General features: G+C 40.0%; 2 protein-coding genes across 2 annotated transcripts; both read right to left on the reverse strand.

The window, feature by feature from the left end:
* Window positions 1-755: 755 nt before the first annotated feature.
* Window positions 756-4,047, reverse strand: LOC131252632 (transcription factor DIVARICATA). Its single transcript, XM_058253278.1, has 2 exons — window positions 2,734-4,047; window positions 756-1,506 (listed from the first exon to the last, which is right to left on the reverse strand). Exons 1-2 carry the CDS (start codon window positions 3,150-3,152, stop codon window positions 1,008-1,010), a joined length of 918 nt encoding a protein of 305 aa, XP_058109261.1. The 5' UTR covers window positions 3,153-4,047; the 3' UTR covers window positions 756-1,007.
* Window positions 4,048-35,563: 31,516 nt separating this feature from the next.
* Window positions 35,564-42,831, reverse strand: LOC131252635 (laccase-4-like). The gene is made up of 6 exons (XM_058253284.1): window positions 42,676-42,831; window positions 40,287-40,438; window positions 38,805-39,049; window positions 38,301-38,429; window positions 37,205-38,128; window positions 35,564-35,999 (listed from the first exon to the last, which is right to left on the reverse strand). Exons 1-6 carry the CDS (start codon window positions 42,829-42,831, stop codon window positions 35,869-35,871), a joined length of 1,737 nt encoding a protein of 578 aa, XP_058109267.1. The 3' UTR covers window positions 35,564-35,868.
* Between the last annotated feature and the right edge of the window lie 25,405 nt (window positions 42,832-68,236).

Raw genomic sequence — 68,236 nt, forward strand, 5'->3', positions numbered from 1 at the left:
TCCATAAACCATGTTGGGAATTCAAACATAATCAACCATGTTTCAGAAATTAATATGAACAATTTAAGAATAAGCCCACTGATATTCTACCACCACTCCATTTAGCGCCTTATAAATGATCGTTCATGATACATCTGAGGGATAGCAACAGCTAATATGACAAGGCCACCAATTGTGTACCTCTAGAACACTATCTGTAATGCCATCACTCTACATGAATTCACAGCCTCGGCTTCTTTCCTACACGGGGAGAGAACTTGGACTTGCGTGCAGCATCCTGACTTTGAATTATTTCAAAATGTTCCATATGCTCCATGGCATGGTCATAACTTTTGTTGAGAATCTAATACCTCAGAATGGTGATAAACATAAAAGCTTCCAACATCTTTTCATGCCGACACCGTCCTCTTCAAGCAAACAGCAACACCATCGATGAAAGGGAAAATCTCAAATTTCACACCGAATTCACAGAAAAACTTCAATTCAATGAGAACTAATCTCAAAATTAAGAATTTGAACTTCAATGCACAATACAATTCTACCACCCTCTTAAGAAGTCCAAAGACTACAAAATATAAAAGCTTCCAACATCTTTTCATGCCGACAATACAATTCTACCACCCTCTTAGAGAATCTCATACCTCAGAATGGTGATAAACATAAAAGCTTCCAACATCTTTTCATGCCAACACCGTCCTCTTCAAGCAAACAGCAACACCATCGATGAAAGGGAAAATCTCAGATTTCATACCGAATTCACCGAAAAACTTCAATTCAATGAGAACTAATCTCAGAATTAAGAATTTGAACTTGAATGCACAATACAATTCTACCACCCTCTTAAGAAGTCCAAAGACTACAAAATACCTCTAGTCCCATTAAAATATTCACATAAAAACCAGGACAAATCCATAGACAGTGACCAAACTGAACGGAATACATTCGACATTTCAATGTGATCCTGAATTTAAAGGAAGAAAAAAAAAAAGCAGAAAAAAATCATCGTGTTATCCATGACGGTGGTGGTGTGAAGATTGCAGCTGAAATACCGAATTCTGGGGTCCAACAGATTCGTGGAGGGTGCCTCTTTGATAATTCTGCGCTTGCATTTTCAGCCCATATGAAGGCATGCCATAAGAATGTGGCATGAATGGATTCCCATGTGTTTGAGGTGTCGTTGGGCTGAAAAATGGTGCTCCTTCATTCCGACGGTTTGAATCAAATGACATCGAGAACTGGTCTGCTGTTTTTGGCACATTGGCTGGACTAGACTGCACGGAAAGTGTGGAAGATTGAGATGGTGAAGGAGGTCTGCTGTCCGAGAGATTGACAGTCGTGATGTCGTGAATGCTTGATCTTCTTTTATCCTTGCCCCCTGAACACTGCCTTATGAAATACTTCTGAGCGTGGCTAGCCACTTGAGTCGGGGTCCTTGTGATGACGAGATTGCGGGAAATGTTTCTCCAGTCTCCTTTACCATACTTTTTAAGACCGATCAGAAACCGCCTGTGATCGATCAACCGAATTATGTGTCAAACCAACTGGCCATAAAATCCCAAGCATGGTTACAAAAGTTCCTAACCAAGCCAGCCTAATAGACTTCGAAAAGAGGAATGATATGATGTTTGATTGATTTCTTATTATTATTATCCAAACCAGATATCCTTTGGCTTATACTGGTGAAATCATTCGGCAAAAGATGAACCAGAGACAGACAGTCGAATTGAATTGGGCCATAGGCTAAACCGCTTAGAGGCTGTGCCCAGCATATGGTAACCAAAGCCATAGATACGGTGGGCTCATCACATGCGATAAGATCACCTATCTGAAATGATTCGAGCCATCCAACAGAAATGGGCAATGACAACTGTCGTCCACATTTAATGGGGGCCAATTGAATGGTCAGGATCATGTGGTGGGGAAACTCTCCATCCACATGAACAATTTGGATCGCCAAAAGGTGAAACAGCACATGTATGGTTCGTTGGAGTTAGTAACTACTTGACTGAATATTGCATAACTCTCTTCCAAAAAAAATGTAATCTACCAGCAGCACAACCCATGCGATAAATAATCAGTAATAGCCAGTAATAGATTATAGTGAAAATTCAGATCATTATCATAGAATACATAACTATGCTCAAAGTAAAAAAAACCATTACAATCATCTAATAGCTGTAAAATCAGCAACTATGCTCGACGTAAAAACAGATTATAGTGAAAATTCAGATCATTATCATAGAACACCTAACATGCTTGATGTAAAAACAATTACAATCACTTAATAGCTGTAAAATCAGCAAAATTGTATTGATCATGAAGCCCAAAAGTGTACAGATCAATACAATGATGTTTTTTCTAACGTCTATTTGTTATTGTGTTTATTGGAAAATGCTGTGTTTGGATGCACAACTGCATCGAAATGCGAAAATTCAAATCGATATGGAATAAATGACCACCATGGAGGCGGCACATATTGACAACCAAACCCCTAAATGCATCCCATGTCTTCGAGTTGGAACTGCAATAATCATAATTTCTATTTTGGGGGCCATTCATTCATCATGAACGAAGTGGGGACATCCCCGTTTAAGTCACTTTCACTTTATTAAATTCAATTCAATTGAGCAACCAAATATTACAATTCAATTCAATTGAGCATCCAAACATGGCCTAAGCTGAGATTGAAAGAAGAAAATAATACAGTTTCTCAATTGGTAAATGGAGAATTACCTGTGCTCATCTTCCGTCCACGGGACTCCCTTCTTCCTTTCCTGATCAGGCCTGCCTGCTGTCCTCTTTCCACCAACAGCATATGTAGGTTTCAACACATCGAATCGGCGATCATTCACCCATTCAACTGTGAAAGACGAGGTGCTGTAACCCGGAATGGGGATCCGCCCGGCTTCTATGTCGCTAATGTCATCCTCCAAATCCCTGTAATGGCTGATGACATCTTCAACTGTCTTTCCAGGTATCATGGCAGCAACATTATGCCATCGATCGGGGGTGTCCTTGTCGTGGAGCGCGAGAGCATTCTCAAACTTCTTGTTCTCTTCAGGGGTCCAGTTTCCGCTTTTGCTCTCCTCAAGCAACCAACTTGAATTAGAAAGATATGAAGTAGGCGATAGAATTTCCATTCCCCACCTCATCTTTTCGAAATTAAGTAACGAATTTTCCCCAAAAGAATCAGAACATATATTTCACAGTCCCACAATTCACTGTTTTTTTTCCCCGAAGATCCTAAATTTGTATGATTCTATAATTCGGACGAATCGGTTTGAGATTTCGGATGGAATAACTACAGAAAGAGAGAAAGGAAAAAAAAACCCAGAAAAGAAATGCAGAGATCTTGGGGTTTTACAAAGTAGAAATGGGTACTAAATCAAGAAGAAGCACTTCTCGAGAATCCGAATACCTTTTTTATATAAGCATCAGCTGAAGAATCTAAAAAAGACCCACCTTTCCAAAGTCACCATAAAATCAAAACAGAGAAAAAAAAATCAACAGATCTCGCTGCTCAGATATAAACCATCAGTCATCAGATCTGAAAACAACCCAACAAAAAAAAAAAATACAAAAACCTAGCAACACCCAGATGAAATTTCTAGAAATAAAACCCAGAAAAGATGCTGGAAGTTAAAGAAATTGACCTTTTTTAAGACATCCCAACACCCTCTACTACCAGCTAAACTCCCCAAAACCCCTGCAAAACCTCATAAAATTAAAACCTACAAGCAACCAAATCCAAAAGGCCAAAAAACCAAAAACCAAAGTGAGAAATCCTTCAATAGAGAGAGAGAGAGAGAGAGAGAGAGAGAGAGAGAGAGAGAGAGAGAATCTGAAGAAAAAAAGCAAGAAAGAATCTTTGGTTTCTTTGAGGCTTGAGCAAGGAGGAGAAAAAGGAGAGAGAAAAGAGGAGGTGGTAGTTTGAAGAAATGAATCTATCAACTGCACCCTTTTCTCTTCTCTCATTGGGATCTACAGAGACACAAGAGAGGAGAGAGATGACAGAGAAAGAGAGAGAGAAAGGTGGTGGGTTTTGATTGGCCGTCTGTGGAGTTTGTGGCCACTGCAACAGAAGGACAAAAAACAAAAGCGATTTTTTTTTTTTTAAATTTTTTACTACAAATTTTGGAGATATGATTTTTCCTATGTTGAGAATAACAAAAATACCCTTACAATTTTCTTTAAAGAAAAATAGTAACGAAATTGATAATTGTGGGACCCACATGGCATGTTTTCTCTATCACATGGACCCACAAAAGGAATCCAACGAACCAAAATTCTCGTTGATGGGACCATTAAATGGACCACATATGAATTTATATATTTTTAATAGTATATTTTATTTTGGTCCATCTGATAATCATGACCCACTGCACCTGTTGAGCCGGCTAGATGTCAGACACCTGAGCAATAGCCTTACAGTTCTTAGTACAGTAAGGGCATTTATCCTTTTCTTTAGAAGTAAAATAGTAATGAAATTGAAGATTGTGCGACCCACATGCTATAACCTGTTTAACATGTGGACCCCACCTTGGAAATCCAACGAACCAAAATTCTCGTTGATGGGACAATCAGATGGGCCCCACACACACACACACACATATATATATATATATATGTTGTTAATGGTGTATATTAATTTATATAGTTTGGTGGAACGGTTATATTTTTTTGTCCATTTGATGAGGTGGACCTGTTGAGCAGGCTAGCGGTTAAATGGCCGTACAGTTCTATTCACGATAAGGGTATTTATGTAATTTCCACCTCAAAACAATATTTTTGGGTATTTAAACTCGTCTGTTGAAATCCCATTTCACCCGGAAATTAGCTGTAAAAATCTCAAACAAAGAAGAAATAACTAAAAAAAGTTTCCCTTTTAAGGGAAAAACCATGATACTCTGGCAAAGAGTGATGGGTGATACGCAGGCTTCCTAGAAGTTTTTTAGAAATTATTTTTGAGGGGTATAAATGTTAGAGTTAAACGGTTCAGATTATGTTACACAATTTGGGTTTGTAATGAATTAAAAATAATAATCTTATTTGATTATTTGAGTCATGAATTGGTGGACATTTATTTGGACGGTTAAAAATGAAAAACATATAATAGTTCTGTTTCCACAAACAAGTGTCCACCGATCAACGGTTAGAATTGTTCAACCAATTGGATGTTGTTCTGTTTACTTAAAAAAATATTCTAGTCGGTTTTTATTTGAGTTAATAAATGCCACGTGTATAATTTCTAAGCGCGTGTTTATCAACGCAGTACATAGCCCGAGTATCATATGACTCCTTGGACATAACTAATAAGGGACGCGGATTAGGTACTCCCCGTGCTCCCCCAACCAGAACGGACCGGGCGAGAGATGGACGGTACTGATGATGAGTGGGTTTTATCCACTCTGTCCATTCATTTTTACAGATTATTTTTTGGGCATTAGCCCGAAAAGGAAGCAGATCGGAGGCTCAAGTGGACCAAATCACATGAATCATTGGTGACAATGGATGACCACCGTTGAAACCTTTCTAGGCCCACCGTGATGGTTATTTGTCATATATTTCTAAGGTCAAAAAGACATGGATGAAGGGAAAACATAAATATCAGCTTAATCCAAAACTTCCATAGCTCCTATGAAGTTTTTAGCATTATGTGTTCAACTCTCATTGTTTACATGGCATGGTCCATTCATGCTTTGGGTCTGTTTATTTTTGGATTCATCACCTAAAATGATTAATACATGCATCACAATGGGCCAAGAGCCCCTAATAGGACTGGTTGTGGCGAAGTATATGTGGGGCCTACTATGATGTATGTGTTCTATCCACACCGTTCATCTTTTCTTTTTTTCCGGCTAATTTTATGGTCTGAGCCCAAAAAATAATATAGATCCAATGGTTAAGTGTACCACACCTAGAGGTGTACATGAACTGAGCTAGCTCGGTTAGCTCGCTCGACTCGACTCGAAAAAGCTTGATTCGACTCGGTTCGAAATTGAGTTTGAGTCGAGTGTAGCTAATTTTTTGAGCTCGAAAATGAGTTTGAGCCGAGTTCAAGATGGCCTCAGCTCAACTTGACTCGGATCGAACCAGTTCGGTAACTTGGTTACTTTGATATTTGCTCACCATGTGTTTGATGAAATGACTCAATGAAGTGTGGCTGGTGGCAAGGAAAGTATGTATTTGAAACCAACACCCTTTTTTTTTCTTGATTTTTATGTTGCTTAGAAGGTGTTTGATAAAATGTAACACTACGGGTTTTTAGGGGCCGTGTAGGAACTCGGCTCCTGAATTCTTAGGTGTCATAGGTACCCTAATGGGCTTTAATTTTTAATTATATTTGGATGATCTCATAAACAATGGAGAGTTTAACAAGGCATGAATCATAAGTAAATCATAAAGCAGTATCAAGTGTCACACTCCGAACTCGGAAACCGGACTCACAAAATTTCCGATCGCCGAATCAGGCGCCGACAGCCTCCGTAGAACCCCATTTTCGGCTCCCGGTACCCATTTACCAGGTTCTGATCCTGGGCTCACAAAATTTTCGATCGTCGAATCCGGTGTCGACAGCCTCCGTAGAACCCCATTCTCGGCTCCCGGCACCCATTTACTAGGTTCCAATCCTGGGACTTGTGGTCAAGTGCCACTAAATATAAAAATATCAAAAACCACAAATCTCAAATCATCTAAACAGGGAACTAGTCCCACCCATACATGACCCAAAGTGACTAGAGCCCTGGCCCATACCCCGCGATAGCCCGAACTCAGACTAAAAGGATCCGCCAAAAGTCTGGAAGCAGGGAAGCTCTTCTTCCTTATCCATGCTCACCCCGCTCGGCTCGTCGAGCTCCGCATCACCTGCATCTAATGGAATATTTGGTTGGTGTTTTAAAATACCGTTCCAGAGTAGAAGTGAATAGCTAACTCAGTGGATGTCATTAGCCATAAGTTACATCAAATAACAATTTCATGATGAATTTAATGAAAAATATACATTCACAAATCTCTAACTAATCTTCATTAATGCTTATGCGTGGATTATGATATGATGCGTGGCCTCACCGATGACACTCCTTCAAGCGACTTCATCTTACGATCGAGTATGACCAACACTCCCTCATTGAGATCTTAACTGCCGAGTCGCCAACTAACTAATGCAATGCGAATGTGAACATGTTAGCCGAGTTTTTAGTTAGGTCCGTTCATCCAGCAGATTGGGAAAACTGGTGCACCCCGACGATATCAATGCCCTTATCCCTTTTTGTAAGACTGTGACCCCTCAATGTGCGAGGCTAAGGTCTCATGATCCTTGATCCCATCGGATTCCTCACCCTCGAATGCAAGCACGTGAGGAGAGTTGAAAAGCAGGATCGCTCGCGAACCACTACGGGAAGGCTCGTCACCCCAACGTAGGCCGATAGCTCGGACATAGTGTCTCATTCCACTATGCCCGGCTCACGAGGCTGTGGATCAATTTATTAGCCGTTATCAGTGGGCGCCAGTAGGCGAGGGGTGTTCCATGTTCCAAACAGGAATGAGCAAACATAGTTAACAAGCATGGTTGGTTAGTCGGTGGACTAAATAGTCCTAGTTCAGGCGAGCACGAAACGCACGACATCGGATGCAAGCAACCCATATAGTCCTACCATTGTCGCCCATTCGCGTCCGCTTGCACCAGTCAATCTAGTCACAGGGCGGCCCAACTAACAGGACTACCCTTACAAATCTCAGATTCTTGACCAACCCAGAGGGTGAGCTATATTTAATAATATTCTAAGTAGCCAAGAGTTTATCTTCAAGTGTAAAATGAATAAAACGTACAACACATCTAAGCATAAGATTTTAGGATATTAACATGCATGTGACTACTTTTAATAGCATAAATTAGATATGTGTACGGGTGGTGTTGAACTACCTAAGAAGTAAAGATCACACATTTTCCATAGTACGAGAAATTACGATCAAGCATACAACATGGAAGAATGTGCAAAGATGTTAGATGCAAGAATGTATACACAACACGAATCTCATGCCCAAACAATTTGAGAATAACGATCAAACAACCCATTTATCATATCATGCATGTTGGGTGTACTCATCATATGGATTCCTAATTTAGGATTTTTCCTTAGATTTCGTATATTCATCAATCTAGCATCTAAAATTATTAAATTTAGCTTAAAATTAGTACTTGGCCACTTAAGGATAATGGTTCGCACCTACGGGTCGTTGAGAGCTTGAGGAATCGAACTAAGGTTGCCAAACTCGCAGGTCGATTTGTAGAGATCCTGAGTCAAACGTACTTGCATGTTAGAATACATGCAAGACCTAACTTAACGTAATAGGTTTGTAAATGAAAAGAGTGGTTACTTACCCAATCGATTGAAAATCATGTTTGTAATTGTGGATAGGGGGTTTCTTAAGGAAGAGGGAAGATGGGTTATAAGATTCTACCTCCCTTGGGCCCACCTTTCTCTCCCTTCTTCTTTCTCTCCTTCTCAGTTTCTCTTTCTCTTCTCCTTCACCAAGGTAGGACATGAAATTCGTATGGGAGAAGGGGGTGCCCAAATGAGGCCATTTTCTAATGCCAATTTTGGCATAAATGACCCCAAGGATTGAGTTTTTACTATACTAACCCTATGGGAGACTTTTTCTAACCTCAAGGGCCCACCATGGGATATACATATTGATATACGCCGTAGAATAGTTAGCCCTAATGATGATCTACGTATGGACATGATCAGCCCGCCGTTTGGATGCGTCGATCGACAGATATGATTAGAAGTCGGTTTAAGGGTCACCGATGGTCGATCGGGGCCACGGCTATACGAATATGAGTAGAGAAATATCCTTACTCTACGTGTGTAGTTTGGTCATAAATCGACGGTTCGAAATTCTCAACTTTGCGTAAGAGTGGACGACCTAATTCACTTAAGTTTTTACTTGCACTTCTCATGCACTCGTCTCTCTGCTTAAGTTGAGCGTTTCTGAACACTACTCAGGTCCAACTCCCGCGATGGACGTCGAGCCCAGTAAGACGGACATTATTCTATAGTTTTGGAACTAATGGCCCACTAACGAGCGGCCTAGAGCTTATTCGAAAAATCGAAGCATTTTTGGAATGAATTGGTATTGAGATTTCTCGTAGGCAATGATTAGGGTTTGGATTAACTATGTTCATAGTGTGGCCTATTTATAACTAGTGAAAGTGGAGATTTGGTCATGATTACTCTAAATCGTCCGTTTTAGGCTAAAAGAGTGACGGGGTTGATTTGGTCCATTAGTTAAGATCTGGACCTTATCTAACTCGGTTTCGAGTAGATCTTTTAATTTAGTTACGATTGTCTTGATTAATTAGTGGTATGTCGGTTAGATTTAGGCTCTGTGTGAGCAGATCATGTGGCTAAATTTGATGTTTAAGTGATCGGGCGGATTTGTTGGCTTCATGCGGTTGATTAATCGGACTTGTACAGTTCTTTACTGGTACCATCCGTGTATAAACTAACACTGAGTGTTAATGGTTAGTAAGTGATAATATAAGTTAATTATATATATATATATATATATATATATATATATATATTCAAGAATTTTTGAAAATCCAAAATAGTGAAAATCCAGGACGTTACATAAAATATCTGTAAAACCATTGTTTCTTACTTAGATACCTCGAGATTTTGAAGGTGTAGGCCAAGTGTTTGCGAAAATGTCGTAATGGTGAACTTGGCTCGAACTAGGCTCGAACTAGTCTGAGCTGTTAACCAAACTGAGTGGAGCTAGCCAGTCAGGCTCGAGGACCGAGCCAAGCCAAGTTCGAGCTGAGGTTAGCAAGTGGCCGAGCCGAGTTGGGATGAGGCCAACTCGATTCAATTTGACTTGATGTACAACCCTAACCACACCAAAGAAAATGGTAGGAATTGAACGTTGTTGGGTTAAACTGCAATGATTCGATTAACCAACTATAAAAAGCCAATAAATTTACCCATGAAGTCCAGCATTAGGGAAATCCACTTCATTATATATAAGAGAGATGACCAGATAGTCTCCGAACCATGTGAACCTTTACATACAGCTATCTACTTTCCACAGACGTATCACATTTCTATAGTATCCCATCCGTTCAAAGGGTGGGGCAGATCATGATGATTAACCTTCATGAAAATCAAGCCAATCCATTCATTGGCAGATCAAGCAGTTTACTGAGGCAAACCACTGCCTTTCTATTGTTTTGGTGTTGTATCACATTCGATGAGTGTGTCTGAGTAGCTTAGGTAATATTTTATGGTATGGCCCACCTTTTGGACGGATGTGATACTATAAATATCGACACTTCAGCGGGAAATAATGATTTTAATGTAGTTCCACGCTCGTAATTACTTTTCTCAGGTCCGTACTTATGGCTAGATTTTAGTGCAAACATTTTCAGCTTTCATGGAGGTTCATAATCGTGTAGACCGTTGGATCCTGTGGGCCCACTCTTCCAACTTTAAGGATAACTATTAGGATGGATAGGATCATCCTATCTATCTTTATCTTTGACCATTCATCGAGCATGATGGGACCCACTAGCTCTAACATGTAACCCTATGACGGCTATTGCAGCGAGATGACTCTGCTGCATTGTCTTTTAATATCTTGGGTTAGAGCTTCACACGAGCTGAGTTACCTTGCGTAGCTCGCCGGACTTGACTTGGAAAAGCTCGGATTTCCAGTTCGAAACTGAACTCAAGCTGAGTTGAGCTGATTTTTTTAGCTCAAAAAATTTCGGATCTACCTTGCTGGGGCTCGACTCGACTCAGATCGGACCCCAACTCGAATCGAATGGCACAGTTATTTTGATATTGATGTTGCTCACCAAGTGTTTAATGAAATGAGACTCAATGAAGTATCAGCCAGTGGCGAGAAGGTATAGATATAACACAAATATCCTTATATCTTGATTTTGATGTTTTCTACTGAGTTTACAATGAAATACCTGGAAAACTATTGCTGCTGTTTTACCTGCCATGGTAAAGTGAAGGTGCACACCATCTATTTGTGAAAATGCTGCATAAGTGAACTCAGCTCAAACTCGCCCGTGTTGCTGACCGAATCGGGCCGAGCTGGCCTGTCAAGCTCGAGGCCCGAGCCGAACCAAGTTGGAGCTGGGGTCGGATAGTGGCCTAGTCGAGTCTCAACTCGGTTCGAATCGTGTACACCGCAGTTCCTTAAGCAAGACCATTGCAATATTGGATGTGGATTGCATACTGACCTCTGGGCCCATTATCTGTTATATCCATGCCGTCCATCAATCTTATTTTAGAAAATGACAACAAAAGTAAGGTAGATCCAAATCTCAGGTGGACCACACCACAAGAAACAGTAGTGATTGAATGCCCACCGTTAAAAACTTCCTGGGGCACAAGTTTTGGATCAAGTTGAGATTTTTGTTATCCTTTCATCTAGGTCTGTGTGATCAAGTTGAGATTTGTGTTATCCCTTCATCTAGCTCTGTGTGACCTAATCAACAGGTTGGATGGAAAATAAACATTATGCTGTTTTCTGTGGTGTGGTTCACCAGGGATTGGGATCTACCTCACGTCTTCCCACGTCCTAAAACGAGCTGGAAATGGATGAACGGTGTGGATAAAACACTTACACTAAGGTGGGGCCCACAGAGAACCGATCAGTAGGGACGTTGAATACGCACAGTATACTCGACTTTCACTTTGTCCCAGTGGGCCCCATGTCTTATTATAACAAACCATTGTTCTGTTGGGCCCACATTCCAGCCACCGTTCCCCAAAAGTCACCTCGTAAAAAAATCCTATCCTTTCAATCTCTGGCCTTTAAATAAAGAATTTAGAAGAGCAGAAAACATCAACCGTCCATATTCAACTTAGGCCGATGATTAGTAGCTAGGATCTTCCCATCTGGAATGTTCTTGGGGCATGGTCATCCGCGGTGGATGCCATCAATGATCCAGTTGTGATTTTTGTACAAGTTGGGCCATTCTTCATTGATCCAAACCGTTGTTATTCCAGCCTCTGTGAATCCATGCACGAAAATGTTCAGACCCAACTTAATGGCCCATAGAATAGCCGTCCATTGAGTTTACACAGCCAGGTGCGTACATGCCATCAGAGCCGTCCCATCTTTCATTGGTGATAATCCGATCCATTCATAAGGTAGTTGGTAGTGCAGAAAAACACTGTATGGCCTCTGATTGATGTAATATAAATGTGGCCCCACCGATAACTGAATTGGTCAGATTATAAAATGGATTTTGAGCCTTTAGTTTATGCTAGTGGAGCCCATCGATCAATGATCCAAACCGTTGGTGTGACAACCCTGACCATGAACCACCCATGTGCCAAAATCTCCTGGATTGAAAGATCCTAGCCATGGAATGTTTGCCTTAAATGCATATGATCCTAGCTGCAATTTGTTTCTTAACAGTCTAGTTATGGGACATCCATGACGATACCCATCACATCAGTCTAAATGGCTGAACCGTGGGCCCCACTTGTTGTGTCTCTCTTTTGTAACTATCTATTTTGCAGGCCACAGATTGAAAGGTTAGAATTAGTCCATGGAGAGGGAATGCTGTAGCTACCATACGGTCCATACCCCTCGGACAGGATTAGATTAGGCCTTAACCTGCAACATTATGCGTGGGCCCACCGTTATGTATGCAAAACATCCAATCTGTCCCTCACGTCCACCTCCTATTTCTCTCCTTGTTGCTTAAAAATCAGCCCGATGCAAAACTCAGGTGGGCCACACCATTGGGAAGAGTTACAATGGAGATGCCAACCATTAAAACCTTGCAGTTTATATGTGGGGCCCTCTGTGATTTTATATGCCATCCAACACATCGGAAGAATGCATCTCGCCAGGATAAATGTACACCCCAGAAATCAGACCATCAAAAAACTCAAGTTAGCCACACAACATGATTTTAGTGGTTTTAGGCATGGCGCACCTAAGTTTTGGCTTTTGGGCGAGAATAACATCAGGAGACGCACCTAATGAACGGATTAGATGTTATGCATCCATCACGGTGGGCCCACATTGTAGGTTAAGCTTCGCAAATCCAATCCTCCACAATGAATTCTTGCACACGAGAAGCGCTTGAATACAACTGGTTGGCCCGATCAGTTACTACCCAACCAGTGCATGAAATCGGGACCGTCCAAATGCTAGGCCCCAACATCAAGATCACCTAGTACAATAATCAGGCTGGCCCACTTATTACGAAGCTTACATTGCAGAAAACAATACAATTCCTTATTATCCAGTGCAATTTACAGAAAATACATTTTTTAAAAAATTTTCTTTCATTTCCTTTGTCTCTCCTATCATTGGCTGAATAAACACTAAAATAATAATAACAAAAGAAAAAGCATTTTACATGAAAAGGACATTACCAAACCCTCAAAATCGTTCCACTTTCTTTAATAATTTTAAAAATGAATAATGCTTAGGTGGCAAAAACTTTCCCACGCGCGGGAACGGATTGGCTACTCCCCCTGCCATCAACCAATGGCTGATGGTCGGTGCTCTGTGGACCCCACCATGTATATGTTTCATCCGTTCTGTCCATTTATTTTTATAGATCATTTTATGGTATGAGACCAAACAAGAGTATATCCCAATCTCAAGTGGACCACATTACATGAAACAGTGTTGAATGAACATTGACCATTAAAAACTTTTTGGAGGCCATAAAAGTTTTGGATCAAGTTGATCTTTGTTTTTTCCTTCGTCTGGGTCTGTAAGACCTAATCAACAGATTGGATGTCAAATAGACAGTACAGTGGTTCTTAGGAGGATTTTAATGGTGGATATCCAATCACTATTGTTTTCCTGTGGTGCGGTCCACATGAGATTTATATCCCTCTAATTTTTGGAAGAAAACCATAAAATGATCTTAAAAAACGGATGAACGGAACGGATGAAACACATACATCATGGTGGGGCCCACAGAACACCGATCACCAGCCCGCTGGTGGCAGGGGGAGTAGCCAATCCGTTCCCCCCACGCACATAGGTACCTCTGGACTAGTTTGCAACCAAATCACATATCTGGACCGTCCAATATGCCCAGCCACTCTCCATAAATCCTACTAATTGATTTTGCCAAACAATGCCCGGACCAAACAAAATTTCGTGAGGACCTTTGGATTGGTGAAAGTACCAAAATCTCCCTTAGTGTTTTTTTTTTAAAAAAAGGCAGTAAAGTTTAGAATTTTGGAGCCCACATGGTATGTGAATGATATCCAATCCGTTAAAAATGTGAAACCTACCATGTTGTTTATACTGACCAAAAATCTAGCTGGTTGAATTACTGAGTGGGCAACACATCTATCTGGATGGTTTTATGGATTTGGTCCATTTTATCATTGGATATGCTATATTTTCGGTCCTTCTTGTAATCATGGTCTGTTGCATCTGTTGGACGGGTTGGATTTCAGATATAAATCTCATGGGCCCTCTAATCTAGATTGATCACTTTTTAAAGAAAAACTAAGACAGGACAGGAGTGTTTAAGTAATTTCTCTCCTTAAGAAGCATTTATTTATAAATTTTGAAGATTTGACTTTAGAGCAAGCTTATTTTGCAATGTTAAGTGCTGGGCCACTTTGATGTAGGGTCCAAATCCATTCTATCCGTAAGGTGTTCCCTTTCAATTTCATCCCGTGTCCCAAAAATCCAGTCGATCCAGAACACAAGTGGTTCACACCGCTGGGAATAACAGGGATGGGTCCTCGGGATGCCCGCCATGAAAACATTTCAGATCGTGTGTGGGGTTCACAGAGTATTTTATTTCATCCAATCCATTCATTAGATGTGAACCACCAGGATGAAGGTATAAGAAAAATATCAGCCCCTTTCTACAACTCAGGTGGGCCACGTCCTGTAATCTTAGATGTTTTAGGCATGATTATGCATAGCTTAGCCCACCTGATTTATATCAGCCTGATTTTTGGGTTCTAACGAAAACATGGGGGGTATCACATGATGGACGGAGTGGATGATGTGAATACTTCATGGTGGGGCCCACATACAACGTTTGAACTAGCCTCTTGTGGGAAATAATAAAATAATAAAAAGAGAAATCAATAAGTATTCTCTCCTATGCCACCCAACAGCTCACGTTTTCGCCGCCCTTCATTTTTTTCCAACTGCAGGAAAACGGGTCTCTTGCAACCAATGCCAGGTGGGCCACACATGATGTAACCAACCGCTGGCAGCTCTTGTCCACTCTCTCCATCTCTCTCAACCATGGAGATTCATTGATGGGTTACACGATACTCATGCACCATACATGTGGGATAAATATAGAACGATCCACACCGTTTATATTGAGGGTCCCAACATGGATGGGCCATGTCCCAAATTCAATCGTAGCAGATGAACGGTCAAGAAAGGAGCCTTATATTCGGTTCAATTTCATATGGAAAAGTTAGACCGTTAGGACCATCTGATCATCTTCAACATGGGTTATTCTCCATCCATTGTGGGGTCTACCTACATGGACGTCACATGCAATGGTAGTGTGCGTGAGTATGATTCACCGTACACTTGCATTGTATCAATGCATTCAAGTTAGTTTCGGACATGGACTAGTGGGTGAGGCACTGACTGAGGGGCCCACATCAATGTATTTGTGGATTATCTACGCCGTCTATCCATTTTTCCAGATCATTTTAGGGCATGTCCCTAAAACCGTGGTAGATCCAAATTTTAGATGGACCACACAGAAGGTATTGAATTCCCACCATTAAAAATTTCTTGGGTCTACAAAAGTTTTAGATCAAGATGATATTTATTTTTTTTTCCGTTCATCCAGGTCTGGGTGACTTATCAACAGGTTGGATGGAAAATAAACATTACAGCGGGCCCAGGAAGTTTTTAATGGTGGGCATTCAATCATCACTGTTTACTGTGGTGTGGTCCACATGAGATTTTAATCTCCTAATTTTTCTTAGCATGCCATAAAATGATTTTACAAAACGGATGGACGGTGTGGATATTAGTCACATACATCGTGGCAGCTTCCACGGTCAGGGCCTCACCCATTGAGTTGTTTCCCATTCCTCACGTAATCTGCACTAGGTAGCCATCTTATTCAGCGGACAGATGAGCTGCCTATGGAGGCACGCATTTTCCTACCTCCAGGTTGTGTTCCACGTACAGTGGCACGTGTGTGATGATCTGAACCATACACCTTCTGGACTCATCTATCGATTGATCACTAACCATTTTTTTTCTTTGATTATACTATCTCAACCATTTAATAGATGGGCCTTTTCTCATTAAATAAGAGCCGTTGCTGGTTTTTATCCTTTACTATTCATTTGTATGCTGCCATGTAAAGGTCTAGAACTGCCTAATCACTTTATTTTTTTACTATGCTACGATCACTACACCCAGAGAGAGTAATGCTCGCATACCACTAGTTGGCCGTGTGGGGCCACCATAGTGATTCTACAACATCTTGTCCGTACATTTAGATTATCACGTTGTGAAAATAAGATGCCCCAAAATCCAGGGTGATCCACCTATTAGGTGGGGAATACAATAAAAAGCCATGAAACTACGCTTAAAAGCTCCACATTCATATGCAATATTCCATTTACATGGTTGGATTGTCTCAATTTTTTAGGCATCTTATTTTTATTTTTATGGTTGGACAACAGTGTTGAATGGACAAGAATTTTTTTATTTTTTATTTTTTAAATATATATAAGAGACCTGATGCCCGTCCAACCTTATTGATGAGCATCTTTTTTATTTATATATGGTGGTCCAACCACTATTTGATCGAAGCATTGAGATGGACAACTTCTATTTAATCATGTGTCTATATAATCGGAATGACATCAAGGTACGAGCCAACTTTCATTCAGAGCCAAGGAATCTGCTTTTTTTATATATTATTTTTTATTAGAGATATTTTTTACATTTTTAAAAGCAGATTTGATGAAGTTTATTTAGAATTTGGATAAGGATGTTAGAAAAGTTGCTTATTATAGATAAATTGAATAGTATGATTTGTCTAACTTATTTATACACTCAAAATGAGAAGCATGCGTATCTTTCCTTTCTAAAACACTAAATAAAATACAAAATAGAGATATGAAAAGCTTACTTTTAATTTGGAGCATGTATAAACACAATATTACATGCACATGAATCACAAATGCTTAATGGCCCACGTGCTTTTATTATCAACATTATTATACCTTGTATATGCATGCTATGTTTACCCATGTAAGTCTAAAAGCATTAATGTATCATAGCCTTATGGGTTAATGTAGACTTGACATTAGCCATAAGTGTTACATATGCCATCATCCACCTTCAGAGGACATTTGGCCACCTAGGTATTGACAGAGATATTTACATCATTAGAGGGATTTAGATATGAGATGTATACAAATCCTAAAAATAGTTTTTTTTTTTTCTTCTTTTTTTAATTTTACCTCTAATTAAAATCTCTAATTTCAAATCTAATGGATTTAGACTAAATTAATCTACTTAATTTTAGGAGGATTAAAATCTATATTGCTAAATGAGTTCTAAGCTCCTTACAAGTGCCATAGTTCACTTTTAATCTGCGTTTGAGGATGTTTGGTAGACCACAAATGAAATAGCTAATTCAATAGTTAGCTTATTTAAGATAAATAATATGCTATAGTGTATTCCACTATGCATCAATGCTTACTTTAGAGTTTATATTTTTTCTCTAGTTATTTTAATAATATAAAGGAAATGTGCCATTAATTATTAAAGTAAATATACAAATTATTAAAAAAATATAATTTTTTCTTATTTATAAAGAGAAACAAAAAAATTAGTAATAATTACACTTTTTAATATTACTATAAAAATCTTAAATCCAAACAATGATATTTATTATAAAATGCAACTAGCATTGGGTATATTAATTTATAACCATGTTCGAACACAAGGTCAACGGTTTGAGAACCCATGGGTGGTGAAATCCCACTACAGTGTGAGTGCATAGGTTGCCTTCGTAATATAATTCAGTTTGTCCATCACAAAAAATGAGGTGGTTACAAAACTCGAGTGGGCTACATGAGAGGAAACATGGAGGATTAAACAAGCATCGTTGAAAAATGCGTATGGTCACAAAAGTTTTGTATTAAGATAAGTTTTTTGTGTTTTAGATTCATCTAGATGGAAATGACTTCATAAATGATTTGGACTGCATATAAACATTAAGGTGGACCCAAAAAATTTCAACGACAAGCATTTCCCCCTACTTTTTTCTCTCTCGTGTGGTCCCCTTGAGTTTTGGATCACTTCGTTTTTTTATCTCACGTAATAAGATAAGTTGGAAAAATGGGATGGATGGAGTGAATTTATCACAAACATAAGGATGGGCCCTACTTAACTTCCCAACATAGGAACTTCCTGTTTCACGCAATGTGTGTCTAAATTTTATCTGCATTACGGCGGTTAGGGGTGTACACGAGTCGATCCGAGTCGAACTGGGCTCAACCCGGTCACCAGCCAAACCCAGCCCGAACCCGGCCTGGCCCAGTCACCGGGCCAACATGTTCAGCCCGAACTCGGCCCGGTCAGCAATCGGGTGAGTTCGGGCCAGTTTCGTACCTTATAACAATTTATAGGAAGGGCTTTGGCAGGTAATCCACGTCTCATTACAAGGCCCTCGATCAACAGTTTAGATAGTTGAACTATAGACTCCACAAAAAATCTAACTAGTTAGGACATTATAATTCCTTTTTTGTATTTGGATGAATCTAGGCCGTTCAAGTTATACGTCTGTAAGGTGGATGAGTCACTGTCACTTCAAAAGTGAGCAGTGAACTATTCTAGAAGGGTAAAGAGGAAAGAGACGGGTAAGATTTATACACACACACACACACACACACACACCACTCGACGGGTCGAGCTGAACTTGGAGCTATTCGAACTCAGTTTCGAGCTGAAAAAAATGACTCGTCTCGATCCGAACTCAGTTCCGAGTCGGGCCGAGTTGACCGAGTTAACTGGGCTAGCCTGGTTCGTGTACAGCCCTAACGGTGGTTAAGGGGAACGGATTGGCTACTCCCCCTGCCACCCGCCAACTACTGATGGTCGGTGATCTGTGGGCCCCACCATGATTCATGTGTTTCATCCATGTCGTCCATCTATTCTTCTAGATCATTTTATGGTAATAGACCAAAAATGAGGATCCTAGTCTGAAATGGACCATGTTACAGGAAATAGTGTCGAATGAGCATCGGCCATTAAAAACCTTTTGGGGTCCATAAAATTTTTCGATCAAGCTGATTTTTGTTTTTTCCCTTCATTTGGGCCTGTATGAGCTAATCAACAGATTGGATGTCAAATAAAAAGTACAATGGGCCTTAGGAGGATCTTAATGGTGGATATCCAATCACTATTATTTTCCTATGGTGTGGTCCACCTGAGATTTATATCCCTCTCATTTTTGGGATCAAGCCATAAAAGGATATGTAAAAATGGATGAACCGAATGGATGAGACACATACATCATGGTGGGGCCCACAGAGCACAGAGCACCGACCACCGGCCACCCGGCTGGTGGCAGGGGCAGTAGCCAATCCGTTTCCGTGGTCATGGGTGAAACAAACCCGCCCTTAGCATAAAGACCAATGTTACCCTTGACATATAAAATAAGGACAGGGACGTAGATTAGATGGTTACAGATGTGGTGGGCAAAAATGCCATTTTACTCTCGTCATGTCCTAACATTCAATGGAACACTTGATAGGGCTCGGATTTCGAGCCATATTTAATAGATGCGTAGCACCATTGAATCACCTACCACTGCCATATGACCATATCGCCCCCATGGTGGGACAACGTCATCAAAATGCTAGAAGGGCAATATCGTCATTTTAACGAAGGTTGGTTGTACATTATTTTGAACGGTCCATTGATGACCTGTCACAATTCCTCCAATCAGACGGATTGGCTGCTCCTCCTTACACCAGCCCAGTGGCTGGTAGTCAGTGCTCTGTGGGCCCCACCATGATGTATTTGTTTCATCCATTCCGTTCATCCATTTTTCCGGATCATTTTAGGAAATACAAAAATGAAAGGGATATAAATCTCAAATGGACCACACCACAGGAAAACAATAATGATTGGATATCCACCATTCAAATCCTCCTAAGGCACACTGTACTGTTTATTTGACATCCAATCTCTTGATTGGGCCATAAAGACCCAGATGAAGGGAAAAAATAAATATCAGCTTGATCCAAAGCTTTTATGGTACCCAAAATGTTTTTAATGGTCAACGTTCATTCAACACTGTTTCGTGTAATGGTTTTTAATGTGTGCCATGGTCCATGTGATATGCTGATCAGATTGGCCACGCAACCAATGTAAAGCAGAAACATGGCCCCACATGATGAGTAAACTCGCCTGATTTTCAATTAAGGTCATGTTCAATGTGGGGTCCACCTGATTAATGGTTTGGATGCCAAACTCGTGTACCCCAGTTCAAATCACCTCTACAATCTCTCGTTGAGCCAATCGCCTCAGCATTTTCTTTCCTCAAGGTTTTGCTCATAAAATTCTCAATATGTTACATGAGAGGAATCCTCTCGAAACTAATGGTTTTGTAAAATAAATATTATTTTATAGGCACTTAGGGTTCATAAAAGAAAGACCTTTTGAAGCTGGCACTCTTTTGTCACCACTCTCTCTACGTTGGTATTGATTATTTAACTCATGTGGACAACTTAAAAAAATGTTTATATAGTAATTAACAAAATAATCTTTAAAATATTAGGAACCTTTATTTGTAATTAAAATAATACTAATAATAATTAAAAATAGAAGTGTTGACCAATGTCATCCATCTTACCTACAATCTCACTAAGTGGTTGGCTCTACTAATTTAAATAATGCTTCTAAAAACTAATTATCTATTCACACAAGAATTGAATTCTCTATTCAATAATCAAAATCTAAATTATATAATCTTTAAAGAAATTACCAATGCTTTCTAAGTCCAAACTCGTGTGTAAGGTGGCCCATGCAGTTACATGATCTAAGTCGTCCATCAACTTGGATCTGGCATCCATTTTCCATGGAGGCAGTTGTTGTGGCAAGCAGATTGTTGTCCTTGATACATGCATTTGCTCATCCATTGCCTTCAGAATCTATGAAATGGTTACTGGGGCTTCATTAATATGTATTGTATTGTATCCATGCAAAGGGTGGCCCACACCATGATGATCATCCAATGTGAATTGGGTCAGCCCCAAAGTAAAAAATCTAATAACAGATGATGGAATGAAACTCAATGTGTTGAAGTGGCCACCCCAATAAGTGGAATGGTCCGATTTTCATATCAGTTGATAATCATGGTGTGGCCCATCTTTTCTACGGGCAAGATATTCTACAAATATGACCCACTGCAAGGATCTCGAATCATTGAGTGGACGGTATCGCACAGCTGCTGTATCTAATCATTTTTCCACGTGGGAATATATTGGTGTACCTGAGGACTGAAATTATAATGTTATTGCGGTACAAAACATAGATATAGATATAATGAGGGGTATTGTTGCAGGAGATGGTGTATTAAAGAGGAAAAGGAAATGAAGAGTCCTAAAGTAGCTTGTTAGTACGCAGGGCGCCTTGTATAAAATATTACTGTAGTACGTTGGTGCACGTGGCAAGCATGTAGTGATCTGAACTGTTGCTCTGATGGACCATGATAGAATGGACTGTTGTGGTCATCTGATAAGTGTACTGCAAAAGAATAGGTCAAAGTCATCCAGTGATTGTGGGGTTTTTTGTCTATGTCCTATCTAGACGTTATCCTACCAGATAAACGGTCTTGATCAGTACATTCTTGCGACATGTATCTTGAAGAGAGAGCTGCACGGAACTTTATGCACTGCGCGTCGTACCATCATTCCACTTATAGAATAGGAGAGCGGTTTATTTTCCATCTTTGACCCTGTTTTTAGCGTTGGCAGGTGGTTGCGGCCTTCAAAAGAAAATGCTAAGATATTCGCACAAAGATACATTGAAAAGCCAATTCCAAGGCAAATGTCAACATGGGATACACGTGTGAGATTGGAGTCATTTATTAGGTGTGGCCCACCATGACTAGCTCAAAAATCAAGGCGGTCTACCCATAAGTGGGCCACAAGTCTCTGCTATAAAGGACGGTCCACGTTCAATTCCCAGCAGTCTAGCTGATCCAATGAATAATCCAGCCTATTTTCTAGGCCAGGTCATATTTGCAGTGGCCCCCACATAGTAAATGGTCCTGAGCACTCACATATGTGCCAGAGTGGCAAGTGGTCTCTGAATCGTCCTTTCAATCTATACTCGCGCGAATCGCCCTCCATTTCTCGTAAATGATGGTGACAATGTGTAATACGGTGGCAGTGACCCTTCATTTTCCATTAATGGAAAGAATCTTTCCAAAAGTCAGAAGGTCAGCCCTTGCCGTTGGGGCACTTCAAAGGTAATGGGTCCAAGCCCGGGGCTCATGTTCACACGTGAGAAGGATGCACACGTGCGAAACTCCACCCATTCATACGTAAGAAAATGTGCCAATACGGTGATTCGTGCAAGGTGGGGCTTTTCAACAACGTGAGACATGTAAAGAGAATCCAATATTTCATAATACACGTGACAAGATCTAACACTAGCTCTCAACTATCTTCTGTGAGAGGAAACGTTCCTTATTTATAGCAAACAATCCTTCTTTTAAGAACGGTTACAACTAACCATACTTTATTAACAGCAATTTGAATTTAAATATATAATTTAAAAATTAAATCTTTATAGCATCTCTGATCAGTTGAATTCTCCTTTTACAAGATACGTTGTTTAGATCTTGTTCTGTAAATCAGTGTTTTCTTATTAGATAAGTGGCTATATATATACAAAACAAATGGATGATTTTTAACCTTCATTTGTTTATTTGTTTTCTAAATGTTGTGGCCCACTTTTTTCTTTCACACACGCTGCATTGGGATTTCACCATAATGGGTATTCGAACCTATTACCTTGTGTTGAAACTCATGTGAATTTACCATTGAGGCATGAGTGAGTGAGGACCCACCATGGCCCACTTAAGGAGTGAAACTTGTTGAATTTTAGTGAGAGTATTTGTATAGTATGATCCATGCGATGGATGTTGGATTCTTTTATTTTTTCTTTTATTTTTTCTTTTATTGGCTATTATTGATTAGGGGTGCGTTTTTTCGGTGGATCCTTAGGCTGGTGGATCCCTGTGGGGTCCACTTTGATGTATGTGCCTTACATCTATACTGTTCATCCATTTTAACAGCTACTTTTAATGCATGATCCAAATCTTATGTGGACCACACCACAAGAAACAATTGTTATTGAATCCCCAACATTAAAAACTTAATAGGGGCCATGGGAATCTTTATTTTCCATCCAAACTATTGATAAGGTAAAAAGAAAAAAACCTAGATGAAGAGATTACATAAATATCAGCTTGATCCAAAACTCTTGTGATCCTTGAGAAGTTTTTAACGATCAATTACCATTGTTTCTTGTATTATGGTCTACCTAAGATTTGGATCTATTTCATTTCCTGGATCATGCCCTAAAATGAGCATGTTGTGGCCCCACTGCTAAGTTGCTAGCAGCACTAGTACTGATAGATGAGGACTCTAGCCAGCTTCATGTATGGTCTTGGACTATACAACTCTAAAATTCTGCAAAATGTGGAAGCACAACTGAATGCAGAGATTTGGAAATCTGCCATTTCAGTGAAAAACTCATTACTTGTGCAATAAAAAATTCAATACATGCACACGTGTCAATGACACGTGTGCTAGCATGTGGATCCTGGCACGCCTAAACAGTCAGATGCAAATAGCAAAAACCATTGTTACCAGAAATATTATTAAACTGTACTTTTAATTACATAAAGGGAAACATCTCTCTAATTAAAAATAAATAAAACAATAGGATTTCAATGCCACTTGTAGCCCCTAAGTTGGAAGAGGGTAGTTTCATCTAAAAAATGTGGGTTTCAGTGAAGAAGGAATCAATGCTTTTATTTATTTAAACAAGGAGAAGTGGTGCTGATCACTGCCACTGGGCCATGACATGGATTAGCATGTTTTGGGCCTCAGTTAAAATAAATAAGGGAAGTTATTTGATACTCTGGCAGGACATGATGCTTTGATACTCAACATGCATTAACTCAAGCTAAACAGACTTTGTTGTGGAACCCGATAATCCATCCACGCAAGGCTCTGTGGAGCCCACCGTGATATATGGGTTTTATCTACGCCATACATCCGTTTTAAAAGATCATTTTAGGATGTAAACCCAAAAATAAGGCAGATCCAAGGCTCAAGTGGACCACATAGTGGGGATTGAACTCCCACCATTAAAAACTTATTGTGAGTGGCAGAAGTTTTGGATCAATCTGATATTTGTGTTTTCCCTTCATCCAGGTTTATATGACCTTATGAACAGGTTGGATGCAAACGAACATTTGGGTGGCCCCTAAGAAGGTTTCAAGAGTTTCATCATCGCAGATATTTCTCGTGGCGCGGTTCATTTGAGCATTAGACCTACCTAATTTTTAAACTCATACCTTAAAATGATATGAAAAAAAATGGATGGACGGTGTGGATAAAACCCATACATCACAGTGGGCCCCAGCCATGGTCCTCTAATCAGACTGGCTGAGTAATTTCATCCGCGGATTTTGAGGATGTTGCTTCTTGAAATAAGAGTACCGTTGGATATTTATACATCCACCAACTGATATTTAGATAATCAAATAAGTGTATTTTTGAGTTCATGATAAATCTAGGCTGGACCTATAATTTGGATAGTTTTATTTGAATTACCCATATGCCACTTATGCCTTTGCTTTGTTTAAATAATTAGTTGCTGCCTGTATATTATCCATCATGCTCTTCCCGTGTATCAAAGTTTTTTCATATAGATAAAACAGATTTCTGGGAGGGTGAAAGTTGAACTAATCACATGCAATCTTTTATTTTTATTTAACATGCAACCTTATTATTTTCTGCTCATGTGTCACTTCAGTAGAACACGTACCTTGAGTATCACTTGGAGCTCAAATTAGAACAATCTACTCATCAGGAGAGCCACATATGCAACATTGAGTCAATGGTGTAGATGGTATGATGAATGGGCCATCCTGGTTTTTCTCCCATGTAATCTTATGATGCGGCCTACCTTTTGCGAGGCAGAATATCAGTGGATAAAAAACATTACATGTTAGGTTAACATATAATGTTTTGAATATGATCATTTATTAAGAAATTTGACCATGGGACTCAACTTGAGAGTGGAGTGGAGAATTGAAGCTTATATCAATTAGGATTTAGGGTCAGCTTGAATTAAGTTGGAGGGAGTTTTTGGTAGGTTCTTGAAAATTTGAGTTCTTAGGATTTAGGATCGAAAGTTTTCTAGGGTTGATTTTGGACAGGGTTATGAGGGATACAAGTCATATATGGTTTGGATCTTGTTGCAATTGGTCATTTCATTCAGGATGGGTTACCTATGTACCTATCAATTATTTATTTTATACCTTTTATTCATTTAGGGCTCTTATTATGAGAACCGTTGCAAATCTATCGTTCCCCAAAAATTACATTAAAAGAGAGTGATCCTAACTTATTAATTTGTGGACATCAAGTATGGAAGAAATTAATTGGGGTTGTCCAATCAATCAGGGCTTGGCAGATTAGCCATTTCTGAAGTGGTGCCCTCTTTTTCAAAAAATTAGTATCAAAATTTTGAAGAGCGCCAAATAGTGGACTACACTTGCATGATCGGCCATGAGAAAGCCAAGAAATCAGGGTCTCTTATCAGGTGGGTCATATTCATATATAGTACAAACTGTTCATCATTTTGTTTTGTCTAGCTATTTTCTTATATCATGTGGTCCATCTGATGAATGGATGTGTTTGACTTTTGGGCCATGTCCTGTACACAACCTTAATAACACTATAATTAATTAAAGGAACCTTGAATCTACAAGATATAATCACTCTTTAAAATCGAGAATAAAATTCATTAACAATCAATGAATTATTTTCTTCAATGAAATAGGTGTAGCTTACCTAATAAAAAAACGTCCATGGTATCCATTTCCTGCATATAAAATGTTTGGGGAAGTTTCCCAGTGAGCTCAATTACGAGGTTTTTTTTTATTTTTTTATTTTTTTTTAAACATGCACCCACACCCCACACGCACCTGTGCATTCATACCATAATGGGTACTCGAACCTATGACCTCTTGTTGAAACTTTTCCAAGTCTACCGATAAGGCATGAGTAAGGACCTAATTGAATTAGGAGTTTTGTTCCTTTTGCTTATATAAGACTATTAGGTATGATATAATTAAAGAGCACTTCATTCAATAATATCAATTTTAATTTTTGTTTTTTTAAAGTTTCTTTCTTTTCTTATAAATATAAGGGCTACTTTTAGGAAGAAGATGGTGATCTTCTTCCTTCATCCATGCACCCGCTGCACACAGACTCCTAATTCAAGTCAAGCTAATGATCCTTTCTGAAATTGCGATAACTTACTAAAAATAATAAAGTCACTTAAGCTGAATTAAACTCATTAACCATACTTGGCTAAACTAAATTGGGACTTTGAGATGAGTCTTAACTCATAAAATTCTAAAATTGAATGAAAAAAAATTAAATTTGGAACTGATTAGAAATAATAAATTTTAATTTTGTATTGAAATTTGACCTCTAAAATAATTTTAATTTGAAAATTGTTATTTAATCAATGACTTATTTATAGCTTTCCAATGATATCTTACAAAAGCGATTTTGAATAACTGATAATAAAGTTCTAGCCGTCGGAATCTATAGTGCATGTTATGCCGTTTATGCCGAATCTTCCGTCTTGGTTTCCTCCGACACGGCTCTCAATAAAGCCATCCACAATCAGTTCTAAATTAGTAAAAGATTGTATTAACCTTTTAAATACTATCTCTAACCAATGACTAAGTAGAATATTGGGCCACTCATTTCTTAGTTATTTTATTAACATTCCAAACAGGAAGGTTTGACTAGGAATTTTGGCCATAGAACACAGTTACACAAATGAGATGTGTGAATGGCCCAATCCATCACACGTGTTGTATGATGGATATTTGACACGTGTTCCACACCCTCACACGATGGGCCACTCCTGAATCAAAAGAAAGTGATCAAAGTGAAATGATTTAAAATCGGGTTGTCTAAAGTCACATCATTTTCAAAGAGCTGTGCTCCCCTTTATTTCATCATAGGAGCATGGACTTTGAGCCACTTGCAGTGAGCTTTTTTGGGCTCTTGAATGATTGAATTTGCTCTTTCCATGCCATTGGTTGAGAGAGAGAGAGAGAGAGAGAGAGAGAGAGAGTTGCAGTCGATATAATTTTCTTTGAGTCCAGTGATTTAGACTGACACGTTTGATCCTGAGTTGATTTGATCAAATAGACACCAGCCAGATAGCTAGTGTCAAAGTTCTGTGAGCCCCACTATGATGTATGTGTTTTATATATACTCCATCTATTTTTTAAGATCATTTTAGAGCATGAACACAAAAATGAGGCAGATTTAAAACTCAAATGGATCACACCATAGGAAATAATGGGGATTAAAGGCTCTCCGTTGAAAACTTCTTGTAGGCCATGGAAGTTTTGGATAAGCTGCTATTTGTATTTTCTTATAAACAGGTTGGATGGCAAATAAACATTGCGTGGCCTTTTAGAAGTTTTCAACGGCAAGTGTTCATTCCTCACTGTTTCTTGTGGTGTGGTCAACTTAAGCTTTGGATCTACCTCATTTTTGCGCTCATGCCCTAAAATGATATGGAAAAATGAATGAACACGCATGGATAAAACACATACATAATAATGGGGCCCACAGAGTTTTGAAACCAGCTATCTGGCTGGAACCGGGGTCACCAGCAATCCATGAAATGGGTTACCTTTGTTGGTGTTGTTGAGTGCTTTATTGAAGGTTAGAGCACTCCAGGGCCTCAGCCCTGGCCCTTGTTGTGTCAAAATCCAGCCCACAAAGTAAAACTTAGGCCGGACCCTGAAATGGGCCCATGACAGGCTAAACAAATATTTGTGGCCCTTGTTGAGTATGCATGGCAGAGATTGTGTAAGATTTGAGCTATCACTGATGGTTCTTAAGCAATACCCAGAGCCCGGCAAAGCTATTAAATTGGATTGAATTTTTGGCCTGGGCCTGATTCAGGACAGGCCCATTAACAACCTGACGAGGGTATTTTGTTATTGTTGTATGGAATTTCCTTCAAGGTGGGTTTGGATGTACAAATAATTCTAATTGTGGAAGTTGTTGTTGTGGTGCTAAGCATAATATGGTATTTACCTTTAGGGTGTGTTTGGATGCACAAGTGAATTGAATTGCGAAAGTCCGGGAAGTGTATATTCAAGCATATCCTAATGAGAAAGTAGACCTCAAATTTCAAATCCAACTTGACTTGGCGCTTCGAGTCAAATCAGAACAGCTCCTGGTTCGCAATGCCGTCTTGCTCGAAAATAACTCAATTGCAATATGGAACCTATACCATTCAAATTTCATAGTGTAGGTATGATAGTGGATTCTTCTTCAATCTCCACATGGTAAAGACAAAAACCATATGGAAAATGTGAAGTCCCTCCCTTTAGGGTTATAGAGTCACTTTCACTTTAAGTGGGGCAGAGCTTGGGCCCTAAAGAGGGGCCTTTTAAAGGTGCAATGGCTTTGAAGCTAGGCAGCCGAAAAGCGTATGAGCGCGCTAGCACGCAACTAGTTTTCAACAGCGATTGCTAGCTGGAATTACAATTACAATTCAATCAAATAGTGCATCCAAACACACTCCTCAATTACTCATTAATCAAAATGTTTCCTTTTTTTTTTTTTTTTGAAGATGTATTAAATTGATGGGAATGTACTAAATCTGTCTCAATTGGGCTATACTATGCTAGCTCTAGGGATAGGTTCTTATCAAGCTGCTTTAATCCATTTAATCACTCATGTCTATTTGAAAGCATAACTAGTGCAATTCCTTGAAAATTTCCAATCCTACAATGCAATTTTACAACCCAAGGTTTCAATTCGAAGCACGATTTTCAATATAATTTCTACAAAGATCCTTTGGAACTTGAAGACATGCATTAAAATACATGTATAATCAGGAGAAAATAAAAGAACAGAAATGAACTTGCAAAACTCTCTCTCTCTCTCTCTCTCTCTCTCTCTCTCTCTCTCTCTCTTCCTTCTTGAAGACTTCACATTATATGATTTTGGCACGTTTGGCATGACTAACAAGTAGGAAGGTCACTTGGGAGTGGTAAAAGCCATTTGCTGCGGACAATTTCATGGCCAAGATGGACAGGAGAAGGCCCAATTGGAGGCGGAAGTGATTTGGACCGTTGATGGCCAAGATGGGATAGGAGAAGCTACTTTAGCCAATCAACCTTGCTATACCGGGTTGCCCACGCTAAATTTGCATGATTCTATCAGATTGACGGTCGAAAACGTTGGGGGTCTTGTACAAAACCTTAGGATCTAGCCTCTCGAAACAAACCAGAATTATGGAATAATAACGCAATGAAATAAATTAAAGCATAAACCACACCACACAAGAGATTTTTACGTGGAAAACCCTCAAAGAGGAAAAAACCACAGGACCTCGTCCAGATCAACAATCCACTGTGAAGTAGAACGTTACAACATTCTTCACTCACGTAGGAGTGGATAAACAATAAGAGAAAAAAGAAAACAGAGAGATCTTACCGATTACGAGGATGTGGAAGCGTTGAGATATGGTAGATCATCTTTACGAGCATAGCCTCCCTTCCACAAGCTTCCTCTCTCTCTTTCTCTCTCTCTCTCTCACACACCTTTGATAGCCCTAAACCCTTTAGCAAACCTTTGCAAAGCTTTAGGAAACCCTCTTGCCTTACCTCTTGCATACCCTAAAAAACCCTAGGGACCTCCTATTTATAGTTTAAGAAACTCTCTTTCGCACCCTTGCAAAAGCCGCCTCGAAATTCTGAATCCCGCACAAAATCGGACTCAAATCTACGTAACCAGGACTGGTCGTGCAGGCTGCAGGACTGGTCAAGGACTGTCCACAGAGCTCGCTGGACTTTGAGTCGAGTGACCCAGGACTGGTCGAGCACTGTTCACTCAATCGGTCGAGCAGGTTGCAGTACTGGTCGAGCAGCGCAAGAATTCCACTGTTTGTGGCATCCGAACCACACCTCATTTCCTCTGACCTGAGGAGGAAAATCCCATCAAATCTTTCCCTTTCCGACTCAGGAGGAATTCACCTTCTTCAAGCTAGCCAAGTTTCTACAAACCTCAAACTTGCCCTTGAGCAAAGCCTTGGTCATCATGTCTGACCCATTATCGTCCATGTGGACCTTCTCAAGCTGTAACACCTTCTATTCCAAAGTATCCCTGATCTGGTGATATCGAATCTATATGTGCTTCGACTTAGAGTGCTGACTTGGATTCTTGCTCAAGTGTATAGCACTTTGACTATCGCAATAGACCACGTGCTGCTCCTGCTTCAGACTAAGTTCCTGTAAGAACCCCTTCATCCAAAGCATCTCTTTATATGCCTCTGTGACTGAAATATACTCGGCTTCTGTCATCAACAATCCTACTACCTTCTGTAGCTTGCTTTGCCAAGAGACCGCTCTCCCTACAAATGTGAACATGAACTCCGATGTAGACTTCCTGGAGTCTATGTCGCTTGCCATATCTGCATCTGTATAGCCCTCTAATACAGGTTTTTCTTCACCATAGCATAGGCTCAACCTGGATGAGCCTCTTAGATACCGCAATATCCATTTCACCGCTGCCCAATGCTCTTTGCCAGGATCGGCAAGATACCGGCTGACAACACCGCATATGATATGTCTGGGCGTGTATACACTATAATATACATCAAACTTCCTATAGTTGACGCGTAGGGTATCTTCTGCATCTCTTCCACCTCTGCCTTCCTCTTGGAACATTGTCTGTCGCTCAATCTAAAGTGACCATTCAGTGGATTATTGACCGGCTTCGCTGCATTCATATTTAACTACTCTAGGACTTTCTTAATATACCGCTCTTGTGATAGCCAAAGCTTCCTGCTACTTCTGTTACGGGTTATCTCCATTCTCAGGATCTGTTTAGCCGGGCCCAAGTTTTTCATCGCAAACGACTTGCCCTACTCCTGTTTCGGCCTGTCGATCTTCTTGATGTCTTTTTCCATGATAAGCATGTCATCAACGTATAATAGTAAAACTAAGAAATCACTATCTGAGAACTTGCACGTGAACACACACTGGTCCGACTCCATTCTGTCATACCCGTGCTTCAATATAAACGAGTCGAACTTCTTGTACCATTGCTGTGGAGCTTGTTTCAGCCCATACAAGCTCTTCCTCAGCCTACACACCATATACTCTTTGCCCTTGACTTCGAACCCCTCTAGTTGGTGCATGTAGATCTCTTCTTTCAGGTCACCATGGAGAAAGACAGTTTTAACATCTAATTGCTCTATCTCCAGATTCATGCTATTCGCCAACCCAAGCAACACTCGTATGGATGTCATCTTCACCATTGGTGAGAATATCTTCTCGAAGTCTATGCCTTTCCTCTAACCAAACCATTTCACCATAAGTCTGGCCTTAAACCTCGTCTGTGAATTCTTCTGCTCAACCTTTTTTCTAAACACCCACTTGTTGCTCAAAGCTTTTTTGCCCTTAGGCAATTTCACCATATCATAGGTGTGGTTCTTATGCAACGATTCCATCTCATCTTGCATAGCTTTCAACCACTCCCCCTTATACTCGTTGGTTAGGGCCTCAGAATAATCTTCTGGCTCTCCCCCATCAGTCAGCATAATGTACTCATGCGGCGAGTACCTCTTGGACGACTGTCTATCCCTAAATGACCTCCTTACCTGTGGCTCAACAGGTGGATTAAGTGGGGGCTGCTCCCCTGGTCCATCTTCTGAAGGAACTCCCTCGTCTTCTGCACCTTGCTGTACTCTCCCGTTATCAGGCACCATAGGAGGAATAATCAGATCTATATCCTCTAGCTCACCTGAACTAGGCTAGTTCTTCTCTGGCTTACCAATATCTTCTATACACAGTTCTTCAAAGAAAACTACATATCTGCTCCTGACGAGCTTCTTCTCGGTCGGATCCTAGAATCTGTAACCGAACTTTTCATCACCGTACCCCAAGAACACACATTGCCTAATCTTCATATCGAGCTTCGACCTCTCGTCCTTTGGTACGTGAACGGATGCCCTGCATCCAAACACCCTGAGATGACTGTCCGATGGATCATGTCCAGTCCACACCTTCTCAGGTACTTCTCCATTCAACGGAGCTAATGGAGACCTGTTTATCAGAGACACTACTGCGCGCATTGCTTCTCCTCAGAACGTCTTGTGCAATTTCGCATGGGATAACATGCATTTGACTCTCTCTACAATAGTGCGATTCATTCGCTCAGCCACACCATTATGCTGGGAGTCTTGGGAACCGTCTGTTCATGTCGTATACCCAGGGACTTACAATACTCATGAAAGTCGCCAATGTATTCATCACCATTGTTAGTGCGGATGCAGTTCAATGATCTACCTGTCTCTCTCTCGACTATAACATGAAACAATTTAAATACACCAAAGACCTCGTCTTTGGATTTCGAAGTATAAACACAAGCCCTCCTAGATGCATCATCTATAAAAGTAACAAAATATAATGCCCCACCCAAGGTTTTTGTCCTCATAGGACCACAAACATCAGAATAAACCAAATCTAATGTATGCACTTTATTAATATGAGAAACAGATTTAACGAATGAAACTCTATGCTGTTTCCTTGATAAACAATCAAGACAGGTTTTGAGAGGTATACCTGTCACGTCTGGAAGGAGCCGCTTCCTTGTTAGTACCTGAAGCCCCTTTTCACTCATGTGGCTTAGACGCCTGTGCCACATGTCAATAGCTGAATCTTCCGCTGCGTTCAACCCACCCTTGTATACACTGACACTTGTCTTGTAAAGGGTGCAACACTTCTTTCCTCTGACTGCGATCAACGAACCCTTGATGAGATTTCAGCGCCCACCAGCAAACCGGCTTTCATAGGCATCATCATACAGCCTTCCCGTCGACATCAAGTTGAGGCGAAGGTCTGGGATATGCCTCACATCCCTGAGAACCAATGTGCAGCCCACATCGGTCTTCACACAAATATCACCGACCCCTACGATCTTCGATACGTTAGAATTTTTCATCTTCACGGTCCCATAGTCACCTGACTTGTAGCTTGTGAAGAAGTCCTCACGTGGAGTCGCATGAAAAGAAGCTCCCAAGTCAATCACCTATTCGGTGTCCTGATTCGTAATCGTGAGACATAATCGTGATATGCTGAAAGAATAACTACAACTTCGCCATCTGAAGCGATCGCAGTGAAATCTGATTCATCTTCTTTCTCCTTTCCTTTTCCTTTCTTGACGTTCTGATTTTTACGACATTCATACTTATAGTGGCCCTTCTTGCCACAATTCCAGCATTCAACATCCTTCTTGGTACTCGACTTGCCTCTTGATTTATCTCGGGCCTTCCCGCCCTTCCTGTTCTTTCCTCTCCCCCGTTCCTGTGTCACAAGGGCCTCTTGCTGAGTAGACCCCTGAGACTTCCTCCTTGTCTCCTCATTGAAGAGACAGCTAGTAACCTGTTCCATGGAAATCTTTCTGTCTGGCGTGGAGTTACTTAGAGACACCACTAATGTCTCCCAACTGTCAGATAATGAACTAAGCAATAGCAAAGCCTGCAATTCATCATCCAGGACCATCTTCATAGAAGAGAGTTGATTCACTATATTGCTGACCTCATTCATGTGCTCGGGCAAAGAACCACCATCTTTGAAGTTGAGATCCACAAGTCGCCTTATCAGAAAAATCTTATTATCGACTATTTTCCTCTCATACATCCCTTCCAATTTCAGCCATAGGCTAGCGGCTGAGGTTTCTGTAGACACATGGTGGAATATGGAATCGTCCAACCATTGTCTAATAAACTCCATCGCCTTCCGGTCCATCTTCTTCCAATCATCATCAGACATATCATTGGATTTTGCTGATATGCCTAAAATTGGAGAATATAGGTCTTTACAATAAAGTAAGTCCTTCATCTTAGTCTTCCATGTGGTCCAGTTAGAACTATTGAGACTGATCATACTTGATGAGTCACATTCCATAATTCAAAACCGATCCTACCCGTTCAATGAACTTAGCTTTGATACCACTTTGTTGGGGGCCTTGTACAAAACCTTAGGATCTAGCCTCCTAAAACAAATCAGAATTATGGGATAATAATACAATGAAAAAAATCAAAGCATAAACTATACCATACAAGAGATTTTTACGTGGAAAACCCTCAAATAGGAAAAAACTATGTGACCTCGTCCAGATCAACAATCCACTATGAAGTAGAACATTACAACCTTCTTTACTTACGCAGGAGTGGATAAACAATAAGAGAAACAAAGAAAACGGAGAGATATCACCAATTACGAGGACGTGGAAGCGTTGAGATATGGTAGATCACCTCTACGAGCATAACTTCCCTTCCACAAGCTTCCTCTCTCTCTCTCTCTCTCTCTCTCTCTCTCTCTCTCTCACATACACACACACACACCTTTGATAGCCCTAAACCCTTTAGCAAACCCTTGCAAAGCTTTAGGAAACCCTCTTACCTTAGCTCTTGCATACCTTAGAAAACCCTAGGGACCTCTTATTTATAGTTTAGGAAACTCTCTTTCGCACCCTTACGAAAGCCGCCTCAAAATTCAGAATCCCGCACAAAATCGGACTGAAATATGCGTAACCAGGACTGGTCGTGCAGGCTGCAGGACTGGTCGAGCACTGTTCACAGAGCTCGCTGAACTTTGAGTCGAGTGACTCAGGACTGGTCGAGCACTGTTCACTCGACCGATCGAGCAGGCTGTAGGACTGGTTGAGTAGCGTAGGAATTCCACTGTTTATGCCATCCGAACTGCACCTCATCTCCTCTAACCTAAGGAGGAAAACCCCATCAAAAAATCCATTTTATTTATGTTTTATTATTTATAATTAAATTTAGTTCAATCATAACTTTTTATCCATTGAGTTATAGGAGCCGTGCCCAACATGAAAAGGGCTTAGAAAAATGATGGAAATAAGGTGGTTAGGCTGAATTAGACACTTACTATTTTCGTCCTCCTTCCCTACACCAGGCTACTCTATCAGAAGCTTGGGCCATAAAGGGAGGCTTTTTAAAAGTGCAACGACTTTCAAGCTAGCCAGCTAAAAAACATACGAGGGTGCTAGTATGGAACTGCTTTTCAGCAGCCATTTCTAGCTGGAAACATAACTGGTTAATTCCACTTTCTTACAGTTACAATTACAATTCAACGAAATAGTGCATCCAAACACACCCCTCAATTACTCAACTAGTGCAATTCTTGAAAATTTCCAATCCCAAATGCCAAGATTTTCAACTTGAAGCACAATTTCGCATATATCAATATAATTATTACAAAGATCCTTTGGAATTTGAAAGTATCCAAACATACATTAAAATGCGTGTAATCACAAGGAAAAAAAAACCCAGAAATGAAGCTGTAAAACTCGCCCGAACTTATTCAATTCATCCATACTCATCACCCCGCTCGTCTCAAGAACGACAGAACCTTAAAAGCTCTCTCGGTTTCTCTCTCGATCTCTCATTTCTTGTTCATTCTGTTTACTTGAAGAATCTTCACATTATCTGATTTTGGCGTGTTTGGCAGGCCTAACAAGTAGGAAGATCACTTGGGGGCGGTATAAGCGATTCTTTGGGGCCTTTTCCGTTGTCTACTAAAAATGCCATTTTCAGACCCCATGTCGTGTGCACTTCCAAATGACAATGCAAGAACCAAACACCTACAATCATAGAATACAAATTCCATAATCAGAAGATGTAATTAAGATCTAATCTATGTTTGATGATACTTAAGAATGAATTAGATACAAATGATTTTTATTGGAATAGAAAAAATATTAAGAGCTAAAAGGGAAAGCGGCCCATGGTTCGGAGATCCAGACCATTGATCTGATGGTCCACATTTTAGATGTGGGTGCCTCAAAAATCTCCATGATTGAAAATCCTCCTCATGCTTTCATCTTTGAACATTTTTATTTTTATTTTTAAAATAATTCTTGGAACATGGAGATGGTTCATGTGTTGCTTATTAACCATCTATTTGTAGGCCACTAATCAAATGGTCTAGATCTTTGATGTAGAGTGGGACGTGGACACTTTCATGTCCAAGATGGACTAGAGAAGGCCAGATCGAAGGCGGAAGTGATCAGGACCATCATAATATTAAAATAGGCATATCTCACAAACTTGAATGAGTTACTCGACATACCATATATGATTTTATCATATAGGGTAGGATAAGCTACTTTAGCCAACCAACCCTACTATGCCGGGTTGCCGAGATTTCATCATATCAACAACGGTCGAAAATCCATTTTATTTCTGTTTTTCCTATTTATAATAAGTTTTAGTTGGATCATAACTTTTGATCCATTGGGTTTTAAGAGTTGTGTCCAACATTAAAAAGGCGAATTTAGGAGAACAACATGGTTAGGCCCAATAGGACACTTACTACTCTTGACCAAAAACCAAGAAATCAAGTAGAAATCATGACTATATATAAATAGTAAGTTTAGTATTTATACTAAGTCACGATTTTTAGGGAGTTTGAGTTTGTCATCACTATTAAAGGATTGTCAATTCGTTTTTATCCATCAATCAATTTATTTTCAATTTTATTAGAATTTATTTATATTTTCTATATCTTTTTGTGGATTCGGGGAATCTATATGAGTTCAGAGAAGCTATGTGGATTCAGAATAATTATCCCCTGCGGAAGACGGTGCTCGACCCTGCATCAATCTTCCAATGGAGAAACACAAACAAGCATGTCAACGGGTTTTACGACTCGACTGAGTCAAGTTGAGACTTGGACGAGTTGAGCTGGATTAGACTTGACTGAGTCTGAGTTGACTCAGAGAATTCATCAATCCATTCTGGAACTTGTGTATTTTATTTTTATTTTTTCTGTTGAGAGAGGATTTACCTGGATTATCAGCTCTGAATCGGATAGCGGTCCATCCACCTGACGGGACCCCAATCGTATTCCTCTCAACGGGGTCGACCAGATTGAAATTAGCAGGATCGGTTGTCGCATTGAAATTCCCCACCCCCCTTCCAACCCCAAAGAAATTGAACCCATGCAAATGGATCGGGTGATTCTCGGGGGCGATAAAACCCGTATCTTGTAGGACGAGCTGAACCGTTGAATTGTATGCAAGCTTGTATACTCTCGTCCCGTTCAGTGTCTGAAGGTTTGTAGGAAGTGTGCCGGTGTAATTGAACGTGATCAAAGGGTTGCCTGGAAAATCAGTGGTGTATACGCCACTTATGTTGAAATAGTGAGCTTGAAGAATAGCGGTTGTTGGCATCACAAAACTCACATTGTTCATAGCGGCTACGGCCCGGCTCCCGTTTACGCACGTCGAGCATGGATTGACTCCCATGCCGGCGGTGAAGAAAAGGGAGTGATCAATGGTCAGTGGAACATTGGCCGGGAACGCCTTTGAATTCAGGCTTCGAAGGGCTAATATGAAGTTGTTCGCTACCGGAGTGGCGTTTTGGGGAGGTGGGGTAGTGAGTGTAGTTGCTGATGTGGCAAGTGTGCCTGAGTAGTGTACGGTGGCGGTGCCGGTCATGTTATCGACAGCGACGATTGGAGTGTCCATGAATGGGGATGCGGTGATTAGGTATCGTCCCAAGCTTTGATTGGCGGTTAGGAGGACGTTAGTGGTCTGGCCTGGTGTGATGAGGATGGTGTCGATCTTGAAGGGCTTGACGTAGACGGCGTCTACCTCGACGACGGTCAGCGAGTGTCCGGCCACCTTGAAGAAAAGCTCTTCATTGAGGGCAGCATTGATGATTCGGAGGAGGTATGTCTTGCTAGGCTCTACTTGTAACTTGTAACCCCCTGCAAATGATAGAAAGCGCGCCAATGTTAGTTTCAAATATGTGTTTGGTAAATGGGCTTGACCCATTTCAGAATTACCAAATTGCCAGTTTGGTCTGGAACTCGGACTGAGTCAACTCAGGAAACTCAGGAAAGTTATATAATGTGGAAGACCTGGTGATGTTTTTATTACCTTGTTGAGAGCAATTTGAGAGTGGGCCAGGATGACCGTTGATCGTGTGGGCATCTGATACGTTTGGCGCCTGGCCGGCCGCCATGGCTGTATTGATCACAGCTTCAACATCCGACGTCCACCATTCGCCTACAGTTTTGGAAATAAAAACAGAAAATTACATCCAATGCGGGCCCCTAGTCGAGCAGCAATGATCAAGTGTCATGGATTAAAGACTCAACGACTCAGATCGACTCGTCTAGTCCTGATGCTGAATTGGATTAGACTTGACCAAGATTGAGTCGACTCGGACGAGTTACAACTGAGTCACACGAATCGTCAATCCATTGTAAGAGTGACTGAATTCCAAGGGTGCAATACAGTGAGGGCAGAAAGCCCACTAATTGCCCGTCCATGAGTTTTCAGGCCCAATAACCAAGTGGGCCCCACCTGAAAATTTTACTAGTGGGCCATGATTTAGTTTGGGCCCATCACAAACTGGGAATTGAATTGCACAGTACTCACCCAATATGATGATTTCTTCCTTATCGGGCTTTGGGAACGGATACGGAACGCCGAGCTTGGGTAGGATGACGATGGCACCATGCACGGTGGCTCGTAGCCAGAGGACGTGAGCGTGCCACAGAAGTGTGCCTCTTTGGCCCGTGATAGTGAAGTTGTATACGTAGCTTTGACCGGTCTGGATCGGGCATTGTGTGATGTATGCTGGCCCATCAAACCAACCTGTTTGGAGCTGTCGGACTCCGTGCCTGCATCAGTCACAACCATCAAATTTCTTCATCTTTGATCATGCAGGAGAGATACATAAATAGGATTGGTTGGCCCATTGGGTTTGGGCCCGACCCACCTCAAGGTGCGGCTGAAACTTCAGTTTCAATTCTAGGGTTGAGTTGTACATGAGTCAAACCGAGTCAAACATGGCACAGCTCGGCTCAGCTTGGCCAGTAGCTATCCCTATCTTGAACTCGGCTCAGCTCAGTTCTGAATCCTGACTGGCTAGCTTGGTTCAGTTTGGTTACCAACTTGGACTAGTTCGAGATTGAGCAACATTTTCTCAAACACATAAAGTGCATTTTTTATTTCTCACATAATGTAAAATAGTAATATTAAATACTTGGTGGGCAGCATCAAAATCAAGATTTGAAAGCAATTTTATAATGTAAAGATTTTTTTTTCACAGTGATTTGTTTCATATCCATTCCTTCCTCGCCACTAGCTGATCTTACAGAGAATGTATGCACCCGAAACAACACTTCGTTGAGTCATTTCATCAAACACTAGACGAACAACATCGATATCAAAATAATCGAGTCACTGAGCCGATTCGAGTTGAGGTTTGATCTGACTCGAGTCGAGCTTGAGCTTGGTTTGAAATTTTTTCAAGCTCCAAAAATCAACTCGACTCGGTCCGAATCTAATTTTGAGCCAAGGCGAGTCAAGCTTTTCCGAGTCGAGTTGAGCAAGCTGACTGAGCTAACTCGACTCATGTCCAACTCTAGACTACGGGTTGGACCTGTGCCCATATTAGCCCAGTTATTTACAGACTCCAGCCAGTCCTGCCCCACTTGTGACTCATGCCTTTAAATCAAGATCCATTAGTAAATGGACCATGAGTGGGCCTAAATTCAGGCCTATTTGATAAACAGGCTAGGAATGAGGAGTGTAAATGAGATAGGCGCATATCAGACTCCGTGACTGGCATGTGTGGTAGAAAACAGGGCCCTGAGAAGGCCCAGATGGATCTATTAGTGTTTTGGTTTGAGGCCCAGTGGCCCACTAGCCAAGTATCCATCCTGACTTAGATAGATAAGCCAACTCAGTGACTCGTCCGAGTTGGGATGAGTCAACCCATTCAAGCCAAGCCACCCATTTTTTCAATACTGACTTTGGGTGATTGGATTTGAAAGAGACTGAGTCAACTCGGTCGAGTCACATCCGACACAGATGAGTCATCCATACAATGGTTCCTCTGATGTGAATCCTCACCAGTGAATGGTAACGTTGTATTTGACGTGATTAGTGACCTTGACAATCACGTTATCACCCTCCCTTGCATAGAGAGTGGGCCCTGGGAATCGACCGTTGACGGTGACGATCGGCTTCGTTTGACACAGCCGCGTTTTATTCCTCAACACCACCTGCGCACGTTAGCCATGCAACTTGCAATAATTATTTCCAATATCACTTATGATATTATATGAGAGGGGTTACCATCCATTAAAACATTCAAAATCATTTTTTGGGTCGTCCAAGATGTCGTTTACAAATTCAGCCCATCCATTATGTGTGTCCCACTTGGATAAGAGGTCAGACCAAGTATCCGCAGTCAAATTTCAGATGAGCCCCACCAAGTGCTTTTATATATTTTAGGCATGTCTTCACATGATTTTAAATGATATGGCTCACTTGAGTTCGGTACACGAATGATTTTTGAGATATCTCATAATTTAAAAGAGACCATCAAATGCATGGTATTGATGTTTGACATACATCATAGTGGAGCCCACACAGCACAACCTCATGGGGAGTTTCATGAGCTCCACGTTATAGAACCTTTTCATATATATATATATATAAACTAAAATCAGGAGCACAAGTTCAGTGCGCACGTTAAGCACCGAGAGTTGTGTACACACCCTCTTCCACCAGACGGTGGGTAGGGATCTCTCAATCATTTCTAAATGTTGATTTTTTAAAATCTCCATTTGAAAATGTGTGCTAAGATTCTCGCCCTTCATGGATGGATGGTGAGAGATGTGTACACATTGTGCCCATGCAATAATGCCTCTACGAACTGGAAAAAAGTAGTTTTTGAGATTTTATAGAATAATCCTTTTATGTACTGAAACGTCAGGAAAATACTTTTTGAGAACTGAAATGTTAGTTTTTGAAAAGTAGTAGAATAATACCTTTATGAACCGACGTGTCAAGAAAGTACTTTTTAAGCAGTGAAATTATAATAATGGATAGAATGTGAGGCCCACATGATATTTTTATGAAATTTAACTGCTCCAGTAGATGTAACTTTCCGTTATAATGTTCAAATGAATAAAAAAAACATTTGGTGAATCGGTTAGAAAGATTTTTGGTCCATGCTATCATTATGATGGGATGTGTGTTTAATAAGATAGATGTTATACATGTATATTGTAAAAATCTCTTCCTTTATTATTTTTTAAAGAAAAATAATATATGAGAAGACTTTAATAACTTCACTTTCCATATAGTATTGTTGAATCAGTTGGTAAATTTGAAATTTATGAGTAATTCTTTAGTAAAAATCTTACATATACAGGCACTTGATTGACTGCCTCAGTGAAATTTCTAAACCATTGGATAGCTGGGTGGGCCACAATGTTAAGTTCATCCCAACCATTGGTATGCTTCCAACATGCACTTGGGAAAATGCATTAAAACACATTGTTATATACTAGCATCCAAACGCATCTTAATTTTAACTTGTTTGTTGGAAAAAAAAATAAAATTCAAGCTTTTCCAACCATATCATCAAATGGAAAAGGACAGCACTTGATAACGGGTGTAATTTTGGCAGAGAAAATGGTACACATGAAGGAAAAAAATGAATAGTTAGAAGGAATTTGGTCAGTGGTCCACATTCGACATCAACATGTGGGCCGGCCCCTCCTGATAACTGGACCTCGCCAACTTTCCAATCATTACACTTATGTCATGTGGCCCACTAATGAATGGCCTAGGTCTCTCACACATGTTCACATAGGCTCATTTCAAAAAACCAGGACCCGGGCAAATCACATCATGTAATGACTCTATGATCATCTTCCTTGATTTCCAAAAAATGGTTTGGCAACCCATGTGAGTCTTTGTGCATAAGAAGCATACCGCATGCATAACGGGCCAGACAACATGGCCCAATGTAATATATATATATATATATATATATATATATATATAAAGAGAAAGAGAGAGTGTGTGTGTGTCATGCTCACCTGCCTACTTTCTTATGCCAGCACCCGTGTGTACTTTTGCATACATGTCATGGGCGCAAAATCTGAACGGTCCACGTGATGTGGCACCCCATGAAACCTGCGGGGCCCAACTTTAAGCCTGATCGGAAACTCTGTTGGGCCATAGCAAAGAGAAGCAAATCAAGGGAGTAATTATTTCCTTTTTTTGTGGCCCACCAAAGTTTTGGATTAGGCTTAAAATTGGAACCGAGCGGTTTCATGGGGGGCCACATCAGATGAATGGTTCAGATTTTACACTCACATCACATATCAAAAAGTGCTCACGGTTCTAGTGAGAACGCTGAGCATTTAAAAAAAAAAAGATACACAATCCACCATGCATGTGTGCACCATTTCAAACATGACCCAAAAACGATCTAAACACTTACATTGAACTTGTAGTGCCGAACTTTGCATTCTACAACCGTAGGAAGAAGAAGGCAAGACACCAACACCACAGTTCTAACCCAAGACTCCATGTGTGTGTCTCTCTCTCTCTCTCTCTCTCGCACACTATGTATGTATCGATATGTCTTAATATGCATGTATGACTGAACAACGCACCCTTATAAAGAGATGGGACGTTTTGGCTGCCAGGTCGTTTTTCCTAGTTAGGTGAAGTTGGGAGTCTTAAGAAACAAGGTTTTGTTTTTGTGGACAACTATACATTTTTCTTTTTCATTTCGTTTTCTGGTACACACCTTTCTTGCATATTACATAAAGCTGATCACTCTCACAGTATACTAATACAATTCCTTAAGCTAACTTAATTAGGACAATTTCGATTTTTGGACCTTAATCAAAATAGGTTGGTGAAAATTGTTTGCAAATGTCTTTACTAAGTAAGATCTTACATTGAAATTGTGTTTTGTTTTCTAGATGATGGATTTTTTTTTATTTTTTATTTGGTTAGGTCTATGCCACATGTGGGAGATCCTAGGCTGTTTGTCACGTGGGATACGTTGTGCAGGTGCCGCCATCGAGGTGTTTAGGTGGGACGGGGTAGGAATGTTTATGAAAGAAATGACGGTTCAAGGGAATATACGTACCGTTAGATTCTAACACCCCACCTGGAGAGGTGCCGAATGATTTTCAGAAAGGTCACATGTATGGAAAGCTGACGAGACTGTAAAACTGTATTTAAGGTTAATAGAGGGATTAGAATTCTATCACACTCCTTTTTCTAATTTATATTAATAAACTAATAGGAAAAAATATATAATGGCTCACCTGAGTTGGGGCTGAATCGGTTTGACTGGCTCGAGTTTGGGGTGATTGGTGGCATTGAGCCGGATTGGGTCGGACCAAAATTCCCAGTCTTAGAACCCTGTTTGTTACAATTATAAATCCTGACCTTGTTCTTCCTTAAATCCATTGGCACCATACTCATTAGATTTTGTTCATATTTCAAAGATTCAAATTGCATGCATGGTGGGCCATGCTGTGGATGGTGATGGGCCTTGCCATAGATGGAGGGTACACCAAAAATTATTCAAGATTAGAAGATCCTATCAATGGCCCATTAAACAATGGTTAAAGAAGATGGCCATGTTGGTGTATTATATCAAACCTCTTAATTGTATATTCTAATTATGAATTACACTTGATGTGTAGGCACTTTAGAAATTGTATGCAAGTCAAACATCAACAGCCTTTAATCCATTTAAAGGTCCACATATTCTTGAATTAAAGTAATTAGCAGTCAAGTCCTTACTAAGACCTATGCATTAATACTATATAACACTATATAATAAAAATCCAACTTAAGTTCTTGGATCTATTGAGATAGTTAATAAATGTGTAACTGAATACTATATAATAAAAATCCAACTTAAGTTCTTAGATCTATTGGTGTATATACATGCACACACCTATGCATGTATAAAGACAATCTCCCATGATACCGTAAAGGGATTTTGGTATTATATGAAAACCAATATGAGATGATCTGGATTTCCTGGATCCTCTGGTATTTATAAACTGATAGATTACAATAACCTTTGAATAAACTACATATTCAAATTAAACTTAAATTTGAAACCGCCGTACATATCTTGTTACATAGCCATTTCGAGGTAGTTGTGGCAGAGATGTGAATGGCCTTAGGATAAGCTGTTGGACTTATCTACCCAGCTATGATTTTCATAAAAATATTTTAGCTCTATAAGAATGGAAAAGTCAGAAAGACAAATTAACTAGAATTCAATGAACACTCTTTTGTACCTTCTCCTACTCGAGGTTAATTAAGTTGTGAGAAATCTTTTAATCTCTATTTAAAAGATAGATTATAATTTATGTGAGAGGAAGATCTAGATGCCTTGATATTTCCCTTGCACGAGGATCCGATGGCTTGGATATTTGTATTGCACGTGGGTCATTAGTAATCACGTGTGACATGTGTACATGGCCATTTAAAGAGGTACCTGAACATAATTATGCTTTTTTCACTAAGGATATATAGACCTCGAAGAATGAAATTGCCTATTAATTTGAAATGGCATAATCTTCAATAAATAAATAAATATAGAGAGGAATGCTCCGCTGCGGACTATTTCTTACTTAGCTTTCGTGAGAACTTTTTGAGAACTCATTTTAAGTAATATGAGCTTAAAATCTGAACCTTCCACCTGATGCACCACCTATGAAACCCCTAGCACCTAACTTTTACACTGATCCGAAACTTTGGTGAGTTATGATGAAAGAGAGGCAAATCAAAAGATGAAACTATTTTCTTTTGCCATGGCTCACTATAGTTTTTGATCATGATAAAAGTTGGGCCTTAAAAGTTTTTTGGGGTGCTGCATTAGGTGGACGTCTCTGATTTTGGACACATATTCTCAAAAATGAGTTCTCAAATAGTTCTCACGAGAACATATGAGAACCGTGAGCAAGTGATCATTCCTATATATAGAGAAAGAGAGAGGAATGCTCACTTGCACACTGGTTCAAACGGCCTTAAGTGCGAACCTCCACGTAAGACATGGATTGCATATTGACAATGTTGCAGCATGGCAGCTACTGACAGTGCTTTGTGGGCCTCATCATGATGTATGTATCTTATCCATGCCATCCATTCATTTTCCATACTATTTTATGGCATGAGCTCCAAAGTTGAGTAATATCTAAATCTCATATGAGCCACACTACAAGAAAGAGTGGTGATCATTGAACACTTATCATTAAAAACTTCTTAGGGTCCACAAAAGTTTTGGATTAAGTTGATATTTTCATTTTCTCTTCATTCAGGTGTGCGTGACTCACGACGTCTCCTGGGAGTTGGCTACCGAGAGTGCTCTGTTGGCTACGCATGCTAGCTATATATATGTTTTATCTGAGTGGTCCATCTATTTTTTTTCATATTATTATAGATTACTACTCAACAATGAAGGAGATCCAGGTCTCGAGTGGACCACACCACAAAAAAATAGTGACAATTGAATGCCCACCATTAAAAACTTCCTAAGGCTCACTATAATGTTTATTTTTCATCAAACCTGTTGATTAAGTGTGGCTGGGGCCCACAGAGCACCTTAGGTAGCCGCATTGCTACCAATGCTGTCAATATTCAATCCGTGTCTGACATGGAGTTTCGAACCAAAGGTAGTGCGAGCCGCGCAGGTGAGCATAGGGGTGTACATCGAGTCAAACCGAGTCGAGTTGGCCTCAGCTCGACTCGGCTCGGCCACTAGCTGACCTTAGCTCAAACTCGGCTCGACTCGGTCCACAAGCTTGACTGGCCAGCTTAGCTCGGTTTGGTCAGCAACTCAGGCCGAGTTTGAGCCAAGATCAAGCCGAGTTCACCACTGAGGCATTTTTAGAAACACCTAAATTGCACCTTCAAATTCCCTCTATCTCACATAAGCAATAGTTTTACAGGTATTTTATCAAACACCTTTTATGTAACATAAAAATAAAAAAAAAACCAAAGAAAAAAAGGATATTTGTTTTATGTACGTACCTTCCTTGCCACCAGCCACACTTCATTGAGTCATTTTATCAAACACTTGGTGAGCAACATCAATAGCAAAGTAACTGAGCCACCGACCTGGTTCGATTCGAGCTAGATTTGAACCGAGTTGCGTCGAGCTGGGCCAGCTCGAACTCATTTTCAAGCTCAAAAAAGTAGCTCGACTCAGTTCAAACTTAGCTTTGAGCCGAGTCAAATCAAGGTATTTCGAGTTGAGCCGAGTGAGCTAATGGAGCTAGCTCGGCTAATGTACACCCCTAGGTGAGCATTCCTCTGTGTACATACATACATACATGGTCTCACCTTTACACGTGTCATAGGAGTCTAATTCGAGTGGTACATGTGATGCGGCATCCATGAAACTTATAATATATATATATATATAACACTGACGCACGCACAATAACTTGTTTTGAAATGTGGTACCGCATCCATAAGGTACCGCTCCTTTAAAGGCACGCATACGTACCCGTGAACAACCCGGATAATCTACAGCATCTGTTTTACCACGCACACACAACAACCAATCTCCTTAGGCTAAGGATGTTGTACATGTGTCATCCACCCTGTCCATCAGGTGATAAATTTTGTATTCACCGTAAGAACAAAAGATCATCCTGATAATATATGAATATGGACCACACCAATGTTAAAAATGGAAAATTGTGCCTAAACCCTCTAAATTCACGCTTTGTGGCCCACCTGAGGTTTGGATCAAGATGATTTTTTTTTTTAATATTCACTTCATCCTTGTGATTCTAACCCGATGAATAGCTTTGATGAAAGATACAAAATATGGTGACCTCAAATACAAATCTATGGATGGTATTCCTTCTCCATTGTTTCCTGTGGTGTGGCCCACCTAACTTGGATCTATCTGAATTTTGTCCCTGATATGTAACATCTAGTATCGTACCTGATGGATGGAGTGGATTTGACATATACAAGATGGTGGAGTTCTGGTGATTTACGGGCTGGGTGAAACAGGTACTATAGAGGATTCCGGTCATGCACGTCTATGGCGTGCCTGCATGCAATTGAAGACGTCCTTTCCAAGCCTACTCGCGAGAAAGGAATGGAATCCTACTCGCCAGCACAAGAGGCAGAGCATCACTCATATGTCAGATCTGGGCCGTTCATCCGGCGTTTCCCACAGTCCATTTTGCCCAATCACGACGACTGATTTACTCACAAGTCAGGCCACACTAAAAAAATACGGATGGTTAAAAAATTAACCAAGGGCTCAGATTTATTTTCCTAGTGGGGCCAGCTGATGATCAGGGTAGTTGCATTTTTTTTTTTTTTTGGGATAAGCCCTTATAATAGGGTGGCCTACCTGATGAACGGCTCCGATCTCATGATCCCGCTAGTAAAGTCACGATCTTTGTGCGATCGGCCTTCTCGTTTCTGTTTCAAGATCAGTGCAGGTTCGTCAAAACATTATTGCTTCTGATTTGCCAAGTGGCACGTGTATGTCATGGCCCAGTAGCCAAGTTGTGCCGTCATTGGATAAATCGCACGTGTATATGATGGACGGTCATCGTACACTTAGCCCACCCAATGTTTGCGTGCTACTCAATCCAACACAAGGAAATACATATTAAATAACGGCTCATTCAATTAAAAGTGTGTGATGAAGATATTATTTGGGATGTCAGAGTTGTGCTGGAATGCATGGTTATCCGCCAGGTCAGTTGTACTATTACATCTTTAAATGTTTTGACTTGATTATTGAACCACCAATGTTATAACATTCAAGCAATATAAAAGTCAAAGATTAATTTTAATTTTTAATTTTTCCCTTAGCTAGTTAATTTTTTTTTCAACATTAATTATAGACCTTAGATTTCTCAGTAATACAATAATAAATGAAAATAATTAAAAAATGAAAGTTTGATTATCAATTTTTATGATTTATAATGAAGTTTAGTACATTAATGAGGAAAGAAAATAAGTAGAGAAATAAATAAAAGATAAATACATAAAATTGCTGGTATATATAAACAATCAAGACAAATGATTAAGACGATGTGATTGAGGTGTGGTCTTTTAAGTACTTAATTAATTAAAGATTCTACGATGCTGGGTCATAAATACTTACATTACTCTTAGGGTACTACAACGGTGTCACTAAACAATAGTGATCTAATTAAGCTACTTTAAACTCTAAATGTTTTTTAACAGTGTTGGACAAAAGTGAAAAGATCTAAAGCTAAATCTAAGATAAAATAGCATTGCACTATGAGGTAGTATGTTATGATTCGGTTGGTGTCTTGAGTATTTTTGAATGACCCGATGTAAATGGAATTGGGTAACGAGCATTTTTCTTTGTATTGAGTTAGTTTTAAGTGACAAGCCCGCACTTCTGAATTAATTGTTTATACTCGGTGTTGGGTGACCACCCGTATCGTGTTAATGCCTTCAAATGGATCAAGGAACACTAGTGAGAAGCCGCTGCGTGCTGCAACGAGCCACATGGTCTGGATAATGATTCGTGATATAACGACGATATCCTAACTTCGTCAACCTACTGTATGAATTGAGACTAATAATCACTTGGTTAATCATGTATATGTACGTAGATTGCAATTAGGCATTGAAATTACTTGTGAGGAAGTGTTGACATTTAAAAAATAAGCGTTAAAGTCACTTGTGAGGGAGTGTTGGATTGTAATGAACATACATCATTTCATCATAGTATTAATATACTTACTAACTAGATTATGAAATTGTTTGTTTGTTATGCTATCATTTCTTGTGCATAGTTGTATTAATAATATGTATAACTTGTTGGCGTTTGACACATTCTATTTGACATATACAGATAACTTAGGAATATGACCAGTCGGTGATGTGCTCGGGAAGCTTAATAGACCTCTAACTTTTTCCCGCTGGTCATCACTTTTGGAATTGTAGCTTTTGGATAGTAGCCTAATATTTTTTAGATTTGGATATATCGACATTATTTTGGTTCCGTTAAATTGAAATGTGTTACTCTAATTTCTTGTATATGAAATGAATATAAATCTAAATGAAGATATAAGTATATTTTTATTAGGTTAATACCTAGAAACTTGAGATCGAAATCTTCATACTTAAGTGTCAATTTTCAAGACGTTACACGAATATCTTAAATCTAATACATGGCCCAATTAAAGAGCATTCCACCGTCCACTCCAAAGTGTTATAATGGATACCAATTTCATACAACAACAAGGAAGGAAGAGGGAGGCAACAAAAACCTAAGCAAACCGATAGTGATGTGTCATTGACATCCACTCCGTCTATCATTTGAGCCAGCTTTGGTTAAGACTAAGCCCATACAGTGGGCAAATAAAAAACTTAAGTGGACCACACCACATGAAACAGTGAAAACACAACCTTGAAACTTGAGGCCCACCGTAACGATTATATGCCATCCAACCTGTTCATAAGGCTTGATCCAAAACTTAGGTGGGTCCAAGCAGGTTTCAATGGTGATCCCTAACCTACTACTCCCTGGGGCGTGGCCTACTTGAGTTTTGGATCGACCTGATTTTTGGCCTCACGTCCTAACATAAGCCAGTGCAGCATGCCATACAAACATCACGGTGGGTCCATGAGCGTTATGTTGACGGGCCACTACCAAGGTTAGGAAGAAATTTCTCGTCTTTCTGACTATAGGAGAGCCCTTTCTCCACAGTAGGCTAGGTAGGGCCCACCATAATGTTTGTGATAAATCCACTCCGTCCATCTGTTTTCTAAGTTCATTTTAGGAAATGAGGCTAACAACGAGGTTGATACAAAAATCAAAGAGGCCGCACCAGAGGGAAAAGTGGGAAAAAAAAAATGCTTACGGTTGAAACTTTCTTGGGTCCAGCTGGATGTTCATATGCCATCCAAACCTTTATAAGATCATATTCACTGGATGAACTGAAAACAGACCAAAAAAACTATCTCAGGTACAAAACTTCTGTGACTACAAGAATGTTTCAACGGTGGTCGTTCAATCCCCACTGTTTCCACTCTTGTGGCCCACTTGAGCTTTGGATCCTCCTAATTTTTGGTTTCATGGCTAAAATAATCTGAAAAAATGGATGGACGGGGTGGATTTGTCACAAACGTCAAGGAGGGATCCTCCTGGCTTCTCAGTGCAGGATCTTCCTTCCGAAGCGTTTGGCAAGTAATCCGCGTCCGTAACCAAGGGAGTGGTACGTTTTCATCGGGTCCGTCCATCTAGTGGGGCTTATCGTGGACGTGTTACCGTTAAAAACTCACTCCCATCAAAGAAGTTCTAGTAATCCATTGTCGCCACTAGCCTACTTGCATTTCTTACCGTCCCTTTAGATTCCAACGATTGGTGGTTAGGATCATCCGATTGGTGTAGTTTCTGAAAATAAAAATAAAAATAAACCATATGTGTGACTTGATCAACGGACAAGATTAACAGTTTCTCCAGCACATGTATGATGAAGAGAGGAGCCCACCAGATCCCGGTTTGACCAATTCTACCATACCACAGCCCCTAAAACTACCGCCAAAAACATATTTGTGGGACACCGTGGACTAGATCAGAACCATTCATTTGATGAGTCAAACCCTGACTGACCCATATTCCATAAATCAGACTGTTTCGGACAATCCCATCCCTTCAATCAGCTGGGCACTAATAGCCACTAATCAAGAACTGTCCATTTATGAAATGGTTACTACATTCCAATCAAAGCTACTCGTACGTAGCCAATCAACATCCAGGCCCACAAGATGACTCGTTGAAATCATTATCCACACGTGCCACGTGTATAGTAAAAATGTGGTGGGCCACATGCGCAAAAAAAAAAGGTTGTGCAGTGGTTTTCATTGAATGGTTAGGAGAGAGGTTAGTTGTTTGAAAGCTAAGATTAGAAGTGGGTAAGAGCGGACCAACCTTTCAACAGCAACGTTAGCTTTGTGTCCTTCTACATGTAGGATTCAGATTCTTCAATTGGGTCTTTGTAGAGATGATTGATGGTTGTGGTTTGCTTTGAAATCAAGCCAATACAAGTTAGTAGATGTTGGTTTTCCATGTTCTGTAGGGAATTTAAGGTTTTGGGTGATGATGTGTCACATCAGGGATATGTTTGGATGCACTATCAATTTGAATTGCAATAATTATTATTATTAGTTGAGAAATCCTCCATTGCTCTTAGGGTAATGTAAGTTATGGTGTAGCTAGTTACATTTGTGATATCTTAGTCTAATCTATTGATCTGAACCGTTTATTAAGTTCGGAACATATTTTATCTGCTATTATGAAAAAATTATACTGATCGTATGATCCAATCCATCCATGATTTATCAGTATTTTTTATAGTGGTTCGCTTTTTGAGCCATGGATGGGATGGTTGGGATTTCATGATAAAAGTGAATGTTTGGAAAAACAAGCGATCTAGGATGGGATTCAACAAATGGATCGATTGAATTGTTGATTAGACCTATTTTTATGTAAATGATCTAGACCGTCCAAACTAAAGGTTTAATGATTAGATGGTTGTGATTGTCGGGTGATTCTGATAATCACATAGTAGCCCATAAAATCTGTGTTCGACCTAGTGTACGGTCTAGATCAAGCGATTGAATTGTCTCAATGTCACAATGTAGCTAGGAGCATTATAACTTATGCTTTGAGAGCACTGGAGCATTTCTATCACTGGTTTGAGATTAAATTCTCTTCGGCTCTGAGAGCGCGGTCAGTGCAATGTAAGTTAGCCCTGCCAAGCTCACACGCTTGTGCAATACAGCTCATGTACACACCGCACATGTGCCAGCATGGCATGATAGGTCTGAGATCCAGTCCATCCATCAGAAAGGCATCACTATATTGATGTTCTAGACCTAGAATCAGGTTAATCCAGTGGTCAGGTGGGCTACAGTTTGCAAAACAAATAAACCACTCTGAAAAACACGGCTGCAGTTATTAATATTGGGGCCAACATATTGGGTGGTCGAGATTTATTATTGAGGTAACATGTAAGAATATCGGAACAACCTGATGGATGGATTGGATCTCTCATATATATGCCATGCTGGCAGATTTGTGGGGTGTACAAAAGCTTTGTTGCATACACGTGTGCACTTAACAACGCTTCTATGAGTAATATTGCTCGTAGTTGCATCTTGACATTAGACAATCCAATCCATGGATCCAGACCGTCCATTGGGTCCAACACAGATTTGATGGAAAACCATGCATATATCGCACTAATCTGACTACCACAACAATCTGATCATCACCCTTTAATATGGATTACCAAGATCATCTCCATAAAAACAGGTCCAACAAAATTCTATCAATCCATTTGTTGGGAACATCATAAATTTCTTATGATTCTAAAGAGTCATTTTTTAAGGAAATCCTAACCATTCCATGCATGCTTCCCAAAAAGAACGTAGGGTAGCAAAAACAAGGACAAATCAGGGATGGATGGGCCCATCTGATCCCTGTGATTTTTTCATCATAGACCAAAAAATATTTTCTAGACTTAATAGACAGTTCAGATCAATGGACTGGATTGTCCAAGTTCCAGGATGCAACTAGGAGCACTATAACCTACAGTGCTCTGCGAATACTGGTGCATCTTTCGTAGTCAAAACGATCAAACTGTCATTACTTTGGTATGCCCACGTGAATTTGAAAATCTTGGGGTAAATGTCCATTATTTTCTACGGTGTGGCCCACCTAATAATTTTATAAACTTGGTTTTTAAGGCATACCACCATCACCATCTGACACGTGAGTTGAATGAACGGCGTGAACACAACTCGGTGGATCCACTCAACGGTTACGTAACGTTTACATGGAGCGAAATGAGTAATACGCATGTGAATAACTCTTATAAGCAACTTAATAACTTTTCTAAGATTGAAACTTTGATACTCCGGCAGTGTGTGTGTGTGATGCATGATACGTATGCACTAAGAAATTACTGAGGAATTGCATATATTAAGAATACCATCAATTCAAATTAATTTGTCCAAATTTTGGGTAATAGTTTAGTTGTAATAATAACAAAAAATTATGCTTGTATTAGATTTGTGGGCATTTATTGGACGGTTAAAATTGATTTTTTTTTTTTTTTTGACTAAGTCTTATTTAAGTAAACATGTGCCTACCAATCAGATGTTAGGATTGTTTGAAAAAAAAAAAACAAAACTGATTTTAGACTTTAAATTGATATTGATGAAAATATGGCTTCTGCTATTTAATTGGTATGATTCAAGTTAATATATGACACATGTAACATTTCTAAGTACCTGAATATCGAGTGTAATACTCAGCCAGAGTATCAAATAAACTCACGGAAGCTAATTGCAATTTGGTCATTTCCACTCTATTGAACTAATTATGGTTGGAGAAGTACTGGTTACCTGCAGCTGAGTACCACAGTTCTTTGTGGTGTACCATCTTTTCTGCAACATACCATTAGTGTAGAAAATCAGTGGGCCCCACTATGAGAATTTCATTAGTTGGGCAACACTGATATGTTGAGTCAGACCAACGCGCCACTTGTGTAGAAAATCAGTAGCCCCCACCATGAGAATTTCATTAGTTGGGCCACACTTATATGTTGAGTCAGACCAACATGCCACTTGTGTAGAAAATCAGTAGGCCCCACCATGAGAATTTCATTAGTTGGGCCACACTTATATATTGAGTCAGACTAACATGCCACTTGTGTAGAAAATCAGTAGGCCCCACCATGAGAATTTCATTAGTTGGGCCACACTTATATGTTGAGTCAGACCAACATGCCACTTGTGTAGAAAATCAGTAGGCCCCACCATGAGAATTTCATTAGTTGGGCCACACCTATATATTGAGTCAGACTAACATGCCACTTGTGTAGAAAATTAGTACGCCCCATCATGAGAATTTCATTAGTTGGGCCACACCTATATATTGAGTCAGACTAACATGCCACTTGTGTAGAAAATTAGTAGGCCCCACCATTTCATTAGTTGGGCCACACCTATACGTTAAGTCAGGCCAACATGCCACTTGTGTAGAAAATCAGTAGGCCCCACCTTGAGAATTTCATTAGTTGGGCCACAACTATATGTTGAGTCAGACCAACATGCCACTTGTGTAGAAAATCAGTAAGCCCCAGAGAATTTCATTAATTGGGCCACACCTATATGTTGAGTCAGACCAACATGCCACTTGTGTAGAAAATCAATAAGCTCCACCATGAGAATTTCATTAGATGGGCCACACCTATATGTTGAGTTAGACTATCAGTTGTCCATTGATTTCAAAGGTTTAGTCTCTTAATGAGGCGACCATCTTGATTCATGTGTCAACTGATTTTCATGTTGGCCTGGTGGGGCCTACTGTTTTCATATTACAGACATTCTACACAAGTTGTATGCTGGATGGTCCCCAAGCTGCGGTACCTTGCCTGTTGGTGGTCAGTTCACTTGTAGCAATTCAATTTGATAGTGCATCTAAATTCAGACCTAAAAAGTGTTTGAGATAAGCCTAGTGACTAAGTTATCCATCTAGAACGCAGCCCACCTGAAAAGTAAGAAAATAAAAACTTGCTCATTTCTTGCAACCAAAGGTTTTCGGCGGTTCATTTTCATCTCCTCATTTTCATCAAGGGGCCGGCACTAAACGACAGCTGAGATGTTGGAGTGTCATGTGGCGGCCGGCATTTTTGGTAATGGACAAAAACATGTTTGAAAATGTTATTCAAACCAAACACTCCACTTCAAAACTTCAATGTCTAATTGAGTCGGATCGAGTGGAAGACCGTAATGAGTCTTTACTCGACTCGACTCGGTATTTAAGTGGTTAAATTAAAATGTTAAAGAAAACAATGAATATTTGAAATATATAAGATAATATAAATAAGCAAATTGAGTCACACTAGTCAAGTATCAAAGTTTAGTCGAACCAAGTTTGGAGTTGAGTCGTTAAGTTTTAGAAGTACAGGACTAACTGATGATGAGCACCACTCACATGTACCCTTTCCCACATGTGAGATTGTGTCTCACCACCCATTTTTGCCATTTCCTCTACAAATGTTGTATAATAAGGTTATTCTAGGGCTATTATTCAACTGTGTTATGGGAAGAATAAGATGGTCCACGAAAAGAGGTCAACCAACAATCAGTACAAATCAATGAATCAAACTACACAAAAAAGAACTATTAGCTGGGAAGAGCCGACCAACAAGATAGCTCGGCCCGATCATAGGTTAGTCCAGTCACAGGTCAACATGATTATTGCTCGGCTTGACCATGGGTCGGTGCGACCTTCGACGACCTTCAGTAAGGAAGCCAGTAGCTATTGCAACCAATGATCACAAGGACAATACAAGCCGATCGACATCAGGATGATGCCGACCTACAAACTGCATGAAAATTTTAATCAACTACCTATGTTGGGCCCACCATTTCATATGTATGCCAATCAACATGAGCATCAACTAAGCCTCTACAATGATGATTCATCGCTGTATACAACAAATTCAAACTTATCAAATCATTATGTGGGTGACACCATAGATAAAAAATGGGCCACGGCTCTAAGACGGGTCCCCATATGATGGTTGCATGCAGCCCCACTGGACAGTATGGATTGCATACACATGCCATGGTGAGCGCAAAAATAACATTTTCATACTAAATTTATTTGGAGAGAGTACTTGTTTAGGGTCATTTGGACCTGTATCCTAAACATTTGAGAAAATGTGGGGGAGTTGTTAAGGGTCATTTGGATACCACCTAATAAAGATCTTTTCAAGTTAATAAGTCACTTTTAAAAAAATAAAAATAAAAATAAAATTTAGTTAGTAAGTATTATTGTATAAGTAACTCATGCGATAAAGTTAATTCCATAAGTTTACCTTTTTGGGGCTTTAACTTTTGACTTCTCTCTCTTTATGTGATGGATGATTCATGTTAAGGGAGGCTTCACATGATTGGTGGTCCACATCAAAGGCGGGGTGCACACCAACATCAAGGTGAGACCACATAATGGATTGTCTGCATTGAAGGTAGGCCGCTGATAATGAATGATCCATATCTAAAGCGGGCTTTTGTATGTTGGATGACGCACATTGAAGGTGGGGCTCACAGGATGGACAGTCCATATCAAAGGTGGGCTCCACTTGAGGGACGGTGGATATTGAAGGTGGCCCCACATGATGGAGAATGACAATGAAGGTGGGCCCCACATGATGGATTACCCATATTAAGGTGGGCACCACGTAATGGTCCATATCAAAGGGCGTCGCCTAATGATGAATGGCCTACACAATGGATGGTCTGCATCGAAGATGGGTAGTGGTAATTGAAGACGGCCCCACAAAGTTGTCAATGAGGAATGACATACATCTAAGGTGGGCCTTGCATGATGGGTGGCTCACATTGAAGATGGGGCCCACATGATGGATGGCCCGCATCAAAGGTGGGCTCTGTATGATGGATGGTGAATATTAAAGTTGGCCCCACATGATATATGACTCATATCATGGTGGACCCTACATGAGGACATTCACATTGAAAGTGGGTCCTGCTTGACCGATGATGGACGATGGGTAGCTCAAATGGAAGAGGGGCCTCACAAGGTAAATGGTCCATGTTGAAGGTAGGCCCCACACGATGGATAGTTCACATTGAGGACAAGGCCAACGTGGGCCCAAAATAATGAGGGGTGGATAAATTTGAGGGAAAATTACTTATGTGATGTTAGAAGCCAATACCGAAAAAATACTTTTCTACTTTCTAATTGATAAGTATGTTGTTTATTTAATGAACAAGTAGAAATCAAAATAACATATTTAAGGCATATGCAGTTTATGTAAAGTAACTTGCAATCCAAATGCCCAAAAGATTTGGCCCAACCCAAAATCTCGCTTCTCATTGTAATGCTAGCAATGTGTTAAGGTTGCCTGCCGGTTGACTAACCCGATCCACTTGGAATACATCATCACGCAATCACCATTCAAATTACTGCAAACAATTTTCGTTTTTAAGTGGAGGTAAGGAGGGAAAGCCATAGAGATACCAGTAAATCCGGCAATGAAATTGGGGGAGAGCACGAGTCTTACGGAGTGTTTTGAGGTACACCCGCCAAACATTTTTTAATTTCAACCGTCAATCGGATCCAATGACTGATGTTGATGTGCGCAAGAAACTAGCTGCAAACCGGTGCGCTGGTGATCATATATGTGTGTGTGTGTACACACACACATATATATATACACACACACGCGCGCGGTTGAGCTCATGAGAATTCCCTATCAGGTCGAGCTATGTGGGCCCCACCATGATGTATGTCTAACATTTACCCCATTAGTCTGATGCACCATTCCATAGTAGGCCTAGGGCTTAAAAATCAAGTCAATCAGTGACTTGTGTGGGCCGTGGGCCACACCACATACAAAAGTTGAGAGAGGTTACCCTCCATTAAAGCATTCGTAATTACTTTTTCAGCCCACCGAGATGTGGTTCACAAATCCTGCCCATCCATTATATGTGTCCCACTTAGATGAGGCGTCAGACCAAGTATCAGATGCATCCAAATTTCAGGTGTGCCCCACCAAGTGCTTTTTTTATGTTTTAGGCATGTCTTCACATGATTTTAAATGGTATGGCCCACCGGAGTTTCATATACAACTGATTTTTGGGATATCCTATAATTTAAAGGGGACCCATCAAATATACGGTGTTGATGTTTGACATACATCATGGTGGGGCCCACACAGCTCGACCTCCGGGGTGTTCCCATGAGCTCGACCGTACGGAACCTTTTCATATATATATATATATATATATATATATATATATATATATATATATATATATATATATATATATATATGAGTCATGCTCCCCTGCGCACCTACGCATGTGCGCACCTTTGCACACGTGCCATGGGTGTCTAATCTGAACGGTCCATGTGATGCGGAATCCCATAAAATCCCATGTGACAAATTTTCAACCCGATCTAATATTCTTGTGGGCCATGGCAAAGAGAAATGCAAATCAAGGGAGGGAAACTGTTTTCATTTTTCATGGACCATCAAAGTTTTAGATCAAAGTAAAACTTAGGCCCCGGGGGGGGGGGGCAGATCCACATCACGTATGATGGGTTCTCAAAAAAGTTAGTACGTACCAACTGGTTCGCATGTAAGCGTTTCCGATATATATATATATATATATATATATATATATATATATATATATATATATATAATTTTAACATGTTTGAGGTGTGTGGGGCTCACCTGTGACGTGAATGTACAATCCAAACCAGACATCTGATGTACCTTCTCATGAGAATCGTCACGATCCAGCACTCAGGTGGGACGCACCTAATGATTGGGTTGGATGATATGTAAACAACACGGTGAAACCCATATTCCATCTAGAAGCTTCTATGATGCGCTACCGACCTACAATAATGCCTAAAACTTATATATTCACTTGTTGTGGCCCACGCAACTTTTGGATGGCTTGAATTTTGCTGTGTCCCTTCATCCTGATGATTGGTTGGATTGGTTGGATGACATTTACACAACAAGGTGGACCCCACTTTCCATCTCTAACTTTCTATGGCAGGCTTCCCCCTCCCCACCACCCATTCTCCCCTTTGGGGTGGACCGCCTGAGTTATGGATTAGGCTGGATTTTCGGAAATAGGCCTAACATGGGCCCCCTCATCTAATGGACAGGTAGGATGGCCATCAAACATCGAGGTGGGCCCTACACAGCTCGAAAATTTATGATCATTCCTGGCATAAAAAAGAGGAATTCACAGGTTTTGCGTTTGAGCCAAGTGGGTTGGGTCAGCGGGCCTGGGCTAGATTGTTTGATAGTGGGCCTGGTCATCTCACCAGACCACTGGTTGGGCCTGATTTGGGCCTTTCTTGGGCTTAGATATTTTAGTTTATTAATCTGTCCAGACTCGGGTCTCACGTAAGATCCCGTCAGCCCGGAACATTCCCAACGGGCCTGGTTGTTTCAGACAGTCTTGGCCCAGCCCAGACCAAACCCGGCCCATTGACGGCCCTTCTAATCAATGACCTGCCTCGGCACGGCCCAGCCTGGTCCGTCAATGTGCATTCTATCAACTCCCAACCACACAATTCCAACAATGTGGCGCAATCTCCATCGTTGATCTGGTGGGCCACCCTGCACCAGATACGGCCAACTATTGTAGCTATTTGGGCCTCTAATGGATGGCTGTGATTGCTCGAAAGCTTGCCTTTTAGGCAACCGCACGTCTCCATTTTACCCACCAAATCAAAGGCCCTGATGACTATCTACAAGTGCTACGCATACAACCGAATGTTTTGCATCCGCATTGGCAGGTAGTAGATAAAGCTTGAGATAGCATATGGTATACCCATGGCTCTATTTCCACACATCTGAATACTCTTGGGGTCCACCTATTGGACGGGTTGGATTTAAACGAACATGACAGGTTGGAAGTTATCAGGTCGGTGGACGGTCGCTTATGGTCCAACTGGTTGCACTTTGAGGGACGCGGATCGCGTCCTATCCCCGCCCGGACTATCCGGGCGGGCAGGGATCTGTGGGGCCCACTGTGATGTAAGTGTTTTATCCACGCCGTTCATCGATTGTAAACACCTACTCCTATTGCAATTACCTCTCGTATCTACAGACGTTTTTAAAGAATCTTGATCAAATGGTAAAAACAAAAAAAACCTCTTTTTAGTAATTAGTTGTATCTGCGTGTGGGGCCCACCTTTATGTATGAACTTGATTGCGTAGTGACTCTGTGAGGCCCACCGTGATGTATGTTTTTATCCACGCCGTCCATCTATTTTGCTGGCTAATTTCATGGCATGAGCCCAAAATTGAAGCATATCCAAAGCTCAAGCAGACCACAGCATAGAAATGGTAGGAATAAGATGTCCACCGTTGAAACCTTCCTAGGGCCCACGGTAATATTTATTTGTCATCCAACCTGTTTATAATGTCACATGGACCTAGATGAACAAAAAGCACAAATATCAACTTGATCTAAAGCTTCCGTGCCCAAGGAAAGTTTCAATGATAGGCATCCAAGCCCCTCTTTCCTGCGTATAGTACACCTGGGCTTTGAATCTGCTTCAATCTCAGGGTCATTCCCTAAAAATGAGCTGGAAAAACAGATTGGAGTGGGCCTTGGCGTCCGTAAACCATTACAGTGTAGCTAGGTGGTGTTGGGGTCACAGTGTAACATGTCCCTTTATGTATAAATAATATCCAACCCTCTAGCATGGTTCTTACACCGTGAATATTGGACCTAAATTTAAGGAAAGAATCCACACAACCCTAAGTTCTATGAGTAGAGTGTTCACAAGTCGAATTAGCTGGATTGGCTTGCTCGATTCAACTTGGAAAAGCTCAACTCACCTCGGCTCGAAATTGAATTTGGACAAAATCGAGTTCGTTTTTGGAGCTTGAAAAAATTTCGAGCCAAGGTCGAGCTTGCCCGAGCTCGACTTGACTCGAATCAAACCGAGTCGGATCGAATCGACTCGGTGACTCGGTTATTTTGATATGAATGCTACTCATAAAGTGTTTGATGAAATGACTCAACGAAGTGTTGGCAAGGAATGAATGTATATGTCGGTTGTTTGATTTTGATGCTGCTTGTCCGGGTGTTTGATTTTGATGCTGCTCTCTAGGTGTTTGATGAAATATCTGTGAAATATTGTTACTGTTTTACATTTTATGAGAAATTAAAGATACATTCTACCTATTTGAGAAAATGCTGAACAGACTCGAATTGGCTTAAGTTGCTGATTGAACCAAGCCGAGCTAGCAAGACATGCTCGAGGACCGAGCCGAGTCAAGTTCAAGCTAGGGTTAGCTACTAGCTAAGCCAAGCCGAGTTGTGCCAAGCTTGACTTGATTCGACTCGTACAACACTATCTATTAATTAGGCCCACCATGATGTATGTTATATTCATTTCATCCACTTGCACAAATGTTAGAATGCAATCTTAAAAAATGAAAAATATTGGGAACTCAAGTCAACTACAACACAAGAAAAAGTGAAATTGAACACCTGCAACCTAAACCTTATATAGCCATAGAAGTTTTGGATTCACTTGATATTTATGTTTTCCCTTCAATCAAGTAGGAATCATCTTATGAATGGCAGAAACCTTTTAATGTCGACTGTTTTTGTTCTCACTATTTCTTGTGTTGGACTTGCTGGCTTTTTGAGCGTATATAATTCACCTCTGGAAGATTATTTTCTTAATAGATGAATTTATTGAATTTGAATGTATATTCTAAAATAAAAAGATACTGCGGTTGTTACTTCATGGTCTGTCTCATTTTTATGGCTCAAATCCTAAAATGAGCTGGGAGAAAGATTGACATAACACAAACATCATAGTGGGCCTCACAAAGCTTGTGGTTGCAAGCAAGTTAGTGAATGAAAATAATAAATATTTTTATGCTAATATTTAATATTATTTAAGTAAAAATTCTGATTTAATTATATTTTTTTAATACATTATTAAATTAGTAATTTCTAAATTTAATAATAGTAAAAATAATATTTTATTTAAATGTTTTAATTATTAAAGTTTCAATAAATTTATATTTAGAATTATTAGTTAGAAATAAAAAAATTATATTGTTGATATTTTTTATTATGAAATAATGATTTATATTACATGCATGTCTAGTATTCATTGGGCATCCATTTTAATATGTTGGATATAACGTAAGCAAATAGGGCGATCATGTCCCTTGGGTGTAAGACCTTAAAGCCATCAAGTAGGGCGATTATGTCACTTGGATGAAAGACCCTATAACCCACTGGATCCTTTGGAGTCTTCTTTAATTGTGTACAGCTTGTGAGTACAATTGTGTGCGCGTATATAAGTCAGAGGTACATGTGGAGCAGTAGTCTGACTAGCTAATATATAAATGAATTAATTACCATGAGGTACCTGTGCATGGGTGTTAATGCAACGTGGCTATTTACTTGGGTACAATGTTGTAAGAAATGATATATATTGTTTATGAGAATTCATGGAAAGTATCACATGCATCACAGTTTTACAATTCTGTTGCTTAAATTCATGTTCTTTTATTATCTGTAATTTATTTTCCTCCATTATTTATAAAAATTTAATATAATCAAAACATGTTAAATTTTAGATAAGAAATGATCCTACTGGGCTGTTATGCTCACCTTACTATAAAAATGCACAGGTGCGAGTCTGTACTATTAGTTTTAATTTTTTAGAAAATTAGGTTTAGTTTAAATTTCAATTCAGTTTTTATTATTTAGGTTTGGTTTAAATTCCAAATTTTGACGTAGAAAAAAAAAAACTATCAAGAGAGTTGAATTGAATAAACATTTCAGCAGTATTTTGCTTTTAGATGATTTTGAATATCTATTAAATTTGATTGAATCATGTGGATTGTATAAATATCAATATATTAAAACTTACAAACCTATGATTCAGGTCTCGAATACCCTATTCGGGTACCCAAATGTTGGGGTGTGACACTTACAGTGGAGTGATCATAAGTTAAATGTGGTCCTATCTGTGCAAATAAGCTTCTACAAGAAGGGTAATTTTGTCTTTTGGTACAAATCATTAGAGGTCTGATCGGGTCGGATCTACCGGATCGGGCAAATCTGACTCAATCCGGTAGATCAGACCTGATCAGACCCGATCCGACTTGTTCCGAACCGAACCAACGGCCTGGATTGGTGCGGATCAGGTAGGACCATTCAAATCCGATGTTTTTTCGGATCAAGATCGGGTCATGGTCAATTCGAACCGACTCGATCCAGCAACCTGATCCAAATGGATCCGGATCGACCCGACTCGACCCGATCCGGGGTGGTTCATATCAGTAATTTTACTTTTCCAGTAGTATGGTCCACTTAGAGGTTTGGATACCCATCAATTTTGGGTTCAACCATTGAAATGATATAGAAAAATGAATGGACGGCCTGGATAAAACACATGCATTCACGGTGGGCCCCAACAGAGTTTACTTAATATAATACTATGAGGTTTGCTAGAGTACCATACACAGCTATACAGCTGCGGTAGGATGGGATAGCTGATGCAGGCTATACGACATAGCTGGGTGCGTGTTGTGGGAAGACGAGCACTGAAGCTCCCTCGAGCTCCGAGTTGTATGAACGGTTCAAAGGAGATCAAAGTTATATGGGCCCCACGGTGATGTATTTATTATATCGACACCGTTCATATATTTTTAGAGATAATTAGAGAGCATTATCCAAAAAATGAATAATATTAATAGATCATTTGAACTTCATCACAAATAGCAACAGAAAATGATTTTCGCCATTAAACATTTCGTGTAGTCCACTTGATAGTTATATCTGTCTTATTTTTTGTCTCAAGCCCTATGACGAGCTCGCAAAAAGGATGGACGGTTTGGATATAACACATACCACATGATCACACCTACAGAACTTGCTAACAACATTACAGCAAGTACGTTGTAACGTTGCATGCGAAGATGATACTGACGCTCCTCGAGCTCCGAGTTGTACGAACGGTTCAAAGGAGATCAAAGTTAGATGGGCCCCACAGTGATGTATTTATTATATTTACACCGTTCATATATTTTTAGAGATCATTGGACAACATTATTATAAAAATGAATAATATCTAAAGATCATCTGGACCACACTGCAAATAGCAGTAGAGAATTATTTTCACCGTTTAACATTTCGCGTGGTCTACTTGATAGTTAAATTTGTCTTATTTTTCATCTCAAGCCTTATGACGAGCTTACCAAAAGGATGGACAGTTTGGATATAACACATACCCCATGATCAGACCGACGGAATTTGCTAACGTGGTTACAGCAAGTATATCGCTGTGATTCTTGTGAAACGTAATTCACCGGCTTCCATGTAGTGCACATAAATACATATCCAGTAAAAATATATATACCGAAATGGGGAGTGCTTTTAGAGCCATTTGGGCCCACTTTGATGTATATGTTTAATCTACACTGTTCATATATTTTTAGAGATCATTTTAGAGCATTTGAAGAAAAAATTAATTACATCTAAAGCTTAAATGGACCACACCGACAATAGCAGCGATGATATCCGAACCTTGCCCAATCCGATCTGATCAGTTTTTCTGACCGAGTTGGTCAACCCGGATCAGATCAGGCCACATATACTTCGAATCTATTCGGGTCAGGTGACCGGGACTCGGTCTCGAATCGGATCGAATTCGGGTTAGGCCGTTGAGATTTAGGATCGGATCGGGTTGGACCCAATCCAGTCTGACTCGGTCCGATGCCCACCTCTACAAATCATCAACTTCTTTGAAATAGAGGTACCTGCAATACTAGTCGTAAAGCTGAGGGGTTTACCTAGAATTGAACAAAAACTTCTATATGATAAGCAGGATATGCAAACAATAATATATGTGGGGCCTAATTTTTTGTGATCCAGCCGTTGATCTGATGTGCCTGCTGTAGATGGACCATTCTACAAACATTGCCCAGTTTGGAAAATTCATATTACATAATTTTGGGGTTTTTTTTTCTCTCTGGAGAATGAGAATCAATGATGTGCTTGCCTCAATCGCAACCATCTATTTGCAGGCCAAAAATTCACAGGTTTAAGATTGTTCCAACGAGAAGATTTGTTGGGCATCGTTAGGGCAATCCTAACCTTTCAATTAGTAACCCGAAAATAGGCAACAGGGGAAATGTGTCAGATTTCAACGGCTGAGATCGGGCAATTTTGATTTTCCTGAACTTGGGTCCCAGGTCTGGTTCGGGAACCAAAATATCAACGGTCTGGATCACTGGAAAATAGGGCGCGGATTAACGGACCGGGTGCATCAGGGCAGTAGATGGGTTTATGGCCCTCGAAGGATTTGGTACGATCGTAATATTGGTGAAAATGGGGGTCATTGAAAGAGCCCGCAAACATGATATTTATGCATGATGCGAGCGACTCATGGACTCATGGCACACATACTTACAGATGCAGTTACTGCGAGTCTGCGACAGAGCCAACGCCCCTGTTTTAAGGACCGGAATCGTCTAGAACACCGGTTTTGCACGGCGTGTAAAATGTCCAAGTTCTGTGGGTCCCGCAATGTTGTATATTTAAATCCACTCCGTCCATCAAATGGGAAACCTTATCTAAACCATGCGTAAAAAATATAAGCTGAAAATATTCTTCAATTTGTACACAAACTGGAAGAATGTGAAATTTCTCCCCATTCTATATCTTCAAGTGGTGTGGCACGCCTGAGTTCTGTATCATGCTAATTTCCATACCTTCACCATGTCTTCTTGATTTACACCTTATTAACGGGTTTGATGAAAGATACATATCATGATGGCCTCACAGACCAACCTATGGTTAGCATCGCAATCCCATTGCTCCCTGTGATGTGGCCCACCTGATTTTTGGATGTGGATGATTTATTAGTTTCATATCTAGGATCGAGGATAAAACCTGATGGACGGATTAGATTTGACATTTTCGTTATGTTGTTTCCCACAGAGCTTCGGTGTTTTAAGCGCTGCCCAGAACAGGTGTGGCAGAGGATTTTCGATCCAGGCGTTGAGAAACAGCAAGGACGAGTAAATATCCTGTATGTGGAAAAAATAAATGACCCTAAACTGCTACAGCGTGGAAGCTTTATAATTATAGCCACTGATGGGATACTTTGAAGGGACGAACTCGGCAGTGACTAATCGGTGCTGTCGGCCCCACTATGATATATGTGTTTTATCTACGCCGTCCATCCATTTTATCAGCTCATTTTAGGCCATGGAACCAAACATTAGGAAGATATAAATATCAAGTGGACTACACCAGTGGAAACAATGGCGATTGAACACACATCATTAAAAACTTCCTAGGGGCGACTGTAATGTTTATTTATCATCCAACCTGTTGATTAGGTCACACAGACCTTGATTAAAGGAAAACACAAATATCAGGTTGATCCAAAACTTTCGTGGCCCGTAAGAAGTTTTTAACAGTGGGCATTCAATCACCACCGTTTCCTATGGTATGGTCTACCTGACAATTGAATCAGCCTCATTTTTTGGCTTATGCCATAAAATGACGTGGAAAAATGGATGGACGGCATGGATAAAACACATACACTATGGTGGGGCCCACGGAGCTTTTAAGGCACTAACCAGTACCCACTTGGTACTGGAGGTGTCACTACCGACTACTGAGTCCGAATTCAATTTGAAGAGTTCTCCACTGTAACTGGCTGGACCACAAGTTAGCCTTTTACATAGACCATAACTTCCAAGCTATTAAGTGCATCCCTTCCCAGTTGGTGAGTCCTCCCATGAATATCTCCTGCTGCAAAAGTCAGTCCAATATACTCATCAAGTGGGCCACACCATATAAAACAATATCCAAACTCAGGGAATGATGCCGAATATAAGAATGGTATTGTTTCTAAAACATGACTACCATTTAGGCCACATTCATGGTCCACAAAAAATTTCCTGACATTTTTTTTTTTTTTTTTCAAAATTTAGCGAACCAAGACCACATGGTTGTTACATGGACGTGTGGCAAAATATGAGAGGTTATAACTTATGTAATGGCTTAAAAGAGTGCACTGGATTGAATAATTAGTTGGCAGTGATATCCTTAACGGCACATAACGGAATGGATTTGGCTAGGCTTAGCTAATAATTGGCTGAAAATATTAAGATCATGCAAACTTGTCTTAAGATAAAAGTATTATCAGTAATTGGTTGACCACAAAAAGATCATGAAGACTCGTTTTAAGTTGGAAGTAGGATTGACCATGTCTGCTAATTGAACATCCAAAGAGGATTGTGGAGATCGATTTTGAATATGTTTTTAGTAATTGTGGACGCTACATCGTGGGTAGATCATGCTCACGGGTGTCTTCTTGAACTTTCGTGTGTATTTGTCATGGAACCTGGTTCCTAATAACAACAAGCAATTGTCACCAACGACCGCCTTGCCATAAAACTATTTAAGTGACAATAGACGCTGCCATTCTCACAAACACCAATTGTCTCACCTGACAAAACCAGTCGTGCAACAAATGGATTATTGTTCCAAATAATCGTATTACCTATGAAGCTAGCTTTGCAAGGAAACCAACCTTTAGGATAACAAGTAGATGAAAGAATGATTTATTTTATGTAATAATATTAGAATTGATATTATTTTGGTGAATGACTGTATTTTGATTAAATGAACCCCTAAAATATCAAACATACAACTTTAGATTACTTACTATTTTTGCCTATAGTACAGCATCAAGATCAAATATACCCTGATGCTAAATTCTGAGACGTAACATGGGGTTGATTTGATTCTAGCTACTTTCTCTAGCGGCAAACCCACTTGTACATTGACGCAGGGATGAACGTGATGAGGTTGATCATCGTCTTCCTCAAGAATAACTACTTCAAATCTACAGAGCTTCTCTAGACTCCTCACAGAGACTTCTCGAATCCACGAGGAAAAAGCAAGAAAAATAGAAATAAATTCTATAAAATTCATAATTTGATTGATGAATTATTAAAAACGAATTTACAACCCTTTAAATAAGGATACCAAACTGACACAGGGATGAACGTGATGAAGATAACTACTCCGAATCCACGGAGCTTCTCTGGACTCCTCACAGAGACTTCTGGAATCCACGAGGAAAGAAAGCAGAAAAATAGAAATAAATTCTAATAAATTCGAAATTGATTAATTAATGACTAAAAGCGAGTTCACAACCCTTTAAATGGGGGTACCAAGCAATGAGAAAAAAATCAGAATCAAACTATAACTAAAACTCTTAGAATCCACGACTTACTATAAATAGTAAACTTACTATTTATAGACGGTCGTGATGTCTACTAGTGCACAAGGTTTTCGGCCAAAAATAGTAAGTGTCCTATTTGGCTTCACCAAACCGTTCCCCTAATTATTCTAAGCTCTTTTCACGTTGGATGCAA

Source organism: Magnolia sinica, chromosome 8, assembly GCF_029962835.1.
Source record: "Magnolia sinica isolate HGM2019 chromosome 8, MsV1, whole genome shotgun sequence".
In the NCBI taxonomy this organism is placed as follows: domain Eukaryota; kingdom Viridiplantae; phylum Streptophyta; class Magnoliopsida; order Magnoliales; family Magnoliaceae; genus Magnolia; species Magnolia sinica.

Excerpts from the sequence above, each read along its gene's own strand:
- LOC131252632 (XM_058253278.1), bottom strand. The coding sequence starts at position 3,152 with ATGAGGTGGGGAATGGAAATTCTATCGCCTACTTCATATCTTTCTAAT. Across the intron at positions 1,507-2,733 it reads TGGACGGAAGATGAGCACAG|GCGGTTTCTGATCGGTCTTA; the intron begins GTAATTCTCCAT and ends GATCGATCACAG.
- LOC131252635 (XM_058253284.1), bottom strand. The coding sequence starts at position 42,831 with ATGCATATTAAGACATATCGATACATACATAGTGTGCGAGAGAGAGAG. Across the intron at positions 38,129-38,300 it reads CTCAAATTGCTCTCAACAAG|GGGGTTACAAGTTACAAGTA; the intron begins GTAATAAAAACA and ends TATCATTTGCAG. Across the intron at positions 36,000-37,204 it reads ATTCAGAGCTGATAATCCAG|GTGTTTGGTTCTTGCATTGT; the intron begins GTAAATCCTCTC and ends CTATGATTGTAG.